Below are 71926 nucleotides of genomic sequence, written 5' to 3' on the forward strand. Positions count from 1 at the left end.
TCCAATCCCAGTTTATGCCATGGCTTGTCTGGTACAGGAACTGCTTCCACAGGACTGGGTACAGTTACTTGTGACTTATCACTCAATGCACAAGACAAACATTCTCTAACCCAATGCTCGATGTCCCTGTCCATGCCTGGCCACCAAAATGTATCTCTGATCCTTCTCTTCATTGCACTCATTCCAATATGACCCTCATGGGCCAATTTCATCACTTTCCCACGCAAAACCTGAGGTACGACCAGTAAATATGCTCATCTCAGAATTCCATCCACTAGACTCAATTCCTGAAAAATCTCCTTGTAGACTTTTACTTCATCATCAACCTTTGTTTTAGGCCACCCAAACTCCAACCATCCGCTCAATGTTTGCAACACTTTGGGCCATATGTACCAACACATTTTCCCATAGACACAGAATGGGTAAAACCCTTTGATACATTTGGCCCCTTATCTTTTAACACAGCATCTTTCCATTCCTCCTCCATCACACACTCCTTTTCATCCAACATAGTACAACTGAAAATTCATCATCCACCTCCTCCACATCCGAAACTATCGGAAGACAAGATAAACAATCTGCAAAAATCTTCTTGGCACCTGGAATATACTCTATACAAAACTGGAATGCTTGCAACTTATAATGCCACTTTGCAATCCTAGGAGTTGCCTTGGAAGCTCCTTTTGTTGAGAAAAGATTCAACAAGGGTTTGTGATCCATCCGCAATACAAATTCAGTACCCCATAAATATTTTCTGAAGTAATTCACACCCCACCAACATGCCAAGGCCTACCTCTCAATAACTGAATATGTTGACTCAGCCCCTCTCAAAGGTTCATATTCCATCCTCGTCGCCAAATTGAAGTAAGTAGCCACACTGGAATACTTTGCTGAATGCCGTTTAATAAGCTGAGACACATCTGAACAGGGTGGGCACAGAGATGCAACTGCCAATTCACCTCAACCCCAGGATTCTACTCCTCAACCTTCTGCACTCTCTCTGCACATTCTTAGTTCTACCCTAGTCTTTATACAACACCCATTTAGCCCTGCTGCCCTCAGTGATGAGGCTATTGACCTCCTGAGGTCGATCTCTGTGGGTCAGTTGACCATCATGAATGCCATCTAGGGACTGCCAACTCAGATACAACAAAGTAATTCATTCCTGAAGGGCATTCACAGTGCACTTGCTGGCCTACAGAGATCTTTTCAGGCTCTGGCCTCGACACTGACAGCAGCCAGTCACCCTTTGTCTACCACCCTCCCCCCCCACCTTCCTCTTCCCAATCCCAATCCCCCCTTCCCTGACCCAGCCAAAGCACACAAACAGACAGGCATGCATCCACCTCAAAATCCCAGGGGACCTCGGACAAACAAACCACCAACATGCACACTAGCAACATCCACCTGCAGACACAGCAACAGTCACTGCCTGCCCTGGCACTCTCACCACCCCCACCATCACAGACACAACACCTGACACACCTGCAGACACCACACCAACATTCAGTGATCCGGCCACCACACCTATCAGAAATCAAAGAAAATCTAAATCAAGAATATAAGGTAATTGCGTTTCCTAAAGAGAGATCATTATTGAAATGTATGCCCATATTAATATGATAGAAATTTCTATGTTTCAGTTTAAGAACTAATCAGGGTTCACAAACATTTCAGAGAGTGTGAGGTTTAGAAATATTCTACAGATGTAATATACATCATAGAGTGTTACTTATAAGTACTTATAGAGACATTATGGTAAAAGGAACTGTCTTAATTTTTGATTATCCAATATGTTCCACAAAGATTAAAGCACTCAGCAGAGTGAAGAGTCAGGGATGGCATCCAGAGCGAGTTGATCAACACATTGTGCCAGTGCAAAGTCATACCAATTAATACAAACTAGTGTAAACTCCTGATATATCATTTACTTTCCAGCGCAAAACTTTACTTGTGCTAGATGGTAGCTCAAAGCAGTGCCAAAAGTGCTTTGCACTACTTTACATCAAGGTGGTGTCCCATGGGTGATACGTAGGTGTTTCCACACTACCACCCATGGTTTTTGTTGCAAAGCTCTTTCTACTAACAATAGTAGACAGAGCTTCATGCCAAACAGTAACCCCTCTTCCAGCAAGGAGTTAAGTTGGAGGAATCTTTTCATTTCAAAACTTTGCCCGTATTGCGTATGTGCTGACGTATTTTGTACAAGAAGGGTACCCTTCCTGTACAAAATCTATAATCAACTTCATACACCCACCTGTGCTTGGCGTGGCACTAAGCAGCTAGCTTGTGTGGTGGTACATGGGATGGCAGCAGCACTATGGGCCAGATGTATCAAAGCTTTTTGCATTCGCAAACGGTGCAAATCGCAACATTCCACCATTTGCGAATAAAGAAATGCCTTTCAGAATGTATGAAAGGCATTCACAGTGCAATTTCACAAAATCGATAAAATAGCAATTCCCTGAAATTGTGACTCCATATAGGGAATCGCAAGTTGCGATTCCCTAAATAGGAAAGCGCAAATAGGGAATATCTATTTGCGATTACCAGTGCACATGTTTCGTGCATTTCCTAAATGCCAATTTGGCATGTAGGAAATGCAGTTACCACAAACTGAAGTTTGGTGGTAAGCATGTGCAATTTTTAAAAATGCATTAAAAGTGCATGTGTGCGCTTTACATGTCCACAAATATTTTTTGGGGGTGCATCAAAGGGGGACTTAGGCCCCCAGCACCCTGCGATTTGCAATACCTAATTTGCGGATTCCTGTTAGGAATTCGCAAATTTGAAAATGCAAAACCATTCAGAATGGAGCCCCATTCCCTAATTACGATTCCCTAATAGCGATTGCAATTTTTGAGAAATCGTTATTACTGAATCGCAATTTTCATATGTCCAGGTTTGCATTTCTTAAATGGCGATTTCTTAAAATTCGCTATTTAAGAAATGCAAACAGGGAGCTTGATGCATTTGGTCCTACATTTTTTGTAGATATGAGTCTGCACTGTGTTTCTCCCTTGTACAACACAGGCCAGCAACTTTGGTTACTGCTCTGTGTTGCACAACTTGTTAATAAATCATCCTGGGAGTGTCTTTGTTTTCTCTGTTGTTGTATTCCCCTTTGCCCGGGTCTGTGACCATCATATTTCTATTGTGTAGGGTTGACCATGGAACTGTTTGAAACCATCATTTTCTGAAATGGGTTAGAACTTTAAAAAGCTCCAGGAAGACTCACCATTCTCAAACCCCGTTGGGCGGCAACACTGCTGTAAGCTCGTGTCTCATGTAGGAATTTCGTTCCTGCAGCGTGAATATTAAGCAATGTTTATATTTCTCAAATGGTGGAAAAACCATGTAGTACACACCCACAAAGACAGATGCCAGGGTGTAAATGTTTATTATTCACTTGCATAAAGTGATTTTCCAAAGGGACACGATTCTGTATAATTGTAATTAACTGCTGGTTCTTCAAAATAAGACGACAGAAAATCATACATTTAAATACCATTCTGCAACCTTCAATTTCGACCTCGATGGGACATTGAAATCTATAAATGGCAACTTAGCATTTCACAGAGATAGAGATTATTCCCTCAGAGACACAGGCCCTCATTATGACATTGGCGGTAAATCCCGCTTATTGCCACGCTGACGGCCGCCAATTTACAGCTGCTGCGGCGGGTATCCGTTCACCATATTATGATACACTCACACCAATCAGACAAAATACAGCCACATACACAAATCTGCCAGACCAAAGGTCAGTGATAAACTGGCATTATTACAACCTACACCGTTACGCCAACAGACCAACGCCCATCACATTATGACCCACGAATCACCACAGCCGACATTCAACAGTGGTAAACAATTGGCGGTCCATACCACTGCGCTCACAATGGACACCCAAAGACAAAACAAAATCACATTGGACAATTCAAACAGCACACACTTGACACCCATGCACACACCACACCCACACAACTATAAAACGCCCACCCACATTACCCACAACCCTTTACGAATACCAATAAGCGCCACCAGACTGACACCAAGACCACCGCTACAACTACAGACACACACCACATCCACCCATACATCCCTCACGCACCCCACTTCACACACCTCAACACATCACCAAACACACTCTAACCAACACACATCACATAACACCCATAGCACCACAAAGGCACCCACGTTTCACTGTAGAGGCGTTAAGGGTCATGGTGGAGATAATCGTCTGGGTAGAGCCACAGCTATTTGGAGCACAGGTGCAGCAGACATCAATAGCCAGGAAGATGGAGCTATGGTGGAGAATCGTGGACAGGGTCAACGCCGTGGGACAGCACCCCAGAACAAGGGACGACATCATGAAGCAGTGGAACGAACTACGGGGGAAGGTACGTTCCATAGCAGCAAGATACTAGCTCGCTACACAGAGGACTGGCGGTGGACCACTGGACAGCCGGTTACCCAAGCCCAGTCACAGACCACCACAGATCCTCACCCAACAGGAAATAACAGCACAGCACCCTCCCAGCGTACCCACACCTCTGTCCCCAGGACACGTCAATCAGCAGTGTGCCTACCTGTACAGGGACCCCAGGCCACACCTCGCACACAAGACAATCAGGGACCTGGGGTCAGTGGCAGTGGGCACACGGTTCAGGGGACAGAGGCACAGGCCAACAGGGACACTGGGAGGAGTGCTGTGTGCCAGGGGGAGGACAGGACGAGGGAACCGACTCTCCAGGAGGCGCTCTCTGAGATCCTGGGAGCCTCTCAACATTCCCAGGACACGATGGGCCAGATCCTAGACAACGAGCAGGAGAACAGGCGGCTGGAGGAGGGACAGTATCGGGATCAGGAAGGACTTGCAGGCAATCAACAACACCCTGATCTCCATAGCAGGGGTGCTGGCAGACATGGCCAACATTATGAGGGAGGCAACAGCACACCAGTGGGCACCTGCCACTAGTCAGTCATCTGAGCAGCCCTCCGCTTCCGCTGCCGCTAGTGGCCAGGAGGCCCAGCCACAGGACTCACAGGCCACCAGCACCCTTCCGACTGCAGAAGGTGAACCACCCCGCAAACGTTCCCTGCGATCCAGACAGAATCCAGAGACACTTGCCAAGACCCCCGCCAGGAAATGAGACTCTCCTGATTGTCCCCCTTGTGTCCCACTCTGTCACTCTGTACACCTAATACAGCCATTGCTCCCCTTCCTATGTCCCCTTGGACAATGCACCTGTGCTACAAACAAACTGGAACAATACCCTGAGCTTTCCTCCATCATCACCCCATCCCATTGCACGTCCCCCTCTATATGTTCAATAAACACCCTTTGACATAAATCGATTGAGTGTGTCATGTATTTCAAATATGTATTGATTGAAACAGGTACAACCAGTGCAAATGAACTGTACATAGAATGAGCATAGAATTGATAACCTGTAGCTGGCTGATGTGCTCACACCAGGAGTATTTGTCAAATCACCAACATCTGCAAAAGGAATATCCAGAAGTAACAGTAAGTGGGCATGAAAGTGGGAAATACCAGCGTGCCAAATGCCACACAGAATACAACAAAAGTAATAGAAATGTGAAGTTGCACTGTCTCACCTGTGTGTCATTGGAAGTACTGACGGATTACAGATGTTCTGTTCTCCACATCCTCATCCTCTGCCTCCTCATCCTCACTGTCCACAGGGTCCACTGCTGCCACAGCAGCATCTCCAGTCTCCTCCTCCTGCAGCAAAGGCACATGTCATCTGAGGGCCAAGTTGTGCAACATGCAGCATGCCACTACTATCTGACAGGCCTTCCCTGGTGAGCAGCACAGGGATCCACCTGTCAGATGGAGGCACCGGAACCTGGCCTTCAGGAGTCCAAAGGTCCTTTCAATGATCCTTCTGGTTCGCCCATGTGCCTCATTATAACGTTCTTCTGCCCTTGTCCTGGCATTCCTCACAGGGGACAGCAGCCATGATAGGTCTGGGTGACCAGAGTCACCTGCAAATATTGAGGGACAACATTTAGCCACACACTATCCTATATGGCCAACACCATAGGCATACACCAACATTTACTAGGAGGGGAACCAGGGCTCACCTATTAGCCACACCGTGTGCTTCTGTAGTTGGCCCATCACATTTGGGATGCTGCTATTCCTCTGGACAAAGGCATCATGCACCGACCCAGGATACTTAGCATTGACGTGGGAGATCTACTGGTCCGCCAAGCACACCATCTGCACATTCATAGAGTGGAAATTCTCACAATTCCTGAACACCAGTTCATTTTGGCGGGGGGTTACAAACGCAACATGTGTCCCGTCAATCGCCCCAATTATATTGGGGATATGTCCCATTGCATGAAACTCAGCCTTCACTGAGGGGAAGCATCCCGAACAATGAGTCCTGAACAACGGGGTGACGAATAGCAAGTATCAGGCCAGGCTCCAATTGAGCACACAGCTCTGTGATTGTGGCCCTGTCCAGTCTATAGGTGAGGATAAAGTGCCTGTCCTCCATTGTAGCCAAGTCCACCAGGTGCCTGTACATAGGGGTATGTTTCCATCTCCTATTCATCTGCAGCAGTAGGTATCTAAGGGACAAAAGAGTGAGGAGACTGTCACAAACTGAACAATGGAGCCACAACAGTAGTCCACAATGTGCAAACATGTCATGGGACAGTGCAATTTGTCAAGTATGTGCAGATTTCTCCTGTGACGCAGCATTATACCATTGACCTGCCCCCCCCCCCCTGAAATGGCATCCGCCTGTCCTGTGTGTAGGGACAGGTGGAAGTGAGGAAATTCCACCAAACGTTGTGCGCCGTGGTGGGAGGCGGTCGGGAACCTCCGTGCAATTCCTCATTGGTTATAATTGGGACCTATGGGGTACAGTGGCCAATGGGGATCTACGCCGGCCGTGACCGTATGCACCGCCGCGGACGTGACCACCATTTTCTATCTGATTCCTCACATGTTTCCTGACCTTCCATAGGAGAGGACCTACACTGCATGTGCTGCTGTCTGGAACCTACCATGGCCCGTGTGACCGGGGAAAGGGTCCCAGCCTTCACTTCAGAGGAATTGCATCAGGTCCTACCCCAGTACGGACTGCTGAATGGGCCTCTAGACCAACAGATGAGTACACTGTGGGCACGATGCATGTGGCATGAATGCATTGAGGTGTGTGAAGGCATCTTGAAAGGGGGGAGGGATGTCCTTTTGGCTGGGTACACGTTGAGTGCTGGGCTATGTGTGTGCCAATAGTGATGGAACTGGGTATGGCGGGCCAGTCGTGTTACTGGCTGGACTGTTTGTCTAATGGTGTTCTCCTGTCTGTATTGCCTCTGCAGGTCAGCGCCCATCAAAATAAGGGTATATGGCGTGCCATCACCAAGGAGGTGCGGACCGTGGGGGTCTATGGCAGGCGGAGCACCCACTGTCGGAAACGGTGGGAGGACCTGAGACACTGGGCATGGAAGACCGCGGAGGCCCAGCTGGGGATTGCCTCCCAACGAGGAAGGGGTGCCCGTCGGACCCTGATGGCCCACATACTGGTGGTGGCCTATCCAGAGTTGGATGGGCGCTTGAGGGTATCACAGCAGCCACAAGGGGGTGAATACAGTGGCTATCATTACAGCTTACGGCTGGTGGGGTGGTATCCAGGTGGTGGTTGTCTGTCAGTGGGTGCCCCTAGCCAGGCCAGACATAGCAGCGTAGGTCCTCTGGTGGCTAAGGGTCTGAAGGGGAAATACTGCCTACCTAGTTTGTTAGCATCCACTACAGGTGTACGGTGTGTGCTCCTCCTCATGCCTTGGTGGCTAGCATTATCACTGGTAGTGCAATGCATAGTGCGTAGGACTGTTCCATGTGGATGAGGGTGCTGTGTACGCCAACGGTGGTGTTGGTGAGGTCACTGACCCAGTGTATGCTTTGTCTCTCTCACCCCCTTTTTTGTTTTGTCATCCGGTCCTTATGTGCATTAGCATCATCTGGAGGAGGAGTAGAGGCACCGGCGACGGAGGGAGCTGCATCCCACAGGACCCAGGAGGCAGAGTCCACCAACGCTGAGGGCACCAGTGGGACGGAGGCAGAGGGGAGCACCATGGCGGAGACTGGAGGGGAAAATACAGACTCTGATACCTCCTCCGATGGGAGCTCCCTGGTGGTGGCGGACACTTCTGTGACCACCCCAGCTACAGGTACAGCTGCCACCCCCATACCAGCACTGCCCTCCCAGCAGCCCAGCAGTTTCCTGTGCCCGCTCACCCAGGAGGGTGGGCATCTCCTTCGCCCCAGGCACCTCTGGCCCTGCCCCAGTGAGCCCTGCTGCCCTGAGTGAGGATGCTATTGATCTCCTGAGATCCATCTTTGTAGGGCCGTCAACCATTGTGAATGCCATCCAGGGGCTGGCAGCCCAGATGCACTAATGCAATGCATTCCTGGAGGGTATTCAGAGTGGATTGGCGGCCCAACAGAGATTGATCCAGGCTCTGGCCTCCTCTCTGTTGGCAGCCATTGTCCCTGTTTCAACCGTCCCCCCCTCCAACTTCCACTTCCAAGTCCCAGTCTCCTCAACCCCAACCCATCCCAAGCACACAGACGTGCATGCACACAAGGCAACACGCAAGAGTGGCACAGGCAAACACAAGCACTACCCTTCATCCCAGAAGCACTCACACAAACACCATACCGTTGCACACACGACGACATCCACTGCCTCCACTGTCTCCCACTCCTCCTCCTCCTCCTCCCTCCCAGTTACGTCCACACTCACACCTGCATGCACAACATCATCATCATCCACTACCTGCATCATCACCACACCAAGCAGAACACACACCTCACTGGCAGACACCTCCACAACATCCATGCACACGTCCCCTGTGTCCTCTCCCACCATGGCTGCCCCCCTTCCTAAAGTACACAAATGCAAGCACTTACACACCCAACAGCCATCCACCTCACAACAGCATACAAACCATGCACCTGCACCCAAATCCAGCAGAAAAACACCTCCAACAACCACACCCTCATCCTCCACTCCCATTACTTCTCCCTCCTCCCACCCCAATACCCCTAAAAATATTTTCCTTTCCCAGATTGACCTCTTTCCTACCCCTCCCCCCCATCCTGCACGTATGGCCAGGGTATCAAGGTCCCAGCAAAGCACCTCAGCCAAACAGGCCACGGGCCCAGTTTGAGCAGCACCTACTCGAGGTGGAAAGGATTCCAGGCCACAAAAACTGAAGGGGAAGGAGCCTGCACCAGCCAGCCAGAAGGGGAAGGAGACTGCACCAGCCAGCCAGCCAGAAGGCGAAGGAGCCTGCACCAGCCAGCAAGAAGGGGAAGGAGCCTGCACCAGTCATCAAGAAAGGGAAGGAGCCTGCACCAACAGCTGTCACAGAGACCACACCGCCAGCCGTGGTTGTGCAGCCATCAGAGAATGCAGAGGCTGAGCAGGAGCCTCCCACAACCACCACCACCACAGTGCAGCCATCAGAGGGTGCAGGGGCTGAGCAGGAGCCTCCCACAACCACCACCACAGTGCAGCCATCACCGCCGGCGGACGCCTTATGATCCAGCCTCCATCGGCTGCTGTGCGGCCTGCCCCCTCCAGTGGGCAAGGAACCCACTTGAGAGACTGTAGTCTTGCACTCCCCAGGAGAGACTGTGGCCTTGCACTCCCCAGGACCAACAACAGGGCATGTTGCCCCCTCCAGAGCCAGTGGGCAAGTCACCCACCTGAGAGACTGTGGCCTTGCACTCCCTAGGACTAAGCACAAGGCATGTTGCCCCCTCCAGAACCACTGGGCAAGTCACGCACCTGAAAGACTGTGGCCTTGCACTCCCCAGGACCAAGCACAAGGCATGTTGCCCCCTCCAGAACCAGGGTCTTGTTTCCGCATTCAGCTGAGGTGCCATCCCTCCCCCTGAGGTGTCTGCCTATTTGCCAACTGATGCCCCTGCAGTGTTCTCTCCGTATTGGTGCAGGGATCAAGTGGGGCCTTGGAGTTTGCCCTGTGGCCATTGTGAACCCTGTGAACTGTGGACTGGGCAGTGTCCCTTTTTGTGCATTTGTAGATATCTGTTGTATTGCCACATGGACTTATTATTTTTGATGTTGATCTTATTAAAATCACTGTAGTCAATTCCTGTTGTCCTTGTATTATTCAGATAATTATCGTGGACAAATTGGTTATCTTGTGCAGCTGGTTGTGTGTATGGCGTGTGTGTGTGTGGGGGGTGTGTGTTGTGCGTGTGTTTGTCATTGTCGTTTTCCTCCCCCCTTGTGTGCTAGGTGGCTGTACTCACCGTTGTTGTCTGCGCCGGCGTTGGTGTTCGTGGTGGAGCATGACGTAGAAGATCATCGGAAAGACTTAGAGTTCTGGTTCCATGGCGGCGTGGTTCTTTCCTGTGTCTCCAATGGTGAGTCCTTTCACTTCTGAGCTCTGTTTCCACCAGGCTTTTGATGGCGTTGGTACTGCCCCAGAAAAGATGGCGGTTTGCAATGTCATAATATGGTTGGCGGAAGTTTTTCTTCCTCCTGGCTGTAGGCGGCTACCGCTGTGGTGACTAATGTGTCCACCCTGGCGGTCGGTGTGGTACATTGGCTGTCTTTCGGAGATATCACCGCCATGGTCATAATTTGGTGGTAGTTACCACAAGCCTGTTGGCTGTATTACCGCCACTTTATCACAAACCGCCAGGGTCGTAATGAGGGCCACAGTCATTTATAAATATTGTATCCTGTGCACTTTATATCACCAAGAGGTCCATCCAGCAAAACCTACCCCTGGACACTGGTCACCTGGGCTGCCCACCTCCCACCAGGTCATTGCGAACACTACTTCCAGCCCTGTATCTTTGTGTGGTAGCTGAAAGGCTCATGGATGCTGCATTCTTGCTTTGCTTCACTTGAACTAAATAGACCAACACATCTGCAATCACTGATTTGTAGATAAAAGGTTCAGGACTAGAGACAATGTCTGGAACAATCTGGAGTGAGGTGTGGTCTGCCTAGTGGTCACACATACTTATATGGTACCCATATATCATATTTTCAGCTGATCGCTTCAGTTTAAATGTACACCTCTGGAGTCTTTCGCCAACAGAAGTACAAAAAAGATGCATCTAGGTGTAAGGCAAGCAGGTAAGAGGGAGGTTACAAGTATTATATTCCTAGCTAGAGCATATAAATTAGGAGTCCCTGCTTACAGCAAAAGCAGAGGAGGCACTTGTCATTTAGATGTCCCATATAATACCCCTATTACCTATGACAGCTCTGCTTGCCAAGCATGGGGTTTTAGATTGCAGAATCTGCCATTGATAAAGGTGAGCACCAGTTGCTATCCCTGTGGATCCGAGGAAGGCTACAGGGGGTCTGTCCCATATTTTAGCAGACAGAAGAAAATGGCTTCTCTATCAGACTATATTAGTTGGGGAAACCCCAGCGCCATCTTTGAGATGGTGACTACCTGGAAGCCTCACTGGTTCATACTGTGCTTGTGATAAGAAATGTTAGGGTGCGAAGAAGGACAAAGATGTATTGAGTGTTTTTTATACAAAGTGCTGCAAGATTGGAGTTTCTGATTGACCTTAGCTCTTTACAAATAATAAAATGAACCTTTACAGAGAATATACACAAGTGCTTGACTCTGGTGCTGGCTCAGGAACCTTATGCTCCAAATAGTGCTCTGAAGATTTTATCAAATGAGCATAAGTAAACCCTATGTGACTGCATAACTGTTTCTGCATATTCCTAATTTGTGTCTATGATTTTTTGTTGATCTCTTCAAATTATTCTGCAGACAGTCGATATGGCTTCTAAGGTAAATCCATAGTGATGCAGAAACTGTTGGGGCTTCAGAATAGTGTCATTTTTGTGGCCCTGCTTTTATGCAGTATTTTAAAATGTGTTTTTATTCATGTGCTTTCTTTATTTCTCTTTCGTTTTTGACCTGAGCGGCGACTGCATGTTTTGAAAAAACACGAAGGGCCTCATTACGACTTTGGCGGTTGGACAAGCCGACCGCCAAAGCCAGGCTGCTGTTATGCCGGCGGGCTCCCCCACCGCCGTGGCTGACCATGACTCTGACTACTGCCACCCCGACTGGGATCTGGGATCCTGGTAGTGGCATCTGTCCCCTGGCGGTCTGACCTGCAGGGTAGTAATCTGGTGGTCGGACACCCAAGAGTGGTGGCGATGGGTTTGGAGGTCCTCAGACCGCTAAACTTGTAATTAGGCCCTTAATCATGTATTTCCTCACAGTTGAAGAATCATTTGTGGGTGACCACGAAGGGTAACTATAAATATAAGTGGGGGGGGACATTTACCATGCAAGAGCAGAGATTGGTTTTACAGGAATTTCTGCTGAGACCTTACTATACTAATAAACACCTGTTGATCATGCACTTGGTGAACATTTAAAAGAGAGAATTCAGAAGGGGCGTGGCCTCATGCAAATGACAGAACTCGTTTGCCCATGTGCATGGGCACCTGAGCACAGGGGGCAACACTCCTCATGCCCAACCCAGCAGGTGACACAGATTCGGCACCCTCACCAAGGGCCACATTGGGGTTGGGAGAAGAGAGTTCCAGGGACAATCTGGCAACCGTCACACTAAGGCAAATATACGTATTAGAGGGGCCACTGCATCTTTCCAAATGCAGGCGAGGTAGGCTCTAGCCTTTAAGAGTGGTCTTGACAGCCACCAGAGGGAAGGCTACAGTCTTCCTGGTGCTGCAGCTGTAGAGAGACTGTTGCTCTGTGTTTCTGGCATGTCCTGCGTATGCTCTAACGCCCTCATTACTTGTGGGTGGGAAGGAGATGAGATATTTACTACACTGAGTAAATACCATTTTCCCAGGGTGTGATTATAATCATCTACAGCAGTGGTTCCCAACCTGTGGTCTGGGGACCCCTGGGGATCCGCAAAGCCTCCTCAGGGGGTCCGCGACTGCTTAGAAAATTAAATAAGATTAACAGATTATGTCCCCAGCTTTCAGTACTGACTCAGTAGGGGGTTCCCGGATTCCAATAATGATTCAGTGGGGGTCCCTGGGATCTAGTAATGATAACGTGGGGGTCCAAAGAAGTCAAAAAGGTTGCAAACCACTGATCTACAGTAAATGCTTCCTATTCCAAGCTTTTCACTTGGAAATGAGGCATAACATGCAAATCTGATATATAAAGCACTGAATTCCGCATGGTTTACCATTTTCAGGTCAGTTTCTCCCCTTTCAATTTCAGCAGGTTTGATCAATGGATTCTGTCTAGGGAAGTACAAATTTCTGATCCTGTTTGCACAGGCATCGAAATTTAAGACCCAGCTGGTAATTGGGTCCTAAATGTACATATTGCTGCAGGGGTAGCAAACTGCACTTTTTGCCAGTGCTCATAGGTTCCTTCTCATTGCTACGTTCCTGGCACACAAGGATTCAGATGGCTCATGTGCAAACCATCTGTGTGCACTCCTTTGACAGACAGGCACCAAAGCTTTACAAAACAAGCCTAGCCAAAGCAAAAAGGTCTTGCCAGCGTGAGCTATTGGCAACGTTTTGTAGCCGTGCTGCACAGCACCACCACTGCTGTGCAGCATGGCTAAAACTTATTTTTAAAAGTACTGTGATGCAGCCAGACTTAATGGGCCCAATTCTCAAAGGTAAACTTAGACCTAAAGTCTAACTTTTCTCATGGTAAAGTTAGACTTTTGGTCTAAGTTTACCTTTGTGAATCGGGCCCACTGTGTTTTTTTTTTTAAGTTTATTGTACTTTTTTTGCTTTTTGCCATGTGCCCCTGAGGTAACACAGAGGGATGGAGAGAGTGAATGATACGGCTGGAGGGGAGGACAGGTGAGAAGAGATGGGGAGCACATGGAGATTGGGTGAGAGGATTTGGGAGCAAGCACACAGACAACGGAGGGTGGCTAGAGCAGTTGGGGGCAAGCACACAGACAACGGAGGGTGGCTAGAGCAGTTGGGGGCCAGCACACAGACAACAGAGGGTGGCTAGAGCAGTTGGGGGCCAGCACACAGACAATGGAGGGTGGCTAGAGCAGTTGGGGGCAAGCACACAGACAACAAAGGGTGGCTAGAGCAGTTGGGGGCAAGCACACAGACAACAGAGGGTGGCTAGAGCAGTTGGGGGCCAGCACACAGACAACGGAGGGTGGCTAGAGCAGTTGGGGGCCAGCACACAGACAACGGAGGGTGGCTAGAGCAGTTGGGGGCAAGTACACAGACAACAAAGGGTGGCTAGAGCAGTTGGGGGCAAGCACACAGACAACGGAGGGTGGCTAGAGCAGTTGGGGGCCAGCACACAGACAACGGAGGGTGGCTAGAGCAGTTGGGGGCAAGCACACCGACAACAAAGGGTGGGCGGGAGGTAGAGCAAGTAGAAGCACAACTGACGGTGGGCTGGAGGGAGTGGTGGCAAGCACGCAGACAAGGTAGGATCAATGGGTGGGGCCGGGGCAAGCACATGGACAATGGAGGGTAGACAGGAGGGGCTGAGGCAAGCAAACGGACAATGGCGACAGGGCAGGAGGGGCTGGAGGAGGTAGACAGACAGTGAAAGGTTGGGTGGGGGTTGGTGCAAGAGCACAGATGGAGGTAGGACAGTAGGGGCTGGGGGAAGAATGCTGTTGTAGAGCACGTAACCAAAAAGATCAAAAGTAGAACCTGAATAAGCGATCAGTGGATGGATACAGTAATGCATCCATGCTCCAGGGGAGGGACAAACACACAAAAAAGAAGGAAACCTTTGTAAGCAGATTAATAAGAAGCAAATAAATGAGAGTGACAGTGAAGCATTAAGCGACAGACAGACTCTAAGCCCCCCGTAAGGTAGCAATTGGTCTTGCAAGAGACAGCAAAGGCACTGTCTTAGGTGAGACCTAAAATTGATTTCTAGACTTCCCACTAAAATGATCCATCTGGTTATGTTCCTGGTGCTGTTTACTTCTTCCATTGTATGTTGGGGCAAAGCTCTACAGACCTTCGAAATATCAGCGAATCACACAGGAGCGTACTGTTACAAAGGGCCTGATTTTGAGTTTGGGAGCTGTGGGACATAGGCAAACAAGTGGTGGGTGTCCTGTGCGTCCAACTTCGAGCGCATAGACATCAATGTGCCTCAAGTAGGGCAGACGGGACATCTGGAAATCTCTCATTTCAAGTTTCAGTCAAGATAAATCTGGAGACCAGTAGTGTCTGTGGCTCTTGAGTAGTGGAGCCGACCTGGTCACACATACTAGGGACCATTTTTATACTTTTTTAGTGCTGCATTTGCGTCATTTTTTTACGCAAAAGCCGCGCAAACTTGCAAAATACATTTGTATTTTTTACATTTGCGCCATTTTTGCATCAAAAAGTGGCGCAAATGCGTCGCTAACAAAAGTATGAATATGGGCCTATTGTATTTTGAAAGTTTGCGCCGTTTTTAATCAAAAAGCGGCGCAAATGCGATGCTAAAAAAGTATAAATATGGGCCTACGTTTCCATTGTCAGTGTTGATTATTGAGCTGTGATCCTCCCATCTACCCCTATTGGGATTCCGCAGAGACCACTGACTTAGTGTGGTTCGTGTAAAATAGTAACAAATACCATACATGTCAACATATTGAAACTCGCAGTGGGAGAGTTTAAAAAAAATCGAGGGGGTGTATTTTCCTTAGTGACTTCTATTGAAGCAGATGGATTTTAGGACGGAGACCGGTTAAAATTAAGCCATTTTCGGCTTAAGAAATCGTGAGTCTCCTGAACTTGGTCTGTGGCATGTATGGAATATAAGAACTATTGCATGAGGAATGTCACCTATGGCAGGCAGGAAGCGATGGGGGATGAACAAGGCCATTTGTTTGACACATCGACCTTAGAAGGAGGAAAGCGGCTGTTTGGAAAGTTTGAAGGAACCTGTTTATGGGCCGGGAGGCGGGCCGGGCAGAGAGGAGTCTCGGTAACCAAGGGGACTGCAGGCTGGCTGTGTACACCCCGGCACAGGCCTCAGGCGGGGCCAGGCCCGCGGTCCCCTCCCTCCCAGAGAGCGCTAGCACCGGGCAGTGTCCTCGGGGAGCTAGGCTGGGCTTACCGAGCCCCGGAGGTGGATGTAACGCACAGGGACGGCGAGGAGTCCCCCCACCCCCCAGGACCGAGCACTGCTCCAGCGCCATGTGGCGGAACGCGTCGGAGAGCTTCGGCGCTATACAAACCACATATTTTGCGAGGCACAAAGGCGAGGTGAGTGCAAACCGCAGGCGTCGGTGCCAACTTCACAATGTGGCGGAAACCCCACGGTGATGTATCTTTTTATTTATGTATTAGTTTCATCTAGCGCCAAGATGGCCATTGGCTGGGGCGTAGGTTGGTCAGTAAGATTTGAAGGGGTGGGGGGGCTCAGCATCACGATTTCCCGACATTCACTCTGGCGTTTAATGTTAAAATACATTATATGGCAAGCAGGGCGCGCGAGAGGGGCTTAAGAGGCAGCGGACACGAGAGGAGGGCGCATTGGTAGGGGGACCAAGTGAGAGACATAATGAACGTTTTTTAGAACTTTCAGAACAGGTTGGAGAGGCTGTGAGTGTGTTTTTGTCTGGTGAAATCTGACAGACCCCTCACTAAAGCCGAATGAAAGCACCTGTTCCCAACTATTCTTCAGGAAATACATTTATTAGGGGGTGTAACGCCCCAAACACTCCCCTTGAGCTACGCCCCTGGGAGACTCGCACAAAATACAAATAAATGAATCTTGGGAACCCTCGTACAATGCCCAACACGAGCTACAAAGTATGAATCATTGAGTGAGGGTCCATGAGGGGTACTGAGAGGGTGGTGGGGCCTCGAGGGGGCCCCGAGGGAGAAGGCACAGTAGGGGGGACACTGTCACCTGGACTCCTACCCCAATTGCATGCCCAGTAAATAGAATGGTAACCAAAGGGTCATATGTGGCAGAATCCAACAATCAGCCAGTGAAAATATAATCTCCTACAAAGCAAAGGTGCATTTCCAGTCACTTTCCGGTGAGTTGAAGTCCCAGTCACTGGAAAATAAACATAGCAAGGTACAAAGGCGCATATTTACAATAAAGTGCAATATATTTACAAGAAAGTGGCGCATCAGCACTTTTTCTGCGCCCCCCCTACCGGCACCTAACAACACCATGGTTGCGCCGTATTTACAGTACAGTACACTGTGGCGGTCGTTAGCATAATAGGGTCAACATTTTTTACGCTATAATAGGGTCAACATTTTTTACGCTATTGTGGCGCTTTGCTACAGTAGCGTCAAACATTTTGACGCTAATGCAGCAAAGCACAGGGAGGCCCATTGAGCTGATGGCTGTGTCATTTTAACACTTTCTCTGGGCAGGAGTTAAAAATGAAAGAAAAATGACGCAGTGAAATATTGTAAATTTCACTGCACCATTTTTTTCGGGCCTCCATGCACAAGAACGCCCCCTTGCATACATTATGCCTGATGCAGCTATAATGTGGCACAGTGGGTTACACAGTGGTGCAATGCATGCATTGCGCCACTTTGTAAATATGGCGCAGAAGAAAAGCCACCTTAGCGCCGCCGTAGTGTAAAACAAATGACACTATGGTGGCACTAAGTTGGCGCAAGGGGCTTGTAAATATATCCCCCAACATGTGGATGTGCTTCCTTCCTGCAGTAGCTGAAAAAATAACAAATAAAAGAGCCAGCAATGCAATGGAGAGAAAGGGGGAGTAAAAAGCAACTTTCTCTTTTTAAAAAAAGCTAGATTTCTCAGAAAAAAAGTGTCATTTAGATAGTACTTTTGAAAACAACATGTTAGTCTTTTTGTTCTAATATTTTTCATCTATTGGGCTCTGTTGTACATTTTTCCTTTCTGCAGAGTCATGCTAGATTTTTCCCTTATTTTGCTAAGCCCTTTTTTGATGGTTTAAGAACTTTGTGCACTTCCCCCTGACAACAAGAGGTGAAGTGTTTATACTTTTTAATTTTAAATATGGTAAAATTGACATACACCAAATTGGCACATTTAGTTTACTTATAAGTTCATTGTACGTGGTACGATGTGTACCAGGGACCTGTAAATTAAATGCCACAAGTATACTGCAACACTCCCTGTGCCATTCACTTAAGTAGGTCTGACATCACGTCTAACGCCTGCCATTGCAGCATCTACTGCAGTTTAAAACTGTCATTTCACCCTAGCAAAATGTGCCTTTTCCATACTGATTTACATGTCCTGACATGCAAAAGACCTCCAAAACCGTTTTTCACTGTGACAAGGCTTGCCTCCCATGGACTAACACTGATGTATCCTATTACATTTAATATGTGCTAAATTCAGTTCAGGAACCGCTGAAAAAAATACTTGTTCAACTCATTCAAATTGTAATTTGTAATCCTCCTTAATGGTAAAGACAGATTGTTAATTACTATTTGGAAATGCCACTTTTATAAAGTTGGCATTTCCCTGTCTAACGTTTCTGGGGCCTCTTTGGGAGTGGTGAACTGTCCTCTTCTGTTGATGGTTCCCCCACTGGGAAGTGTGTATTGGAGCTAGACAGTGGACAAAAGGCCTGGGTGTAGAGGGGAGTGGGTCTTCCTGCCAGGATGGCTCGGGAGGAACCGTGCCCTGCCCTCACTATACTTCAAAGAACAGCAAACAAAGCAGCCTGACCCAGCCCGCCCATGTCTTTTGTTTCATCCAGGGAAGAGGGAGAACAGACCAGAACTGGGTTAGAGGATAGGCAAAGGGTTTGTTCCGCCCCCATGGGTTGGTACTGGGTATAAAAGTGGCACTTTAAAAGTTTTCAATCAGGACACTTGAGATTCAGAAGTAGCCTACCCTGTTGTTTGAAGAAGGAAGATTGGGCCTGCTTGCCTTGAACCCAGGATCCCAAAAGTGACTCAAAGAGTCAGGTGGGTGACCTCCTGTTTGAGCTACAGGTACATATAAGCTTCCAGAGGCCCTTCCTAACTTCCAGCTGACCAGACCCCAACTGGTCCTGACCTGCTCCCCTCTGCTGCCCTCGGTGGGAGTGATCCTGAACCACAGCTGCTGTCCTCAAGGTACTAGAATCTTGTCTGGAGTCAGAGTGTACTTCTTCCTGCTTAACTGAGAGTCACACTGGACCAGACAGAGTGCGGCACAGACCAACCCAGTGGCTCGCAGAGCAGCATTGAGCAGCTCCTGATCGGTGGCTTCACAGGACCAGATGCAGAGCTTCACATCACAGCACTGTGCAGCCCGTGCATCATCCCCTTCGATAAATAATGCACTTTCTTAAAGACTATACAAAACTATTTGTCACATGTGAAACATGATATTGCAAACCAGGTGGTGATTCCAAAGTCACAATTACAACAACTGTTTCTTGAATGGCTAAGTAGGCTGCAGAGGGTTACTGGCAAGTAGAATGCTACCAGTTCCACTGATCCACGCTCCAGTCACTGAAAAGGGTACCAACTCACATTTGGCAGAAAGTATTTTGAAGAATAAAATAAAAATACATACCAATTGCCAAATATAGGTCTGAAAGTCAGGTTTATCTTGCTAGTGAGGGGGACTGAGAAATATGAATAAATGTATGGGTGGCTCTGAGCACATTCCCTTCTTTTCCCATATAGAAAAATATATCAAGAGAGATCTCTTGTGCTTTTGTCCTGTTCTCCATTGACAGGGGACACGTCTATTCTTTAGGTGCTCGTGATCTCAAGTTGAAAACCCAACTCAGAGTTCCTAGACCCAATACTATCCCAAAAATGCAATTATTAGAAAATTCTGAGAACTCTTGCATACTCCCAAGGAATATGTCAAACTACAAGTGCATTCTCCTTCAGATTTTACACATCCTTCTGATTTAGCACTTTCTCTAGAAACCAAAGAGTTTATCATTAGCACCCAACTCCACGTCAGGCCCTTAAGTGTCTAGGATGGTCATGTCCCATCAATCCACTGAAGCTGAGCCTTTGCCACCCGCCAGCAGTGACCACCCTGCAACACTTACCAATACCCACCGGCTTGGCAGGGATATGTTTGCAGAATGTGCCAGCTTGTCAGAAGCACTTTCACTTCCAGCAGAAATGTAATGCTGCACACTGGCTTAATTGTTTTGCTCAAATATTTTTTAATAGAGTTTAAATGCATCCCGGCACAAATCAGAAATGTCACACAGACTCCAACACTTTTGATATTCTCCATCATCCTACCCACCTCCACCACTGCCACATATGATTTTCATTTTGTTGATGTTAATCAAGTGACAGTAAAATATAAGAAACGTTCACTTACTATTTAAACAAATACCACCGCCTTCAGAGTCCTCTTCTTCCATGGTATATTGCTAGCACACCTAACATGACAGTCAAGTTGTGTATCACTCTCAACCTGTCTTGTGAATCGTAAAGGTTCCCAAAATACACATGCAATAGTCAATCAGCGGTCTACATTTTTCCCAGAGTATCTATCCTCGTGTCGTAAGTAATGAGAAATTTTCTCAAACGCTAACAATTGCCAAAGTTTGTTAAACCACTGGGATATGCTGTGGCCATGTGAGAGGTTTGACAGCCCCAGTCTTCCACATCAGTAGGAATCTATTAAGTGCATTAATTTCATACAAATCCAGACCCTTCCGAGGCAGCAATTCTAAGCCGCCTTCTCAAACACAGGATATCCGAGTCATGCTTTGATGTGACTAAGGACCTCTTTCCACAATATAGTTATCCACCACATACAAATCATTGAACCAACTAGTATGGTGCAGTCCCAGCACTTGTCTGCTATATCAGAGAACATGTGATGCACCTCTCCTGGGAAGAGTGCCACTGTTCCATATCCAGCTAATAGGAATGCCTCTAAAATTAAGGTGAATTTATCTCCTTAGCCTGTCCCAGTCCTCTTCTGAATTTCTCTCTGCAGAGATATCTCCCTCTGGTCTAATGTGCCTATGTTGGAACCACCAAAAGATTTCTCTTGGGAAAAGCTTAGTAAATCTTTCACACATGTATGAGTCTGATCATCAATGAGTCCAGAAGAAGATAAAGGAGACCATATCGGACAACGAAAACACTGCCTCGATAAACATAAATGAGATTACTGTTTACACAATGCATTGGATTTAGATGAATTAAGTATTCACAATGATGGACTGATGTGGAAAACCATAATCCCAGTTAATATGGGAAATAGTGTTATATGTAAAATATAGGTTGTCTTTGGGTTCCCACTATTGTTGCAAATCACGTTTGATGAGTTTAGTAGGAGATGCGGTGTTATGATGAACAAATGTTAATGACTAATCACATTTTGATAAAAACTAAAGTTTAATGACACTCTTCAATTTATGCACATACATTCGAAACGTAGGTAAGGGGAGAAATGATTTGTTGTTTTCCCTAGCAACCTATACCTGCATTGTCGCATAAGTGCCTAAAATACCTGAAATCAACCCTCTTGATCCCAAGTGAGTTGTTACCTATTTTAAAAGGGGAGGTAATTCTCTCGAGGTTGTTCTTTTTCTGGCAGATGAAGGTCCCTCTTCCTGAGCTGCAGGTAGTGTAACCTGTCAGTTTCTTTCACTTTGAAGTCTATTTTGCACTTCTAAAAATTTTGAATCCACCCTTGAAAAAATAACTCCTGCAATGCATTAGCCTCGGCCCTGTGCCCCACCCGCTGTGGGCAGCCAATGCCAACTGCGCGTGTCCTTGGGGTTGATGGCAGGGAAGGCCTGCAGACAAAGTGCAGGGGCTGAGCAATAGTGCTTGGCCTTGGGCCATGACTTCCATGGTTTTTTCTCAGATTCACAAATTCCATATAGGATTCATGAATCCAGGGCCAGCCCCACACCCTAAAGCTTGCCCCAGAACTGCGAGTCCTATTACAACACCTAAGATGATGGCCGGGTGCTGGGGTACTGAAAGGTACTGCGGTACCAGGAACAGTACCATAGTCCATGGTTGTCATTTTAGGTGTCAGAGATTTGTGAGTCAGAAACTGGACTTTTTGTCCATTTAAAAAAAATGTAATCTAAGGGGGACTCTGAGAGATCCTCCGCTTTGGCCTAGGAGTCAGAGGTACCTACCCTACCTCTTATAGGCCCTTTTTAAAATAATACTGGACATGGGGGCTGTGAGTCCTGTATGGGCTGCCTCAATAGAATTATTTCTCTTGCAGCAGCCCATCAGATCTCTTGGTACTCCAGTTCCTGCTTTGGTATCACGGTTCTGAAAGGGACAATGGGAGAAAAGATTCCCAGGCCCAAGATACTTGACACATCCCAAACGGCAGAGAAATACAATGATCCCTTTAAGGCGCTGAGCAACTTTATTAAACACTAACATTTCAAAATTCTCTAAACTCATTTGCACCAAAACCAACAAAGGCATGCTTTCTGAGTAAAGTTGTAATTTCGTGCTAAGGTTGGTGTAAATGAGTTCAGACATTCGGGCTGTAGGTGAACAAAACTTTCTGTGAGAGCTATAATGTGAAAACACGTCTTTTTTCACTTCCCCCATTTTTATTCCCCTGCAGTAATTTGCATAAAAATCAGCATACCAGACCTTTGATGGCTAAGTTTGTGATTTGTCAATTTTCATGCAAATTCTTCAATGGAGTCGAAGGCTACGTGCAAATCAAAAAATTTATTTTCAATGGAAAATGCGACTGAACCATTTTTTAATGTCCTACAAAGGATGAGGTAAATATTCACTTCTCAGACTGGCTCTAGGTTCGGTATTGGATAGAAATGTGGATGTTTTCTTTTTTTAATTGTGGTGATATTAGTTTTCCCCGAATAAGGGCTCTGCCCGAAATGCATCGAGGATGATATCCAATTGTTGATTTAAGGAAATTATTGGAAAAAGGTGTATGTGGCTTGGATCTTCAGCAATTTAAGTACTATTGACAGTAGTTTCAATGGATTGAAGATACAACAATAAAAATGTTACCTTTATAAAAGAATTCCGGAAATATGTATTGATATTTTAAAAAATAACATCTCGCGTATCCTGCATGCTTTGGAATTCCCAAACTGCTCTTCCTAGCACAGTACAGCAACCCATGTCAGGGGTAATGGGTGGGAGGCGTACTACAAACTACCCTGCTTGCTATCTAAAACTATTTTAGAACACAACAGGGTGTGCCTGAAATACAGAGGTTCCTGGTTTTCTTTTTGACGTTGGGGATCCTATGGTGCAACAGCAACTTGACCCCCTCGCCCCCATCGCACCTTATTTGGATTGTGGCAACTGGATGAAGCTGGCACAATGATACTTGTTTAATTTTTGCATTTACTGAGGTTACTCGGACTGCTTATACAGGGTTGATGATGGTGACTTCATGTGGAAGGGGATGGATCCCAGCACGGGGTGCTTCTATACGTCTTGTAAAAAAGGCCGCTTGGAACCACCAGTGACGAAAGACTTTGTCCTTACATCTAGACGCATCTTCCTAATGATGAAATCCAGTGTCTGCGGCAGGGCTGGTGAATCCTTACTCTGCATGCCAGTCAGCCAGTTCTGGAGGGAGCTGGTATTGCTGGTGGCACAGAGAGCGCCCGGGTGCCCTGGGTGTCTGTTCCACGAACGAGAGGTGGGCATGATGTGATTCATCTGCTGCAGTCAGTCACAAGCCTTGCATGGCTCATTCTGGAAAAAGATACCTAACATAGAATGGATCGAATAACAGCAAAAACCAGATTGGAAGATCCAGGAGGTATGGTGACCATGCCTTACGAAGTCCTTGAGGCAAGAGAAGCAGTTCTCATCCACACCCATTGGTGGAAATAGGGAATCGCTCAGTGTACACATTGGTGCAGGGAATGGAGTGTGCCGCTAATGACTCATGCATGGTACGAGCGTGCACGTAGAAGCAGGTGCCAACCAGTGCCACCACTAGGAGGTACGGTAACCACAACATGAGAAAGGAGAGGAGCCATGACTTTAGAGCATTAAAACATTTCAGGACCTCTTGGATAGGGTCATCAAGGTGGGTCCACTTTTGCAACATGATGATGGCAAAGAACCTCATTCTTGAGTCAGGCATGGCAGGGTAAGCTTGCATTCTCTTCCTGTGCCCAGAGCACTGGACTCTTTTCTTCTGTCCCCTACAGGCAGAGTGCACCTCTATGTGGTGAGATGTTATCTCACTGCACGGATTTAGTCCACTCTTCTCAGGTTTTTCTATGAAATGACCATCAGCAGCTCGGTGTGTAGAGTGAACCTTTGCTGTACCTTGGACTATGACTACAGTGGGAAGAGGAGAGGGGATATTTCTTATCCTGGATACATGAGTCTAAAAGAAAGCTTAGGTCTGCTGGACTGTGGGGGGTGGCACACCTGCTGCAGAACACATACATCTCTGCCTCATCCTTTGTAGTACAGAAAGTGCAGGTTTTCTAGGAGCTAGAATTGCCACCGCTTGAGGTATTTCCAGAAAACAAAATTATTAAAGGGAAGGAAGTGATGGGGGTATATCTCTTGTTAATATGAGTTCAAATAGACCTCTTGGTACATGTAATGATGACAGAGGTTTTCAACAATACATCATTTTTGTGAAAGAGCAAATGCAGAGTTATTGCAGGAGATAATGTCATGAGAGAACACGGGGGCTTGGTGGGAGGTTTCTGCCTTATATCTGTCTACCCAGGCATCACTATATATTCACGTGCCTTCTGTCCAGCTTGTCTGCAAATGTGGTCTTGGTAAACATATCTGACGCTATAAAAACAGGCATCATCCCCGAGACAGATCCTTATACCTGCTGGGAGACCGAGCATGTGCTGTGTGCTGGTTCCTTGAAGCCAAACTGCAGCCCCACCAGACGCACTGGCCCCATATCCTGTCTCTGCACTCTTTATTCAGTGCTTCCCCTTTAAAGTCTGCTTCTTTCACAGTACACTCATAGCTGGTGAAGATCCAGACCACCCACCAAGGGAGAGCAACTCCCAGAAACAGAAAAACACAGCGAACAGGTGTTGTGTGGTATTGTAGAAATATCAACAAAAGGTTCGCTGTAGTAGAGAGCTGCAGCATTATTCAACCAAACCAAAAAAAGCAAAAGGGCAGGTTTTAACTTACACGAAACAACAACTTATCAGTGGCTTAACAAAGGCCCCCGTAGCCCCCACGGTGCGGAGGGCCCCCGAGCTCCAGGGGTCCCCCTCACCACAGTACACCATGCATGGCCCTGACTGGGTCCGAGGGTGGGGACGCCTACAGGTATTTTGCGGGGTGCCCCCTTCAGTTTCTTTAGCACTGCTTCTTCCTACGCTGCCCATCCTGGGTTGCCAGAGTTTTCTAAATAAGTGTAATGTGTTTTCTGCCCCCACCAGGTCAATTCGTGCACGTTTTCCCCAGACTGCCAGATTCTGCTGACCTGCTCCGATGACAGCCGCCTCTACCTCTGGAATGCGAAAAGTGGGAAACTTGTATGTAAAGTCAAAGGTCATACAGGTAACGAAGGAATTCCGCTACAGGAGGCCCCTGTTATGAGTTGGTCGGTGTTTTCCGACCATGAACTGTAAAGTGGTATTGATTCAACAATGATCATGTGCACTAAATACCTTACCATTTGTTACGTTTGATCTGATCAAAGCTGCCGGAATTTAACAGGTGAAAACAGTGCGCACTTTGTAGTGCCATGCGGAATTTTATTGCAGCAAGCACCAAAATTTGATTGTCATTCCCCAAAAATTCAGGGCGGGCATATTTAAGAGCCCCTAGCGCCACCTTAGCGCCTCCATAGTGCAATTTTTTTAAACTAAGAAGGCGCTAAAGTGGCATTTTCCCTGCCCCATATTTACAAAGTGGTGCAATGCTTGCATTATGCAAGTTTGTAAACCCGTGCGCCACATGATGCCTGCGCCAGGCATACTGTATGCAAGGGGGCGTTCAGCCGCTAGGGAGGGTCCTAAAAATGGCGCAAGGGGATCTATGAGATTTCTTTGCGCCATTTGTATCGGCATTTTTTAAGGCCTGCTATGTGCAGGCGTTAAAAAGAGGCTCCCACTGTTTTCAATGGGCCTGTGGGTGCTTGGCAGGGTTAGCGTCATATTTTTTACGCTAATCCTGCAAAGCGCTGGACTAGCATAAAAAATTATTACGCTTGTCCTCCTGACTACCGCCATGGTGCACCGTATTTTAAATTCTGTGCACACATGGTGGCGTTAGGGGGCGCTAAGGGGCATAAGAAAAGTGCACTAGGTGCAGTGCCACTTTTCCTGAATCTCCCCCAGGATATGTTATGTTTATTCCACCCGATATATTCAAAACGCGTAGGAGTCCGATTTTATCAGATGTAAAAAATTGCACCTACTTCCTTGATAAACTCATAATCCATGCCAGAATGTCACTTATATACAATCATTGGATATCTAGGGTAGTCCCCAAATTCCATATGCAATATGCATGAGCAGCTGATGTAATAAGAACCAAAGTCCTCAGGGTAGAAAGTGGGGGTCTTCGGAGGTGCCCTCCATCGTACTTCCCCAACATAATTAACAATGGCTCCAAATGGTCCATCTTGCAGTCCTATGTTCTTTATGTCCTAAACACCAGAAGATTTTACACATTGTTCAGAAAAGGAATTCATGAAATATTCCAAGGGCCTGATTTATTGTTTGACAGACAGGTGATCCATACAGACATGATGGACATCCCAACTGTAGGACTTCACACTCGACCTTCAATCAAGGCAGCGTTCATCCATGATGAAGGCAAAAGACCCAAGTTAAAGGGAACTGAGAAGAGATTTACACCAAGAAACTTGTTGGGGTACAGGTAAAAAGGTTTCTACTGCTCACTAAGAACTGTAGCCACTCTCAGTAAATGGGGTGACTTTAGATGAGCCCACCTACATTAGAGCCCAGCTCTGTTGCCAGTGGGGGTCACTAAAAGTGTGAGAACCTCACGTGGGCTTGTCGGGGTCATTGGTGTAAAAGTACACAGTGCTCTCCAAAAACTTACAAAGGTAGAGCGCATCTCCATCACGTGCCATGTTATCTAAGAAATGTAAATTATGTGCATTCTTAATTCGGTAGAAATGCAAATAGACAATGCTGGCCTGAGGCTACACCCCTGCCTACCAGCACTAATGTGGTGGGGGAATGACGCGCTTCATGTTGTCCCGAGTCAATGTGGTCCATTGTCCTTTTGCTTAGATAGAGCGGATCGGTCTGTCCAGTGGTGTTTTTTTAGTAATGGCTCATATTGGAAATTGGCTGAGTAGGGTGTGTATCATGCGGTCAGGATTCTTCACAGACCACGGATCCTTAATCAATTATTCGTGATTTGATGCAGTGCTGTGTGCCAGTGGTATGTGTAATCTAACTTTCTATGTATTGGTTTGTGAGAAGGTATGGCTGCACTAATGCTGTGGCAACGCTTAGAAAACTGTGTGGCTCTAACTAGTCAACATATGAGGAACTCTTCAGCCACCAGTTGGGTTGTGTCGTGGCCTAAGGTCGAGGGAGTAACATATGTACTCAGTTCCTGAATCTAACATTAGAAGACTAACCATATTTATACTTTCTTTGCGCCACATTTGCGTTATTTTTTGACGCAAAAACGGCGAAAACTTACAAAATATAATTGTATTTTGTAAATTTGCGCCGCTTCCGGCGCAAAGAAAGTATTAATATGGGCCTAACTTTGTAACATTGAGGCTACCAAGTACAAGCGGCCGTCAGCTTAGTGTTGACGTTGCAAGGGAAGGGTTTCCATCTCTGTTCTGAATGTGGGCTAGATGGGATGGTCCTTATTGACGAGGTAAAGGATGGATGTAGGTCTGCAGGTTGGATGCTGTTGTGAATTTGTAGACTGCCATCTAGTTGATCTATCAGAACTGTATTGGACCTGTGTTGGATGTATGGACACAGGGTCGGCCTTTTCCCATTTAGCTCCCCGCCCTTATACTCTCAGCCAAATTTCATGGGGTAGGCTTTTGAGGGACAAAGAATATGGAGGTAGAGAAATGTTAACAGGTGCAAAATAAGTGGCTAAAGGAAGGGAAAAAATATTTATTGAGAGGCCAGAAGATAATGAACAGGCGCTGGTAGCCTGGAATTAACAAACATATATATATATTAAAAGCCATTGGAAGGTAAGTTCAGGGCGCCAATCTAATGCAAGGCGCCCTGGGCCCAGGTCTAACTTGCCCTCGCCTAAAGATGGCCCCGTGTGGATGTGTGTTGTCTGAAATGGGGGACTTGTGTCATTTCTTGGTGCTGGGAGCTGTTATGGCACATCTGTGCAGGGTGATGCATGTGAGAGGGAGCGGTGCCATGTTTCTATACTGCTTCAGTGTACTCTATCGCCTGCTTTGTGCTCTATGTAAAATATAAATGAATCCCCGGTGCCTTCTGCCTCCCTCCAGGGCCAGTGAATGCCTGCTGCTTTTCTCCTGACTGCACCATGTTCGCCAGCGCCTCTTACGACTGCTCCGTGAGGGTGTGGAGGACTGCCACCGCAGAGTGTCTGCATACACTGATGGGTGTGTAAGTAGGGGAGTCTTGCACCACAGTAATTCGGGGTTCAAGCAAATATACACCCAGTGGTAATTGTCTCTACATGCTGGTCCACATGGCCAACACATCTTGGCCAACATCACTGGAGTGTTCCATGGGGGAGCTTGATTGTTCTTAAAGGTCCAGATAGAAGCAGGTTAATTAAAGAAAAAGGTGTTTCCCTCAGTCTTCCTGTATAGCACAGACTCTGAAAGAAGGCTTCCAGCTGTTGGCGCATGAGGAGAATGTGGCTTTTAAAGACATGAATATTACCAGAATCACACATGGTGTAGGCATGAGCCAGGATTCAAACCCAAGTCTCCTCGTTCCAAAGATGGTTAACAAATCTTGTCCGTGGCACCGCGGCTTTGTGAAACAAGATTGGGTCATAAGCAATTATTGCCGAAATCAGCAAATATTGAGTTTATATATTGTCTAGGTTGTTCTCTGGGGCCTGCGGGGCCCAGACACGCCGGCCAGCTTCAGGGAGGAGTCGTGGCTACTCTCGACGCCGGAGTGGGGGTTACGTGTCTAGTTTAGGCAGAAAAGGGACTGTAATCAATAAAAAGTTTTCCAAAGGACTGTTATTTTTTTTTTAAATGCATGTGACTTACATAATAAGTAAACACGCAGCCTCTTTAAGGAGCTCGACGGCGTTGGTTGCCTTTGGAAATTCGCAATTAACACCTTCCATTGTAGGGGCGGCGCATGCGGGGATCAGGGTTATAAATAAAGACATTTAGTCCAGGATTAAGCAGGTATTCTGCCCACTTTCTACTGGTTCTACTGGTGCTCTGGTGTGGGTCGGTACCTTACGGTTCACAGTCCCTTGTGCGAGTTCTGGGGGCCCCAAGGGGTGAAGTTGTGTGTGGTCCCCTCTGACTCAGGAGGGGAGCGCCACACAGTCCTGTATAGTGAAAGGGAGGCCGGGGCAGTATCAGTCGCCAGGGTATGTGCACTGAACGGGCGGTGCTCAAGAGCCCTCATCACAGAAGGATGTAGTGAATTTGTGCTGTTCCCGAGGACATCCATGGGTGTCCTCTGGGGATGGGGGTTATTGCGCCTTCTTTGCGCTTGTGATCAGCGCTTTGAGGGCGCTGGAGCACAGACACAGCTGTGCATCAGAAGGCAGCAGGCCAACGGCTGTACCTGCCCCCAACACACCCCATTTCTGCAGGGGTAAAGCAGGGGCTCACATGGGTGACTGCCCACCTCGCCGTGTATCTTTTGCAGGGTAACATCCACAGCTCATGCCAGCTGGTTGTCAGACTCGCGGAGGTAAAGGGCCATCTCACGCTGAGCCGCTCCCTCCCTGGTCCACGCCTTGCCCACACGATGCCAGGGGCTCACAGTAGTGCCAGGCTATCTCAGGGGGTACCTCTCACGCTGAGACGCTCCCTCCCCGGTCCAGGCCTTGCCCACACGATGCCAGGGGCGCGCAGCAGTGCCAGGCTATCTCAGGGGGTCCCTCTCACGCCGAGCCTCTAACTCCCTGGTCCACGCCTTGCCCACACGATGCCAGGGGCTCACAGTAGTGCCAGGCTATCTCTAGGGGTACCTCTCACGCTGAGACGCTCCCTCCCCGGTCCAGGCCTTGCCCACACGATGCCAGGGGCTCGCAGCAGTGCCAGGCTATCTCAGGGGGTCCCTCTCACGCTGAGCCTCTAACTCCCTGGTCCACGCCTTACCCACACGATGCCAGGGGCTCACAGTAGTGCCAGGCTATCTCAGGGGGTACCTCTCACGCTGAGACGCTCCCTCCCCGGTCCAGGCCTTGCCCACACGATGCCAGGGGCTCGCAGCAGTGCCAGGCTACCTCAGGGGGTCCCTCTCACAGGATCAAATGATGGCCTCGGGCCTTCAGCAAACAGCTGCTTTGCTGGTTGTCAGAATATTGTAGCCAAAGATATAATTTCATAAGTACTTTGTTATTCCAAATCAGTAGCGTAACGAAACTGTAGTCCCCCCACCCCTACCCCCAGGACACGCTCAGGCCAGGTACTGTGCTGAGGGGACCCCTTTAGTCAAGTCCACCCCCCCAGCAACTACCATTCCAATATCCCCAATTGTGTAAATCAGGTTTGGAAAATTACAAATGCAAAGTAGAGATTTTGCACCCTAGAGCAGAACCATTCTGTGCAAAATGCTTCATGAATCACCCCCCCCCCCCCCCCCCCGTACCTAGGTAATACTGTAGGTGTCTTTCGTTAACCAATGACCTTAGCAGGGTCAGCATTGGGCTTTAAAGTCACTGAGCTATCTTACCGGTTTGTTGCAGAGGAGTCCTGGACACAGAGGCTTGGGTTTGGTATACACAATTTACCAGCACGGGAGGCATGAATACTTGACAGCTGCTCGAAGGGTGGGCGTGAGGAATGTCTGTCCTGTTACCTACAGCTGTGTAGCATGTTTCTGCCATGTGCTGGTCTTAGCACTTTCAGGCCTGGGGTTCCTCTTCGCACAGGTGGGGCATCTGGTGCCACAACATGACGGGTTGTCCAAATCTATGAGTGAGAAACCAGTGAATACGTTTAAAACGTGGGGCACAGGACAGCTTTACATTCTGGAATTATAAGTTTTAGAAACGGGGATCCGTGAAGCAAAGGCAGAGAGTATTTATTAATGACAGGGACACGAAAGTGAATTATTGATACCGGTAGTCTATTCATACTCGCCACGGTGAATGTGTTTCAACCAAAGGGATGTGAACTCAGTTCTAAATAAAACACAACAGCGCCCCCACTCGGCAGACTTACGATGGCGCATACGCTGATGCCCGCTAGGACCATCTCAAGAAGTTAAGAATGTTTTCATAAAGAGTTTCTGCGTTTGATTACCTTTCAGGTGAAAAGTGAGACTCAAAGCTGGCAGAGTGTTTTTTTCTGTATTCTGTCTGGACTTGTTTTTTGCGTAGCTTCAGAGATTTATTTGTTCTAGGAACAGCATTTATTCTGGGATGGTTTGGAATTGATTGTCAGTCTGAGGGAGGCTGTGCTGAGGCAGTGACATCAGCAAGATAGCTGTGATGTCGCGCATCGAAGCTGGTGTGTAAGGTTGTCAGCATCTGGAAGCTGGCTTGGGAGAGACCGGGAGCCACAGAGCTCTGCAGCCCTATTAAGTGTCCCGCAGAGGCCCACATCTAGCTCTGCAGCCCTATTAGGTGGCCTGAAAAGGCCCATGTGAAGCCACGGAGCCCTATAAGCTGTCCCGAACAGAGGTGGGGCTCTGAAGTCTTATCAGATGTCCTAAAGAGGCTTACACGGAGCGCTGCAGCCCTATCGGGTAGGGTTACCAGGCATTCCGGATTTGTCGGGAAAGTCCGGGTTTTTCACCAGCTGTCCCAGCAGATTTCAGCAAATTGCTTTATGTCCCAGGTTTTAGAGGGGGTCGACTGAAAATAGCGAGAGGCACTTTTTGAGGTGTTGCAAATCAAGGCTATTTAGAAGTTGTTACAAGTAAGCACTTTAATTGACAGATATGATGCTGGTTTTAAAAAATACATTTTTTTTTTTTCATAGTGCTTCTTCAGCGTTTCGACTTTATGAGAGCTGTCACTCTGCAATGCTCCATTGATGTAAAAATGGACTCCTTCTATTTGCAAAATGTCCGGGTTTTTGGTGCTCAAGATCCGGTCACCCTATATCAAGTGACCTGAAGAGGCCCATCTGGAGCTCAGCAGAACTACCAGGTATCATGAGAAGCCCCATCTGGAGCTCTGCAGCACTATCAGGTGTCAGGAGAAGACCCATCTGGAGCTCTGCAGCACTATCAGGTATCAGGAGAAGGTCCATCTGGAGCTCTGCAGTACTATCAGGTGTCAGGAGAAGATCCATCTGGAGCTCTGCAGCCCTATCAGGTGTCAGGAGAAGGTCCATCTGGAGCTCTGCAGCCCTATCAGGTGTCATGAGAAGGTCCATCTGGAGCTCTGCAGCACTATCACGTGTCAGGAGAAGGCCCATCTGGAGCTCTGTAGCACTATCAGGTGTCCGGAGGAGACCCATCTGGAGATCTGCAGCCCTATCAGGTGTCAGGAGAAGGTCCATCTGGATCTCTGCAGCCCTATCAGGTGTCAGGAGAAGGCGCATCTGGAGCTCTGCAGTCCTATCAGGTGTCAGGGCAAGGCCCATCTGGAGCTCTGCAGCACTATCACGTGTCAGGAGAAGGCCCATCTGGAGCTCTGCAGCCCTATCAGGCGTCAGGAGAAGGCCCATCTGGTGATCTGCAGCACTATCAGGTGTCTGGAGAAGGCGCATTTAGAGCTCTGTAGCCGTATCAGGTGTCAGGGAAAGGCCCATCTGGAGCTCTGCAGCACTAACAGGTGTCCGGAGACGGCGCATTTGGAGATCGGCAGCACTATCAGGTGTCAGGAGAAGAACCATCTGGAACTCTGCAGCACTATCAGGTGTCCGGAGAAGGACCATTTAGAGCTCTGTAGCACTATTAGATGTCAGGAGAAGCCCCATCTGGAGCTCTGCAGCCCTATCAGGTGTCCAGAGAAGGCCCATCTGGAGCTCTGCAGCCCTATCAGGTGTCCAGAGAAGGCCCATCTGGAGCTCTTCAGCACTATCAGGTGTCAAGAGAAGGCCCATCTGGAGCTCTGCAGCCCTATCAGGTATCATGAGAAGCCCCATCTGGAGCCCTGCAGCACTATCAGGTGTCCTGAGAAGGTCCATTTACATCTCTGCAGCACTATCAGGTGTCAGGAGAATGCCCATCTGGAGCTCTGTAGCGCTATCAGGTGTCCAGAAAGGCCCATCTGGAGCTCTGCAGCACTATCAGGTGTCCAGAGAAGGTCCATTTACAGCTCTGCAGCACTATACGGTGTCAGGAGAAGGCCCATCTGGTGCTCTGCAGCAGTATCAGGTGTCAGGAGAAGCCTCATCTGGAGCTCTGCAGCCCTATCAGGTGTCAGGAGAAGGCACATCTGGAGCTCTACAGCACTATCAGGTGTCAGGGAAAGGCCCATCTGGAGCTCTGCAGCACTATTAAGGTGTCAGGAGAAGGCCCATCTGGAGCTCTGCAGCCCTATCAGGTGTCCGGAGAAGGCCCATCTGGAGCTCTGCAGCCCTATCAGGTGTCAGGAGAAGAACCATCTGGAGCTCTGCACCCTATCACGTGTCAGGAGAAGGCCCATCTGGAGCTCTGCCGCCCTATCAGGTGTCAGGAGAAGGCCCATCTGGAGCTCTGCCGCCTTATCAGGTGTCAGGAGAAGGCCCATCTGGAGCTCTGCAGCACTATCAGGTGTCAGGAGAAGGCCCATCTGGAACTCTGCAGCCCTATCAGATGTCCTGAAGAGACCTACTTTGAGATCTGTAGCCCTATCAGGTGTCCTGAAGAGAGGTGGAGCTCGGAAGTCTTATCAGATGTCCTGAAGAGGCCCACATGAGCGCTAAGATCTTGTAGTAGCATATGTTAATAACAGGACGTAAAAATGAACAACGTGAAGGAGGGGCATGTGTATGTTTTTTTACTAATGTTTTTTGACAATCTGTCAGAATTACTAAAACTGAAAAATACATAGTGATTTCTCCAAAAGCAGAAGGGTCCATGTTAATAAATACTTGCCTCAGGAGACTGGTCAGAAAAGCATTAAAGTGAATGCTGTGTTTTAGTCACCTGAGGACTGATTGGCATTTACTCTTCTAACTGTGATTTTAGAGTGAACGCTTGACCTATAATGTAACAAACACGTTCTTTAATCTTCCAGTCTGAAGGGGTCATTCTAGTGAAGTTGAGGTTCACCTCTGGTACCTTAGACAAACCTTTAGTTTCAAATTGTTGTTTTGCTTCTTCATGTTGAGGTTTTAAACGGCTTGAAAACTATTATTGTTTGAACTTGCATTGGACCTAGGAGTTATTCCAGCTCCTTTGGGTAGTGAGGCCTTGAGACCCTCACGGGTGAGTAGTGCGCTTTACAAATTCCTGATTGATTGATTGAGGGCTTCAGCTGCACGTTATGAGCTGTGGTCAGGAGAGATCTTTCCTCCATCAGATTTACACACTAGATAAGAACCCCAAGAACTAGGAGGCACCTGTCAGTAGCTGCTCTGGGTTTAACAGGAGCATGAAGTGAAACCATGGGAGAGGACTCCTTGGACCCTCCTCTGATTTAGGCACAAGACCAATCAATGTTGCTGATTACCCCTACACGTCATCCATGGCTCTAACGAAGCCTAGTTAAAGTAGACAAACCATTCATGAAGTTGGCCTCTGAGGGACATCATGTCTCCTGTGCCCATCATAAGTAATGTGTGTCCATGTAAAGCAGCCAACTAGCCCGTCTCTAGGCTGTCGTCTCGCTTTCCTCCAGGAGTCTTCCGAATAAGACTTGCGCTCTGGAGAAGAAGCCTCGCGTGCCCTAAGAGGCAGTTCGGGATCTCAAGCGGTTCTGCAAACCTTCCCTTAAATAACACTTCTTGCAGGTGCTACGAGGGACAGCAATGAGCATGAGCAATGCAGTCCTTGAAAAATGCAATATGGGATGCCTTGCTGTGGTCAAAGAAATTTAGACTAGTCCCTTTAATAACAATGATTTGTTAGATGGAAATCACATGATTGATTAGTTGGGGTCCAGCCAATGTGGAGTGATCTGGCCACCTTATACGGCAGTCTGCTCACGTTTCTATGTTTGTATACATGTATGTGTGTGGTATTTACATAGCGCAAACCTAGACAAAAGGCAGTCGAGCACTCAACGGGGTCAAAGACAGGCCTAAAGATAACGAGTAACAGGAGAGCAAGCTGGTTTGTGGACTATTTTGTAAATTGGAGCAGAGCTGGGGCCTGATGGATATGGACATGTTTCCCATCCTGGGTGCTCACATAGACAACGCCTACTTCCTGTTTTTCTTTTTTTACACTTTAGTCTTCAGCCTGAACGAGTTTTCTGGCTGCACGTGTTCTGAGAACAATAACAGATTGTGAGTTTGTCTGCAATATAAGCAGGGGCGCTGGGCTTTGTAACTGATGCCGCTGGTTTTGAAGATGGTGTTTACTGGCAAGGAGAGCCAATGGAGTTCCATGAAGATGGGACTAATGTGATGGTATTTCTTCGGGTCCTGGATGAGACATGCTGCAGTTTGTAGGATGCCCTTTAGGCTTGGCATTGTGGAGTCAGGGAGGCCATCAAGCAGGTTTTGGTTGAGATCAGAAAACCGCTGTGCCGGTATAATGTTTATTGTATTCTTTTAAGCTTTGTCTCGTCTTCCTGTATGTTTAACCTACATTTCCAAATCATCTCTTTGTAGGCCATCAGAAGAGTGTAGAAACGGTGTGCTTCAGTCCTGACTCCAGACAGCTTTTATCTGCAGGTTGCGACCAAACAGCCATCCTGTGGGACCTTCAGGTATAGTACAGAGCCATGTTGGTGTCCAGTAATTAAAGCTCCGATACACCCATTGAGGGTGGTTCCCAGCAGGAAATGATTTTACTCAGTGCTTAATTTGTTTAAAATACATCGGGTGGGAACCCGAAGATTTTCTTAAGAGTTCTCTGGCAGTGCTGACAAATGCTGGTGCTACCAAACAGCAAAGACAGTCCAGTCCTGAGTTCACTTCATGTCTATTTGTTTCACCACCCAGCGCTTTCTGTCTCTTTACCTCACTTTTGCATATTCTTTTTCTCTCTGTTTTCTCGGTATGTCACTGTTTTCCTACCTTTCTTTTCCTCTTTTTTCTCTGTTCTATCTTTCACTCTTGCTCTCGGTCAAAGTCTGATGATGAAAATAAGACCCGATTCCCAAAATGAAGACCTGTGCCTCCGTCTGTACATAATAATCAATGCCCTTGCACATTCGTGCCTTTCGAAAGATCTTCGGCAAGAATCATTGGATACAGACCCCATTAGTCTTGTCTTGTTGTTAGCCTGTGGTGTACTTAATGCCACCTTAGGGTCACTTCAGAGTGCTGCGGGAAGGCAGAGGAAGGGAAGAGGGAATGGGGATAGAGTAGTAATGGATAGTCTTGTCGTGTGGGCTGCTTTCATAGTGCTAATGCCACCCTTAGGCCATCTCGAAGCGCTAATGAGGAGCAGAAGGGGGAGGTGGGAGATGAGAAGGAACACCAGAGAAAGTAGGGTTGTAAAGGGGAAAGGGAAGAACAGGGTGGCATGCAGCCGTGGCTCCTCCGCAATGGCAGAGGAGCGTCGCCTCACTGGCTCAGAGTCAGCAGCTGAAATATAAAAGGATATTTCATTATTGTTTTATTTTTAAGCTGCTGAGTCTGAGCCAGCATGTGCAAGGAGGGGCGGGCTGGGCCACGGGAGGGGGGAGGAAGAGGAGTGGAGTGCATTTAAGTGCGCATGTCGGTTTGACTGGCTGTCTTAGACCAGCCAATCAGACATGTGCTTTAAGGTTTCTCAAACTGAGCTGTATTTGACAGCCAGGTTGGAGAAACAGCGAGCAGTAAACCAACCCACTCAGGCCAATCCCCACGCTGCTCTCATGCTTGGTAATAGCATGAGAGCAGTGGAGAAATTGCACAGGGAGTCTCCAAAGCTGCTGGGACTAGGAAGAGGAGTGCGAGGTGGCCGGCAGCACCAGGTAAGTTTTAATGTATTTATTATTAAACTCCCCCATGCTAATGGTGGGTGCCCCCGTGCTCCCCTCCTCCCGCCCCACTACTTTTCAGTTGTGTTGGCCGCCACTGGTAGCATGTGAATTCATCTGCCTCATGCCCTTTCTTCACAGGGAATGTTTTAAACAAAATAATGAAATTCATTTCAAAAATAACTTGAGACAATTAGTAAATGTACCTGATCAGACAATTTAACACTAATTTGATGTTGAAATACACTTTTTTTCTCCATTTCCAGCAAGGTAAATTTATAAAGACCTTTTCTGGACACCAGGACGTCATCCAAAGCTGTTCTTTCTCATTGAACGGCCAGTATATGGTAAAGATATTCTACATGATATGACCTGCTTTTTCAAAATGTAATTAATTAGTTTTTTGGAGATACTGCACCATGTAAGAAATATCTTGTCAATGTTTTCAGATTCTATACAGAATCTACCTTCACTTGGTTTTTGTCCTGTAATTGGGCTTGGACATCATGGGAGTCAATTAGGGCTAGCAGAGGGCTGTGGCTAGTGCCCCTCATTTGCACTTTTCTATTGCTTGCATTGCCCAGGCTACCCCAGATCTCACCAGCAATGAAGACAGCCGCACCAGCAGAAAAGAGTCAGATAGTCCACAGATATTTACTTTCTGCAGTTGCCAGTTCTTGCCCTTCTCCTAGCCTCTCAGCAGCAAATCAGAGGCTCTTGAAAGGCTAAGGGTGGGGCAAGGAGTCACTTGCGGGTCAAAGGGTGCATGATGTCACTTCTGCTATCTTTGGCAATTTGCTGAATCAATGTCTATAAGTGCAATTAGGACATCAACCCGGACATATGGGACATAAGTGGCACCCCCAAAATTCAACATTTTCAAGAAACTACTGAAAGAGTTCATGCTAAAAAAAATCTCTTTACAGACAGAAATATGATACACGAATGTTACTGCAATCAGTCATAATTTATGCCAAAAGATGTAAGAACTGTTGTATTTCACCTCTCCCACCAAGATGAACTACACCATCGCTCTACACACCTTCTCTACCTCCAGTTTTGAGCTTTGTATGAAAGTTACTATTTTGTGGCATTCTCTGTCACAAAGTTATTTTGAAAATGTTGATCCAAATGTACAGGCGCTATTTGGGATACACTTTGTGTTGTTGTGAAACTTCGATAATTACACTGTTGTTATTTCTTTGGTGTTTGGGACGGGGGGACAGAGCTTTGGTTGCAGCTGTCTTTGTATTTCAGGCCACTGGATCCTGGGATTACACAGTTAAAGTCTGGGATTTGTTGGATGGTGGCCGCTGTAGGACACTTGAAGGACACACGGGCAACATCAGCTGCATTTGCTTCTCTGTGACGGGAATGATGGTAAGAACTGATCCCTCCGCTGCTGCCTTCGTCAGGGGTAGAGACTCCATTGCACAAGTTATTATTTACTTATGTGAATTTGTATAGCTCATTTGTCCGACGCGCTGTTACAAACGTAAGTGGCACAAAATGGTATGAAATCACCTTAAACTCAAGCAAAGCAAAAGGAAACAGTAAAGCTATACACGAGTTAGAATGGAGAGTAGCAGAAAATTTTTCAATTTAAGCGCTGTTGGGATTGGAGAAAGTCTCAAGTAAACCGATAGGCCGCTACAGAGTTTTGGGAACAACAAAACAAAGATCCTGAGACAAGAGGCAATATAAGGAAGCTGAGGACAAAAGAAAAGGCCCTGACCAGCAGAACACAAATGTCTAGTAGGTTGATAGAGTAAACCTTTGGAACCTGAAGGAGTAATTCCCTTGGCTCATTTGAAAACAATACACAGACGGTGCATTTGAAAACAAAGAGGACTAGGGAACCAACACAGATCAGAGCCAAAAGGTGTGATATGATCATAATATTTGAGATCAAATAGAATGAAAACAGAGGATTGACCAATCGATTGAAGTGGAAGCAGGGCGTATTGTGGGAGTGCTATCCAGAGCAGGTAACAGTCTGACCAAGATGGAATTTGGTATTGAATAAGAACTTGAAAAGGCGAAATTGGAAGAAAACCACAGATTTTGTTGATGTTGGAAAAGACATACACATCAAACTGAGGAAATTTCTTTATAAAGCGAAAGATCTTGTAATAAGACATCCACACTTTGCATTCTTTTGAATATTTACATTCTCATAATTCTTGAGACCTTCAGTAGCTCCGTGAATATGTCTGTTCTCATAAGTCGGGAATCTGATACAAGCATCTGTACCGACGCTCCGCCCACTACTACTGAAAACTTTAAAGGACTCACTCAGTACTGAACCCTGACGCTTTGGTATTACTGAGCCCTCCATACTGGATCTTCTATTAGACTCTGAAGTGGGAATGGATGGGAAATCAAGACCCCCAAGCCTCTCGCTGGTAAGAGGGTCAGTAACACACGCTCATGGATATTTACCTGAGATGGTGGCTTAGTACAATGGTGGGTAGTCCACCCCTTACAAATTGTATGGGGATCATCAAAATCACTTTTTAAATTCAATGGTCAGCCAAACAGAAGCCAGATGGTGACTTTTAATCATGATTTAACAGGATTTAACTTAAACCAGTAATCTTGGGGCAGTACATTATCTAACATCAAGCCAAACGTATACCGTAACCAGGGCTGCTCGCGCCTACTCTGGTGTAAACGTGAAAAATCATAAGTGACCACAGGCCCTATGTTACCATGGAGATCTGTAGCAAATTTATTTTTATTCCAGTAAAAGCACTCTTTGTGATTGGCCTTAGAGGGCCATATTTAGAAAGGAAAATGCAAAACTACAAGTTCCAGACTGCAAAGTTTTTTCAACTAAAAGGTTGATCTGCTTCAAAGTGAATATCGCGGCCTGGGGATGTGTTCGGCTTTGACAGATTTGCTGTTTCCCTATGCATTGTACATTTTAAAGAACACACAAGACCAATAATAAGGTTAAAAAAAACTTGTGGACCATAGTCATTTTTTTTAACTGAGGCAAATCTGATTTCTGTATGATACAAATACGCACAGCCGGTCTCCGCTCCTATTAAAAGTAGACACTATGCCACTTTACTGATGCACTTTTGTTTCTGTAGGCCACTGGTTCCTGGGACAAAACTGTGCGCGTGTGGAGTCCCCACAAGGGGGCGCTCATCTTCCTGCTGACAGGGCATCTGGGCTGGCTGAGGAGCTTGGCATTCTCCCAGGATGGGATTCTGTTGGCCTCAGCAGGATATGATGAGATGGTAATGCACTTGTGCTGAAAAGCAACTTACTTTTACTCAAAGTGTCATCATGTGTAAAGGGTGACCGGTTCATTTGTAACCCTTGCCCTTGTTAAATTTAAGATGGCAGACAAATTAAAAAACACAAACTAGAGACCCGTCAGCAGGAGCAAGCCTACCAAAAAGAAACCCTTAATTAAGTACTAATCCAGTTGTGGTAAAAGAATGTTATATTAAACCTCGCAAATTAGGTTTCGATGCTGAATTATTCTCTCAAACTATACTATATATTTTCTACAGTATGAAATAGTAAAGATGTTGTTTGTTTCACTCTGCTTTGAAATATTTCTTGTAATTAATAATTTAATTGCATTTGCATGTGTTACCTGGACTACTTACTATTAGAATGTATCTTGTTTTTTGTTATGTTTTTTTCTTTTCTCACTTTCTGTTTCTTACCTCACTCTCTCTCTACTTCTCTTTAGCTTTATAAAATAATTTCAATAAAAACTGTTTTTATTTTATTTTTATTTACGCAGGGAATTTCATTTACTCACTGTTTTTACAGATTACACTAACATTATCTCCTTGTTATATCTCTTGATATATTTTGGTGTTTTTTCATGTTTTATTACTTTTAGAAATTTAATTTTATCAATATTCACCTTCGGTTTTAAATAGGGTGTAGTGTCACCAGGTACCATTACAGATTTGACGTTCATCCCAATACTTAACTCACAAGGGTCACTTTCCTCCACATAATCCAATGCCATTTTCAATTTCATAAATGTGTCTTGCAACAGGTAATTCCCCCAAACGATTCCGTCACAGTGCACACCTTTCACCTCGCAAATCAGTGCTTTCTAGGAGAGAAAATGAGCCAGGAAACCTGAAGATAATGATTTGTAACTGTAACGCACTTTAATAGAAACATGGTGTCTCACTAACATGGGTGATCCCAGAAACCTATATGTTAATCTTATGGAAAAAAAAGTGTTATTCAATATCATGAAATCACAAAATTTTACACCATTGAATAGCAATGAATTAATCACTACAACGTGGTAAAATCGTTGTTAGTTTTACATCTTTCAGAGGGTTAGTATCATTAAATTGGGTAAAATGATAGTAGCACATTATTTACAGACTTACAACAGAAGAGCAGTAGGAAACACTAAAAAAAGCAAGTTATTATTAGAGAAAAAGCATCAGTTAATTCCACTAGTAATAAATACATTCACCCGGGCACTATTTGTACCCAAAAACACTCATAATACTTTCCTCCTGGGTTATGATGCTTAATTATCAACAATATTTGTATTATTCTGTTCAAAGTTAACTAAGTTTTTAATTTGTCTTTATTTTTTTACAGGTGAATGTTTGGGATTGTGAAACTGGAAAGTGCCTAACAACATTAGAGGTAACTTACTAAACTGTATATAGAAAAGTTGTTTTCGTAGTAAAAACAATTAAAGTTTATTTTCATGTATCAACCAACTTCACTAAAAATTAAAACACTCCTAGAACTATTGTTGATCAATCTGGATAGCCCTTGCTCATGCTGGTAAAACACTCCGCTGCCCCTACACTAGCCGCACCAATACAAATACAAGAACCAAAATATATTGTGCACAGCGCTCACTGCATTTATTACAATTAAGATCATTCTCTTCTGGCTAGTGCAAGGTGTCATAATACCCACTTTAAGGTGAACTAAGGCATCTAGAGCAAAATGTTTAAAAAGCTCTTATCTGCTACAGATTACACCTGATTGACAGGATGCGAGCACTAGGGCAAGGATGGGTGTTCAATCAGTGAAGGCGGTCGAGTATCGAATGTGATTACCAAACTCCGTAATTACTGCTAGTGCATCATTAATGAATTATATCCACACACCTGTTGCTTCAAGGTTCAATCGGGCCCTCTTGGTATGACACAAAACCTTGCAATTAATACATTTAGTTCAGATTACAACAGAAGTGTTAATGGAGAAAAATTATTTTTGGCGAAACAATTCTATCCAGCGAATTTGGTACCTGCATTCCTTTACATAAAACTCTGAATTAATTTGAGTCGTTTTCACTTATAGCAAACTTGGAGTCTAATTTGTTTTCGAAAGAAAAATGTTCTGCAAGTGAATCAACAATTCATTAAAAATGCCTGGCTCCTGCCAGATTGTAAAACAGCAGAGCTAACAATAGCTTCTATCCCCTGCCCCAAACTCACCATAGGAACTCCACAGAGGTGTGTCTGTCCTCCAAAACATACTGCTGCAACCCCCGCTTCTTGCCAGACTAATCGCAAGCCTCAGGTGCTCAAACTACCCCAGCTCCCTGTTTCAACTACATGTGTATTCACAATGCCTTTCAGCTGTGAAATGCATCAAACTTTGGAAAACAAATAACCCTCCATCAATAGTGAGCACCTCTCTGCTGGTTCACCTGTGATACACACTAGAGAACTGTTCTCCAGCCCTGTGTCTTCGGGCTCTCTGCCAAGTCCACTATCTTCAGGGAAAGATTTGCTTTTCGGACAAGTGAACATGTATGCCACCGTCAAGGTCCTTCAAGGTCAGGGGGCATCTTTGGAACAGCCTCGCCTCTAGAATGCGCTAGGGCTGTGTTCTTTGCGGCAACCACTGGTGGACAGGGCAGCATTGGATCCCAGCTTAGGAACCAACCAGAGAAGCACTCAAGAGGGTTAAGAAATTAAACCGGCTCCTGAGCTGCATTCTAGACCCTGTCAAGAGTGAGACCACACCGCCACAAGCCTGTATGTACAACCACTGCCAAGGTGCAGGCTTAGTCTTTGGTGGACACTCAACGAAAAGTCTAATTTGAAGTTTCAGTCATACATGATGAAGTGGGAATCTCTCATCGGTGGAAAAACAGAATCTGTGCTCAGATCCGCCTGATCACATCATCACTCTAGATATGTCCTCCTTGCACACTTACGATGGACAGTTAAAAGCACCTTGCTAAAATGAGGATTCCTGAATCCACTTGCATTTGAGGAATTTATACACCTCTCACAACCTTCCTTACTACATTTAAGAATACAAGAAAGGGTATGAAGACATTGTGTATTATGTGTATGCAACGATCACATCTTTTTTGGTGGTGAAAAAACAGTGCACCCAAAAGGAAAATGTCTGCCTTTCAGGAGGAGAACTTGGCAAGCCTTTAAACAACGAATTAGAAAAATTCAACCATACTTGAAATGACAAACCATTTTGAGGTGCGAGGAAGAGGGAGCTTTAACTATAGTGGAAGGCTCGTGTTTTTTTTTTTAAACATAAAAATATACAAATTATTTTGGTTGGTCCTCTTCATCAATTGGTATGTTCAGATGTCACTCACATGTTGCTTCCACACACCACAGATTACACGGGGGGGGAGATGGGCAATCCACGGTATCCATTAGCTGCCTTGCACTTTGAGTGACTGCATTTTTCCAGGTTTCAGGAGCACAGATGCCTGAGAGGGAGTCTACGTCACTGCAGGGGCTGCTGGACCTCTCCTTTATTTTTATATTTTTAGAGTTAGGAACTTTCTTTGCATTTTGCATATGTTTACACACACGTAAATACATATTAAAAATTAAACGTTGCACGCTTGCCAAGATTAGATCTGTTGGGTTCACAAGTACTTGTTTTGGATTTTGTTATCTACATATGATGAAATGTTAAATCCGACTTTTAAATAGGTACCAAGTTTTCAAGTGTAACAGCTATGCCATGAGACTCGAATGTTAGTAAGACGAAGTTAACAGGTCATCCCTCAAGTTATAGGGTCTCCTAGGTCTATGAATACTGTCCCATTACCTACCCCTTTAGCCTGCCAATTCTAACCCAAGTAAAAGATAACAGCTCCTTGCCACTTGTGACATTTTTCATCTAGCAGATTCCAGAACCCTCCCGCAAGCTCTTGCGCCAAGATCCAACTGCAACCGACATTGCCAAGGGTGCTCGAACTCCCACCTTTTCTGATTTCCAGTAGCTCCAGTGGGGCCTTGGTCAACATTACATTTGCCTGTTCTGGTGCCCACCTTTCCCCTAAGGAACCAACTACTCAGTTGCTATCTGTTTTTTTGGTTGAAATCTGGTGTCACTTCACCATGATGCTCTAAGGCCTATAATCACTTTAAGGTAAGACTTCTCAGCTTCCACTTAGACCTGCAGTCACTCATGACTCGGCTGTTAGTAAACCTTTCAGCATCGTGCAGGAGGCAGGAGTGCAACATGCAGGGCCTTGTGAATGATGCTGAGGGACAGGAATTCAACATTGCTTCCACAGCAGCCAATAGAAGGATTTCATGGCAGGCATGATGTGCTGGTTCTCTTTTATCTAACGATGATGCGGGAGGGATGGAGTGGGTCCACTGACACTTCCCTTTTGGTTGACGAGACTGCATGTTATCATATAAACCAGCGGTTCTTACCATTTGAACCTTTGACTTCTGTAGACGCCCTTATTGGAAGCCAGGGACCCCATATAACAATTTCTACGATATGGACCTCCACATAATACACAAAAGTAGAGAAACTAGTATAGCTCAAACAAATACATAAATTATATAGTGTTTTATTTAATTCACAAATACATGAGAAAATGTGAATTTCATTTTAATAGGAAAGTGGAGTTTTTCAAAATTGTATTTTTTAAAAGACAGGGCAGTATGCTTGACTCTAGACTTTTTGTGCATACTGATGCTCTCTTTTTTGTCAGTACATACACGTCTGGTCCAGTTTTCCGCATTTGCAGTTCTCCCACAAGTCAAGATAAGGAGAGCAACTTAATTTTTTTTTAACTTCCAGTTTCATATTCCTTTACATGTGTTTTGAAAACTTTAGACTCCCAGAGTAAGCACTGCAGACCTAAAGGGATCCACAGGTCAGAATCACTGATCTAAACCACATCAATACTTACACGAGTGTCAGTACTCCTTTCTCCTCTGGTAACTGTCCTTAAATAACATTACCAGGAGGTCAATTAGGTGGTAGCAGACAGGAGGAACTAAACAGGTCTCCAAAACCCCTTTTTGCTATCTGCAATTGATGCTTCCGTCTTTTTTCTTGGCAAACAGATCTGCTTGTATTCTAGGTGATCAATGTAAGGGAACCTAAAGGTGTGTAGATTTATTTTTCTTAACTCCACATCTATGCACCTTCACAAAACAATTGTAGTCGATATTGTGGAGATTATCTAAACACAGTTAGCTATCAAAAAGCATTGGCAGTATAGTAAAATACATTTACTCCAGCGTCACAGCAACAAATAGGTGGGTATTAAGGACAAGTTGTCAGCACTGTGATGCCAAAAGGGGAGAAAGGATAAATATTGCCCCTGTGACTCCATGGCATTTTCTTGAATGAATTAATATCCATGTAATGTTGCCATTAAAGCATTTATTTTACCTAATTATTTCTAGTCCCTGCGAGTTACTTGATTAAACACTTTCAACCACACAAACAGGAAATAGCGCCTGGTTTCTTAATGGAAGTTAAGAACTTAGGGATATTTAAAGTCAGGATTTTTAAAATGCCTCCTCCATTCCTTGAATAAAACATCAACACACTAAACATTCCATATTGTCAAAGGAGTCTAACTTTTCAGTAATGTCATGGAGTTCAGAGACGGATATATCAGGTTTTGCTCCCACAGTTAAGGAGTGCATTTTGATGCTTTGCCTGTAGCTGCAGAGATGGTGCATTGATAGCCCATAAATATAGATTAATGCTGCCTCGTTGAGATTGTCTGTGCACGACAGTTAGTGAAATCATCTTCTTAAAATTGTGCTTTTCGTTAGACTGTGCATCAGCCGCTTGCAAGTTAAGTGAAATACTCTTTTTGTCTTCTTGCAGGGAGTTTTGGATCCAGCCTATGCCTGCGCCTTTTCCCCGAATGGAACCTTGGTACTGTCAGGACCCATTGGGCAGCCAAACCTCTAGGGAATGCAGCCTTAAAAACAAAGGGACTTCTTAGGAAGTGGCACCAGCTAAAGTACTCTCTGGTTGAACTGTTTCACTTGCAGGCAGGATCACAAATTCAGAATATCTCTGCCAACTGTGACCGGAACAACCAGAGTTCTGGGGTGAGAGATGTGCCTGTAGATATCCTGGTGCATAGAAAGGAGCCATGTCATCAGAATGAACTGGTCGCCAGATGTGCATCACTTGGATGCAAGTCATCAGAATGAACTGGTCAACAGATGCGCACTCAGATGCAACTCATCAGAACGAACTGGCCACCAGATACACATTATTCGGATGCAAGAATGATCTGGTCATCAGATGCATATTACTCGGATGCAAGTCATCAGAATGAACTGGTCAACAGATGTGCATCACGCGGATGCAAGTCATCAGAATGAACTGGCCATCAGATGCACATTACTCGGATGCAGTCATCAGATCCATATTACTCGGATGCAAGTCATCGGAACAAACTGGTGATCAGATGCATTTCGCTTGGATACAAGTCATCAGAATGAACTGGCCACCAGATAGACATTATTTGGATGCAGGAATGATCTGGTCATCAGATGCATATTACTCGGATGGAAGTCATCAGTGAACTGGTCGACAGATATTCATTACTCGAAGCCAGGTCATCAAAATGAACTGGTCGCAAGATGCACATCTCAGATTCGTCATCAGAATGAACTGTTCACCGGATGTAGTCTTCAGAATGAACTGATCATTAGATACATTTTACTCAGATGCAAGTTATCAGAATGTATTGATCAACAGATAGTCATTACTTTGAGCCAAGTCATCAGAATTAACTCGTCGCCAGATGCACATTACCCGAATGCAAGGTTTGAGAATGAACTGGCCACAAGATACAAATACTTGGTTGCAAGTCATCAGAACGAGCTGGTCACCAGATGCACATCATGTGGATGTAAATCATCGGAATGAACTGATCACTGGATACTCAGTACTTGGACCAAAGTCATCAGAATGAACAGATCACTTGCTGAGCTTTTCACAAGAGCAGGTTAGGGGCAGAATCCAATTTGGATGAGCTACACATTACTTGGTTATCTTTATGGAAATAGATTTCCTGGAGCAACTGTACATCCCATGAGCTGACAACTCCACAGAAATAATCTAAGACTTCAACTTACAAATGAACAGAGGTGCAAACACTTCTGTAGACATTGGAATTCGGCATTCTGCTGTTGAGAAACTGGAGGGGGGGGGGGGTTGCATGAAGTCTGTGTCAAAGAAATTCATCCACAGTTCAGCCACTTTTCAGACATCACTGCTTCCATAAAACAACCAAAGTTAAAGATTCTGTAAAAGGTTTTAGGAATGTTAGATTGTGCCCATAGCTTAAAGATTGATCTCCGATCTAAAAATGTACTAATCTAGATTGAATTGCACTCTCCACAACTGAGTCTGACTGTGCAAGAAAGATAAAGGCTGAATAAAAAGAGCATAAAAAGTTAACAAAGGTTTTACAAACGTTTAAAATCAATCGACAAGTTCAGAAAAGTGTTCAGAGAGTAAAATGCATTCGGGTAAATGTACAAATATTTTTCATGCATAGGAAATTAGGAAACATTTATACGGTATTCAAATTTGACATCCCTGGGAGTGGATGCTGCAAAATGAATTCTAGAATCAGATACTGGACACTTGGCCCTGCCTGGGGACTTGTCTGCTCTAGGCTTGTTCTTCAGGGGACACATCTTGATGGGCGACTCACATCCTACAGTGCAGTTTATGCCAACAGGAAGTTACACAAGTGGACCCCTAAGTGGAGTGAGGGTGTCTACAGCCCTCACACCCCAGGCTCTGAGGTGAATGGCAGTGAGATGATAGCCCTGAGTTAGGGTCATTACAGCTGCACCTCAATGGGCAGACTTCCACTCACTTCCTTTTACCCACCCGCTCAGTTCCACAGTTGGTTATTTCTCGAGTGTGCTAGAGTGGTTGTGGATGCAGAATAAGCTACTGTTAGGGTGTTGTGCTCTGTTGGGACTGTGCTTGGGTGCACACACTGGTGGACCTTTGCTTAGGACTCTTCTCCCTAGAACTGATCTGACCTGTTGGGTGAGGGAGGCATTCCCTCTTTTACGTGTGCTCAGTTTAGGTTTGTTAGTGTGAAACCTGCCCTCTGCTGGCCCTGCAGACAGCCACTTAGCAACAGTAGGTTCCATATGGGGATGTGCCTGGCTCAGATCAACATGGGTAAGCCAACTTCAGAGTTTTTTTCTCAAGAAACATAAAAAAAAAAATCAGAACACGAAGAATGAAGATACACTTTTCCATAATTGACAGGAGACTTTCAACAACTTGTGGTTGGCTGTGGCTGTCCCAGGTCACGTAAGATCTGTGCGGAGATGCTGAGATCACCCAAGAGCCACAAGATTCCTAAATGACCTGCTGGTCTGTAAGACAGACAGACAACACAGGCAGTATCTAAGTAGAGGCAGTACAGAGAATATGCTTCCATGCGTCATTACTGGTGAGCCTGCATCATTCCAGTCTAAAAATATATGGAGCTTTGGAACCTGCCGAACCTCAATTAGGTGTTTCCATTAATTGGCAAAAGCTTCCTGTCCAACCCTGCAACCCTGCAACTGTTTGAACCATCTCTCTAACCCCTGCAGGCCCAGGGATATTATTGTTTAAACTTGCAGCTGGTCCCAATATTAGAGTCCCAATGCTCATCTTAACAGGGGTGGCTGCACCTCTAGTCATCAATGAAAATTTGGACATGGCAGTTGTGACTAGAAACAGTTCCACTCTCTCTTTGTGTCGGAGTGTCTTGAGTCCACCAAGCCCAGCCCCGAACAAGAAATGTAGCTATAAAGCCAGTGTTACAGGAAATCTAGCGCTCACACACTACAAAAATGTGAGGTGTATCTTTGTCACAGAGGGGGTATGGGCCCCTTCTGTTTATCTATGTATTGCATTTTTAAATGCACCTGTTTACCTACCTGTACAAAAGGTCCTATTCTGGCATTGGGATACACAAGTGGTTTGGTGTACATTATTTACTGTTTTGTGCTGTAAATAGGTGTTTGATCCCTATTATCTGAAGCAAGGCTGGAATACTTCACCACAGCTGCAGCATAAACCATCTAAAGGGGGTAGTTTTGTAATACAATTAGTGTGGTAGTACTGGTGGCCCCTGAACATCAGTGATGAAAGACTTCTCACCAGATAATGCCCAGTCACCAGCCGGCCCAGTACTCTAAGATAAGGAAGCTATTACCCTGTAGCTATCTGTTCGTAGTGTGTAATGCTGTCGATCCACGTGCTCTGCACACGCCTCCAATCTAGTATTGGGCCAGACGTTTGCAACTTGTTTTTCTTCAAAGCAGTTAAATTCAAGACCAGTTGCGAGTGCCCTTGGTCCACTTTGCACTCATACACGGGCTCCACCTCAGATTGTTTTCTGCTCAGCAAGCAAGTAGTGTAAGTGGATTTCAGTGTAAAGGCAGTGTGATGGGCATACGGATGTGGGAAATACGATCATCGTTTGCTTGCGGGGAGGTGGGTGGGCACATGCGAATCACCAGCACTACACGTTCTGACTAGGTGACAATGTATCATTTTCGGTTCATAGCATGTGTGTATTTACATATGCTCTGCATAGACTATAAAGCAGACTCCCCAAAGCAGTGTCACGCTAGCAGGTGATTCAAACCTTTGAAACAGAGCTCCTAACCGTGTGCCTGGCAGATGAAAGCCTGTTGATGTGCTAGATAGCAACACAATAATGCTTAGCGAACGTATGAAGCATTGACAAAGTAGCAGCCTTGCCGATGTCTGCTAAAGGGAAATTACCTAAAAGGCCACGGTTGCTCATTTTTGCATGTAGAACTGGCTCTAGAGGGCACCGGGAGTGTGCACTTACGATTGGCTTAGGAAGTTGGAGTGCACTTAATCATCCACCTGGCAATGCTAGCATTCAAGACGGCACAGTTCATTGTGGGGTTTTGCAAAAGCTACAGAAGTCCAGTCTATTTTCTAAAAGGCTTAGTTCTGTCAGTGAAGTATGTAAGTGCTAGCTTGACATCAGGAGTGTGAAGAGCACTTTCTAGTACACTTACTTTAAAAAGAATACAGGCAACTCAATGATACGATTCATGTGAAAAGGCAAAAAATAAAAAACCTTAGGCACACATTTGGGGCTGGTATGAAGAACTACCCTATCTTTGTGAACTTGAAAATGGTGCACGAACTGTTATAAGCTTGGGCTTGCTAATGCATCTGAGGGAGGAGACTGCGACTAAGGAAGGCATGTTCCAGGAAAGCACCTAAGGCGGCGACCGGAGCAGACTTGACTCATCGCTTCTGCCCCTGTCCCAAGTGGTGAGCACCAATAGCAGTCCGAGCCCCTGCAGTGCTTGGAGGCGGGTGGTTTACAGAAACTGGGGGCGTTAAGCCCCAGTGCACTTCCCTTGAAGAGCCAGGTGGCTGTGGCACTCAGGGCCCTGCAGATCTGTCTGTGGTCAGAGCTGCAGAGGCCCACCAGACACTGGAGAGATGGAGCGTGCTGGGCCGCAAATTGTAGGGTTATCCTGTCAGGGTGTTTGCTGCAAAGGCAGGCCAGAAAGACCTACACGAGTACCTCTACAATACCTTTCACAGGACGAGATTCCAGCACTCAGAGGCCAGCAGAACACCTGGATTGCGGCCTCAGGAAGACTTGGGCATATTGAGCTGCTCCATGGAGGGCCCTCTGAGGACTGATGTGCTCGCTGCTAGGGAGACTAACTGCCACCATCTATGTGAACCTGGAGCATATAGACAAAGCAGACCATCTCCCGATATGCGACAGGGCATGGATGGAGGCGTACCCCAGACTGTTGCTGTGAGACTATAAGGAGAAAAGTAACTGTCAAAGTGTATTGTCACATGAGGTGCCACCTCGAGCTCGGTAGGGAAAGGGAAGTACTTTGGGCCGGAAGCCCCTTGGTGGTGTTTTAAGCTTGGGTATGATGGGAAGAAAATAGCTGTACAGCCACCTAAATGACCTGCCGCCTGCAAAACCACCACTGGAAGCTGTGGTACCATACCTACGCAACCAGTGACAGTGGGATACTTAAGTCCCAACATATACAACCAAGTGACCAGCGAAACATAACGGATTGCCTAAAGTCTGGTTCTGATCAGACTGGTCACCCCCAAATGAACCAGATCCTGGTCCCTGCAAAACAAACTTGAGGCCTAGAGAAAGAACTAAAAGTACAGCTTGGTGAACTAAACAGACATTGACAAAGGACGACGTGTCAATGCTGCACAGTGAACCTTTTAAGGAGAGGAGGGACATCAGGGCAACAGTCCGGGCACTTGAGCAAAAGCTGAACAACTCGGAAGCACAAACTGTAAACGTTTGCTTATATCAGACCAGCTCGACTATAACGGGGATCATTAGGGAAATTATACATGGAGCTCCTTCTGATGTCATGTTGGTGGGGGGGGGGGGGGGGGGGGGGGATTATTTACGCTTGAAAAGAAACAAGCAGTGGCAAAGCCAAAAGGTTTTGCCTATGTAAGAGCTATTGGCGTTGCTAATGTTTTAACCATGTACACCGGCGTGGCTGCTGTTCTGCAATGCAAATTTAAAGGAGAGTGGCGAGCCGTAAGGTGGAGCAGAGTGGACTGTTATGGCGAATGGTGTAGAGTTTAGTGTCGGAGTGGTGCAGTGTGTTGTGGCAGGAGTAGTGTCGTAGAGTGGAAGGGAGTCGAGGGAAGTGGCAGTCTCATGGAGTGGTGTAGAGGGTGTTGCGTAGTTTTGGAGTGTAACGAGAAGCGTAGTAACTTGTAGAGTGCAGTGGCATAGAGTGGAGTCATGCAGGAGAGTGGAATAGTTGTGGAGTGGCACTGAGTAGAGTAGCGTAGAGTGGATCAGCATGTCGTAGAATAGTGGCTTGGAGTGGCATTGAAGTTGCATAGAGCAGCGAAGTGTGGCACAGAACAGAGTTTAGTAAAGTACAGCATCATATGGTGGAGTATCATGGAGTGTCAGAATGAAATCAGTACAGCGTCTTATTGTGGACTGTCGTGGAGTGTCATAGAATGGAGTATCGTAGAGCCTGATAGAGTGGAGTAAAGTACAGCAGAGTAGAGAGCATTGGATTTGACTAATATGGTGTACAGACCATTGGCGTAGAGTGCCGTGATGTACCCTAGAGTGGTGCAGCGTAGTGAAATGGCGCAGAATGGAGTGGCGAAAAGTTGCACATATTGCAGTGACAGTGTAGATTGTTTCAGAGTAGAGTGAACAGGAACAGGGTAGTGCAGGGTAGACTGGAGGGATGCAGGGTAAAGTGCAGTTGTAGAGTGGCGTAGAGTGCAGTGATGCTGAGCGAAGTAACGTAGAGTGCATTGTGTAGAGTGCAGTAGTTGCATTCATTGAGTGGTGCACAGTAAAGTGCAGTGGCACAGTGACAGTTCAGTGGCAAGGAGTGCAGTCTTGCAGAGTAGAGTATCAAGAGTGCATGCTGTAGAGCAGGGTGGTGCCAAGGCAGAGCAAGGTTTCATAGTAGACTGTGGTACAGTGCACTGCCACAGGTAGTGGTGCAGAGTAGAGTGCAGTGGCAGAGTGCAGGGGTTCATAGACTGCGGTACAGTGCACTGCCACAGGTAGTGGTGCAGAGTAGAGTGCAGTGGCAAAGAGTGCAGGGGTTCATCGTAGACCGCGGTACAGTGCATTGGCACAGGTAGTGGTGCAGAGTAAAGTGCAGTGGCATAGTCCAGTGGCAAGGAGTGCAGTCTTGCAGAGAAGAGTATCAGTGCATGGTCGTAGAGCAGAGTGGTGCAGAGGCAGAGTGCTGTTCGTCGTAGGCTGCGGTACAGTGCACTGGCAGTGGTGCAGAGTGCAGTAGCATAGAATGCAGGGGTTCATAGTAGACTGCGGTACAGTGCATTGGCACGGGTAGTGGTGCAGAGTGTAGTGCACAGGCTGAGTGCAGGGGTTCATAGTAGACCGCGGTACAGTGCACTGGCAGTGATGCAGAGTAATGTGCAGTGGCATAGTCCAGTGGCACAGTGAGAGTTCAGTGGCAAGGAGTGCAGTCTTGCAGAGTAGAGAATCAGTGCAGTCGCATAGAGTGCATGTTGTAGAGTGGTGCAGGGGTTCACAGACTGCGGTACAGTGCACTGGCACGGGTAGTGGTGTAGAGTGCAGTGGCAAAGAGTGCAGGGGTTCATCGTAGACCGCGGTACAGTGCATTGGCACAGGTAGTGGTGCAGAGGCATAGTCCAGTGGCAAGGAGTGCAGTCTTGCAGAGAAGAGTTCCAGTGCATGGTCGTAGAGCAGAGTGGTGCAGAGGCAGAGTGCTGTTCGTAGTAGGCTGCGGTACAGTGCACTGGCAGTGGTGCAGAGTGCAGTAGCATAGAATGCAGGGGTTCATAGTAGACTGCGGTACAGTGCATTGGCACGGGTAGTGGTGCAGAGTGTAGTGCACAGGCTGAGTGCAGGGGTTCATAGTTGACCGCGGTACAGTGCATTGGCACGGGTAGTGGTGCAGAGTGTAGTGCACAGGCTGAGTGCAGGGGTTCATAGTAGACCGCGGTACAGTGCACTGGCAGTGATGGAGTAAAGTGCAGTGGCACAGTGAGTTCAGTGGCAAGGAGTGCAGTCTTGTAGAGAATCAGTGCAGTCGCATAGAGTGCATGTCGTAGAGTGGTGCAGGGGTTCATAGACTGCGGTACACTGCACTGGCACGTGTAGTAGAGTGGCGTCAAGTGAAATGACAGAGCGGAGCAGTATGGAATGGCTGAGGGTGGAGCGGTTTATAAGCTTTGATGCAAAAATACTCAAACCGACCCAGAACGCCCATAATACCCATCACTAACAAGAGTTACGATTCCCTAGCTGACGCGCTTTCGTTTGTCAGATTAATGAAGATCTGCAACCAACAATGACCATATTCACACTAGTAACCTGTTCCTTGCATTGAATTACTGACCACTACATTGGCATTCCAGACAAACTTCAACCTTCAGGATGGGAATTAATGTACTATGAAAATACCCAAGTCACGGGGTGCCTCTGAAATGCTGTTTCCCCCCCCCAGGGATTCCATGCAGGAAGTTTAAATGCATTGGCCTGAAATGCAGAAGACCTGAAAGCTTCAGCACTGCCCCGATTTCAAAACGTGGCCCATCATTATTTTTTTTAATCGGAGTCGCTCATCGTCCATTTTCGAACCCAGTCCGACCCTGCGCCAAGGGGGCATGCTAATATACACACACGACATATGTAGGCTACTTTAAACGGTGTATTCTGTCTAATTCCAAGACCGTTGAAGCCAGCAAGAGGAGCAAAAGTATCCATACAGCTCCTATCGGTACCAGGCTCCTGAAATTCTCAATGTAATACCGCCCAAAAGCGAACTGTCACTCCCCATTTCACATTTGTATGCCAGTTCCTGTTTGTAGGGTGGCAAACGCTGAAGTAACAAAAACTGCAGCACAGGACAAATCCTCCACCCATCATTAAACCCCTCAGGAAAGCACCCATGTTTTGGTGGATGCACGCTGATCCATGTAAAATGTGGAGTAATGAAAATGTCACTTACCCAGTGTACATCTGTTCGTGGCATCAGTCGCTGTAGATTCGCATGTTTTGCATAGCTCGCCATCTGGTGTTGGGCCGGAGTGTTACAAGTTGTTTTTCTTCGAAGAAGTCTTTCGAGTCACGGGACCGAGTGACTCCTCCTTTTGTCTCCATTGCGCATGGGCGTCGACTCCATCTTCGATTGTTTTTCCCCCGCAGAGGGTGAGGTAGGAGTTGAATTGAAGTAATAGTGCCCATGCAATGGAGTGACTAAGTATGTACTTATTTAAGGTTGAAATGATATATATACAAATAGTTGAAGGTAACTTCCGAACTGCTACAGGCTCCCGGGGAGGCGGGTGGGCACATGCGAATCTACAGCGACTGATGCCACAAACAGATGTACACTGGGTAAGTGACATTTTCAATTCGATGGCATCCGTCGCTGTAGATACGCATGTTTTGCATAGACTAGTAAGCAGTTATCTCCCCAAAAGCGGTGGCTCAGCCTGTAGGAGTGGAAGTAGTCTGAAACAATGTTCTTAATACGGCTTGACCTACTGTGGCTTGTTGTGCGGATAACACGTCTACACAGTAGTGCTTGGTGAATGTGTGAGGCGTAGACCATGTGGCTGCCTTACATATTTCTTGCATTGGGATGTTTCCTAGAAAGGCCATGGTAGCACCTTTCTTTCTGGTTGAGTGTGCCCTTGGTGTAATGGGCAGCTGTCGTTTAGCTTTAAGGTAGCAGATTTGGATGCATTTAACTATCCATCTGGCTATACCTTGTTTTGATATTGGGTTTCCTGCATGAGGTTTTTGAAATGCAATAAATAGTTGTTTAGTCTTTCTGATGTTCTTTGTTCGGTCAATGTAATACATTAATGCTCTTTTGACATCTAATGTATGTAGTGCCCTCTCAGCTACGGTATCTGGCTATGGAAAGAACACTGGAAGTTCCACTGTTTGATTTAGATGGAACGGTGAAATAACCTTTGGTAAAAATTTAGGATTAGTCCTTAGGACGACCTTATTCTTGTGTAGTTGTATAAAAGGTTCTTGTATTGTAAACGCCTGAATCTCGCTTACTCTTCTTAGGGAAGTAATGGCGATGAGAAATGCAACCTTCCAGGTTAGGAACTGTATTTCGCAGGAGTGCATGGGTTCAAAAGGTGGACCCATAAGTCTAGTTAGGACAACATTTAGGTTCCATGAAGGAACAGGTGGTGTTCTTGGTGGTATAATTCTCTTAAGGCCCTCCATGAATGCTTTAATGACTGGTATCCTATATAGGGAAGTTGAATAGATAGTCTGCAGGTATGCAGATATTGCTGCAAGGTGTATTTTAATGGAAGAGAAAGCCAGGTTAGATTTTTGTAAGTGAAGCAAGTAACCCACTACATGTTTTGGAGTCGTGTGTAATGGTTGGATTTGATTAATATGGCAGTAGCAAACAAACCTCTTCCATTTACTTGCATAGCAGTGCCTGGTGGATGGCCTTCTGGCTTGCTTTATGACTTCCATACATTCTTGGGTAAGTTGTAAGTGCCCGAATTCTAGGATTTCAGGAGCCAAATTGCTAGATTCAGCGATGCTGGATCTGGGTGTCTGATCTTTTGGTTGTGTTGTGTCAATAGATCTGGCCTGTTGGGCAATTTGATGTGGGGTACTACTGATAGGTCTAGCAGCGTTGTGTACCAGGGTTGCCTTGCCCAAGTTGGTGCTATTAATATGAGTTTGAGTTTGTTTTGACTGAGTTTGTTTACCAGATAAGGAAGGAGAGGGAGAGGAGGAAAAGCGTAAGCAAATATCCCTGACCAGTTCATCCATAGGGCATTGCCTTGGGACTGCTTGTGTGGGTATCTGGATGCGAAGTTTTGGCATTTTGCGTACTCCTTCGTCGCAAACAAGTCTATTTGAGGTGTTCCCCAGAGTTTGAAATAGGTGTTCAGAATTTGGGGGTGAATTTCCCATTCGTGGACCTGTTGGTGATCTCGAGAGAGATGGTCTGCAAGTTGATTCTGAATCCCTGGTATAAATTGTGCTATTAGGCGAATTTGGTTGTGAATTGCCCAACGCCAAATTTTTTTGTGCTAGCAGGCTTAACTGCGTGGAGTGTGTGTCCCCTTGTTTGTTTAGATAATACATTGTTGTCATGTTGTCCGTTTTGACGAGAATGTATTTGTGAACTATTATTGGTTGGAAAGCTTTTAGTGCTTGAAAAACTGCTAGCAGTTCTAGGTGATTTATGTGCAGTTTTGTTTGATGTACATTCCATTGTCCTTGTATGCTGTGTTGATCGAGGTGTGCTCCCCACCCTGTCATGGAAGCATCTGTTGTTATTACGTATTGTGGCACTGGGTCTTGGAAAGGCCGCCCTTTGTTTAAATTTATGTTGTTCCACCATAGAAGCGAGAGGTAAGTTTGGCGGTCTATTAACACCAGATCTAGAAGATGACCCTGTGCTTGTGACCACTGTGATGCTAGGCACTGTTGTAAGGGCCTCATGTGCAGTCTTGCGTTTGGGACAATGGCTATGCATGAAGACATCATGCCTAGGAGTTGTAATATCATCTTTGCTTTTATCTTTTGTGTTGGATACATGCGTTGTATGATGTTGAAATTTTGAATTCTTTGGGGACTTGGAGTGGCTACTCCTTTTGTTGAGTCTATTATGGCTCCTAGGTATTGTTGTACCTTGCACGGCAGAATGTTGGATTTCGTGAAGTTGACGGTGAACCCTAGTTTGAAGAGGGTTTGTATGATCTGATTTGTGTGGTTTGAGCACTCTATTAACGAATGGGCCTTGATTAGCCAGTCGTCTAGATATGGGAACACATGTATTTGCTGCCTTCTGATGTGTGCAGCGACTACTGCTAGACATTTGGTAAAGACTCTTGGTGCGGTTGTTAATCCGAAAGGCAATACCTTGAATTGGTAATGTATTCCTTTGAATACAAACCTTAGGTATTTCCTGTGCGATGGGTGTATTGGTATATGGAAATACGCGTCTTTGAGGTCTAAAGTTGTCATGTAGTCGTGTAGTTTTAGCAATGGTAACACTTCTTGTAGTGTGACCATGTGAAAGTGGTCTGATTTGATGAATGTGTTTACTATTCTGAGGTCTAGGATTGGTCTCCGCGTTTTGTCCTTCTTTGGTATCAGAAAGTACAGTGAGTAAACTCCTGTGTTTATTTGTGTGTTTGGTACTAATTCGATTGCATTCTTCTGCAATAGTGCCTGCACTTCTATCTCCAGGAGATTGGAATGATGTTTTGTCAAATTTTGTGCTTTTGGTGGTATGTTTGGAGGGAATTGTAGAAATTCTATGCAATAACCATGTTGGATAATTGCTAGAACCCAAGTGTCTGTAGTGATTTCCTCCCATGCTTTGTAATAATGACCTATTCTTCCCCCCACTGGTGTTGTGTGGAGGGGGTGAGTGACATGTGAGTCACTGCTTAGTAGTAGGGGTTTTGGGGCTTTGAAATTTTCCCCTATTCCTAGGGAATTGCCCTCCTCTATATTGTCCCCGAAAACCTCCTCTGTACTGTCCCTGGTAACTGGACGGTGTTGCCTGTGAGGTGCTGGCTTGTGTGCCCTGACCCCGAAACCCCCCTCTAAAGGGTGTTTTACGGAATGTGCTGTAATTCCCTCTGCTCTGCGGGGAGTAGAGTGCACCCATGGCTTTAGCAGTGTCCGTGTCCTTTTTGAGTTTCTCAATCGCTGTGTCCACTTCTGGACCGAACAGTTCTTTTTCGTTAAAAGGCATATTGAGAACTGCTTGCTGAATCTCGGGTTTAAATCCAGACGTTCGTAGCCATGCATGCCTTCTGATAGTTACAGATGTATTAATTGTCCGTGCAGCTGTATCTGCAGCGTCCATGGAGGAGCGTATTTGGTTGTTTGAAATGTTCTGTCCCTCCTCAACCACTTGTTTTGCCCTCTTTTGTAGGTCCTTGGGCAGATGTTCAATGAGATGTTGCATCTCATCCCAATGGGCTCTGTCATAGCGCGCAAGTAGTGCCTGAGAGTTAGCGATGCGCCACTGGTTTGCAGCTTGTGCTGCGACTCTCTTACCAGCTGCATCAAACTTGCGGCTTTCTTTATCTGGGGGTGGTGCATCTCCAGATGTGTGGGAGTTGGCCCTTTTCCTAGCTGCTCCTACAACGACAGAGTCTGGTGGCAGCTGTGTAGTGATGAAAACCGGGTCTGTAGGAGGAGCCTTATACTTTTTTTCCACTCTTGGTGTGATTGCCCTACTTTTGACCGGCTCCTTAAAGATTTCTTTTGCGTGCCGGAGCATACCAGGGAGCATAGGCAGGCTTTGGTAGGAGCTGTGGGTGGAGGAGAGGGTGTTGAATAAAAAGTCATCCTCGACCTGTTCTGAGTGGAGGCTTACATTGTGAAATTGTGCTGCTCTAGCCACCACTTGGGAATACGCAGTGCTGTCCTCTGGTGGAGATGGCTTCGTAGGGTATGCCTCCGGGCTGTTATCTGACACTGGGGCGTCGTATAAGTCCCATGCGTCCTGATCTTGGTCACCCTGGCTCATGGTGGTGTGAGCTGGGGAATGTGATGGAGTTTGTGCTGGTGAGACGTTAATTACAGGTGGAGGAGAGGGTGGTGGAGTAACCTTTTTCGCCACCTTTGTTTGTGGTGTTTGTTCAGTTTGGAACTCCAATCTTCTCTTTCTTCTAATAGGGGGAAGGGTGCTTATTTTTCCTGTCCCCTCCTGTATGAAAATACGCTTTTGCGTATGGTCTACATCAGTTGATTGTAGCTCTTCCTCAAACCTATGCTTTCGCATTTGGGAGGTTAGCGATTGCTCTTCTGTATAACAGCCTGAAACTGGGTCGGTTGCAGTTTGTTTGGGCACCGAAACCCTGTCTGCATCTTTTTTCGGCTCCGAGGTGACTTTTTTCTTTTTCGGGGCCGAAACCTCTCGGCGTCTATCTTCGTCGGTGCCGCTGTCTCGGCGTCGAGCCGTATCTACACCGGTATCTCGGTGTCGATGCTTGTCTCCAGCACTTTCTCGATCCCGAGAAGGCTGCGTGCCGGTGTCTCGACCGGAGTCGGACGATCTCGGCACTGTTTGGGCCTTTTTCGGTGCCGACGGTCGGTCACCGAATTTATGGGTCGAGCCATGGCCTGGTGGCAGTGGCGTCCCCTGGGCCTTGTAAATCTTCTTCTGAGTGGTTTTCGACGTCTTACTCACGGTTTGTGTATCGTCGAATCCTTCGGAGTCCGATTCGTGGATCGAAAAGGTTCCTTCCTCTTCTTGTTCCTCGAACTCTCGGTGGGCTGTCGGCGCAGACGCCATCTGAAGTCTTCTGGCTCGACGGTCTCGGAGTGTTTTTCGGGACCGGAACGCACGACAGGCCTCGCAGGTGTCTTCACTGTGCTCAGGTGACAGGCACAGGTTACAGACCAAGTGTTGGTCTGTATAGGGGTATTTATTGTGGCATTTGGGACAGAAGCGGAACGGGGTCTGTTCCATCGGCGTTCTTCTGCACGCGGTCGGGCCGACCAGGCCCCGACGGGGGATCGAAAAACTACCCCGAAGGGCACCGGAGCTCTTCGATCTTTCGACGCGGTGTTGAATCTAACTACGCCGATCCCGAACGCAACAATACAGACGAAAATCTTCCGAATTAGCTATCTTTCCGTTCCGAAACTCGGAGCGACAGGAACACGTCTGAACCCGATGGCGGAAAAAAAAAACAATCGAAGATGGAGTCGACGCCCATGCGCAATGGAGACAAAAGGAGGAGTCACTTGGTCCCGTGACTCGAAAGACTTCTTCGAAGAAAAACAACTTGTAACACTCCGGCCCAACACCAGATGGCGAGCTATGCAAAACATGCGTATCTACAGCGACAGATGCCATCGAACATACTTGTTATTTTGTAACAAACAAAAACAAACATGGCCACAATTGTCAACCAAATAGCCTTTATTCTGTACAACACATTTATGCTTTGACGGCAAATTTGCGCATTGGGTATAAACGCTCTTTTCGGACTTGTTTTTTAGTCTTCAACCCCTCTTCGTATTTGTTGAGCCTGCGGCGCAAAGCACGAGTCTTCCTGGGCCTCAAGTCAAGGGGCTTGTACTTCTTCCCCTATTAAAAAGAAACAAAAAAAACAATAAAAGCCGGTGCATATAAATAGTACAAACTGTGTGGTTTACGTAAACAAACTAAACGATTGGCCTTCACATATGACTAGGCCCTAAGGTAGAAGGATGTAGTAAGCAATAAAGTCCAGACTTAGCCATGAAGTCATTATTGGTATGAAAAAAGGGCAGGTCGAAGGCGGACTTCAAAGCAAGCTAGTCTAGGCAGGCCCGTCCGGGTCGGAATTAGGTGGATGGTGCAGAAACTGCATCGGTAACAACTCGGCAAAACAACACTCATCAAAAAAAAAAAAAAAAAAGTGACCAACACAACACAAACAATTCGGTGAAGCACACAATGGCAAGTGCATCATGGAGGGAAGAACACGGGGAGCACAGAGCGCGCAAATGGAAGCACACAAGGGACGCAGCAGGGAAACACCTGCACTTTTGTGGAGTGCTTTAAACAATAACAAAAAAATCTTGAAAAGCAAAGGAAGCACGAGAGCAGCCAATCAAAGACGGCAAAGAGGCAGTGCTCCACGGGAGGAATAAACAAGATGGACAAGACACTGAATAAGCAGACAAATGATTGACAAAAGGGCCAACCAAAGGTAAGCAATAGGCAGGCTGCAAGACCCTCTATGTTCTGGATAAGCCCACAAGTCAAGGAGTGATGCTAATGAGGCACTAGTTAGTAGTGTTAATCAAAACGATGGATTTACTGCAAGCACCTAAACCATTATGAAGCTTCGTTGCCAAAACGACCCATCCTCAAATCCTACATTTGTTATTGGCAAGCAAGCACACACAAAACAAAATATATATTATTTTTTAATAATAAAAAGCAATAAACCAAAACACAGGACCCTATTAAAGTAAGAGAATACACTTAAAAGATAGTTTCCAGGTGTGGTGAAGGTAAGTTTGCCCAGCAATGTGTTATGAATGTGGAGGTCCAACTGTAGTGTTACAAAGCGTTTTGTTGTACTAGGCTCCGAAAATCTGCACTTGTCTTTTCAGGGTATTAAAAAGTTAAGGAATGGTCACCAGGTGAATGTTAAATACTCATTTCATCATAAGCTGGACAATGAAAAGGAGGACTGCAGTAAGAGCGGGCAATTGTACAATAATTATTGAAGACTTAGCAAATAATGGTCTACACAGCACCGGTGTTTCTACGCCCACTAACACGTATGAAGTGTACACAAAGTAGAACGCTAACCTACATGCCAATAAACGTGTTATGATTGGGCTATTTCAGAAGAAATTGAGGCCGGACAGCAGCATAATGGACTGTGTATTGAGGACATTACCATCAGGCCCTGCAGTTAGTGATCTTAGTTACAGACACAGACTTGAATTGATGCGGACCTTTGCCTTCCACCGTTTGTGAGCGTGGGGCACACATTCATACAGCTACACTATGCAATGCACCCCCATGTTGCAATCAAATAACTTTACAATCTTATCTCACAATGAAGCGAGCAGCTGAGATGGTAAACAGGGCTTACTGTAGCTCGAGACCACGGTGGAGAGCATCGCCCGCACTAGACCACAGTCAGGTAGTTACTCACTTTGTAAAATTTCCGCAGGTTTTCCTTCTGTGTCTGATTGATGACCGTGAGGACTCTGGCAATGGATTTTCGGACAACCCGACTATTAAAAAAAAAAAAAAAAAAAAAAAAAGATAAGTTATCCCTTTGAACATTATCAAACAAAACTTCATGCACATGAATATTTGACAAAATGTTACTATTGTTTTGTCCAAACAAAGACGGTAACGCTGCAAGATCTGATCCACAAGGAATACCAAAAAGCATTTGGAGTGACCTCTAATTAGATATTGAATATATTTTTAAAAAATATATCAATTGCAGATAATATGTTTGAAGGGCTTCAAGCGGAGGCACGCTACCTGAATTAAGAATGAACATTAGGCAGACTGATTATATGCCGAGGCACCCGAGACAAAGATCACACGATAACTGACTGCCCGACCCAGCCTCACTAAAGAGCTGTCTGAAAACAGATACCTGCACGTTTTCCTTTGCCATACATCACAGTATTCACACAAATAGCCAATGACTCCGCAGCCTCACTCCATGAACGATGGACCACCTCCACCCGAGGACAGGCCTCTGCAAAAAGTACTTTTTTCAATGACGACCACTTCTAACGAGAAGTTAGAAATTACGTGATTGATTGAAGTGAACCCACGATAAGGGAGATACGCTGTTTGTGCCCTCAGTCTATGAACCCAGAGGCGAACTGACTAAATCCAGAACAGGAACTTAACTTCACGTGAGAAACTAAAAACAATCTGTAGCCTCAGTTGGTTAAAGATTATTTGTCACTTTGCTTGCAGACATATGTATAAAAAGTCCAATTGAAAGAAGCCGGTTCCTAGCCGATCCAAGCGGCACGAAGGTTGTAAAGCAGCAGCTTGTATTAACACCAAGGGGCATATTTATACTCCGTTTGCGCCGGAATTGCGTCATTTTTTTTGACGCAATTCCGGCGCAAAACTAACTCCATATTTATACTTTGGCGTTAGACGCGTCTAGCGCCAAAGTCCATGGAGTTAGCGTCATTTTTTAGCGTGGACACCTACTTTGCGTTAATTATATGCAAGGTAGGCGTTCCCGTCTAAAAAAAAATCGACTCCGAGGCATGTGCGTCGGATTTATACTCCAGGGCAAAATTCACGCCCGGGAGTGGGCGGGTCAAAAAAATGGCGTACGTCCGCTTTTGCGCCGTTTTTTAGCGCCTGCAAAAGGCAGGCGTTAAGGGACCTGTGGGCTCTGAAGGAGCCCAGAGGTGCCCTCCCATGCCCCCAGGGACCCCCCTGTCTCCCTTGCCCGCCCCAGGAGGACACCCAAGGCTGGAGGGACCCATCCCAGGGACATTGAGGTAAGTTCAGGTAAGTTTTTTTTTTTTTTTTTAAATTTGTGGCATAGGGGGGCCTGATTTGTGCCCCCCTACATGCCACTATGCCCAATGACCATGCCCAGGGGACGGAAGTCCCCTGGGCATGGCCATTGGGCAAGGGGGCATGACTCCTGTCTTTGCTAAGACAGGAGTCATTTCTATGGGGGTTGGGAGTGAAAAAAAAATGGCGCAAATCGGGTTGAGGCGAAAAAATTGCCTCAACCTGACTTGCCCCATTTCTTGACGCCCAAGCCCCATATCCCCCTACGCCGGCGCTGCCTGGTGTACGTCGTTTTTTTTAACGCACACCAGACGGCGCCGGCGGCTAACGTCTTTCAATAAATACAGCGCCCGCATGGCGCTTCAGAATGGCGTTAGCCGGCGCTAATTTTTTTGACGCAAAACTGCGTTAGCGCAGTTTTGCGTCAAAAAGTATAAATATGGGCCCAAGTACACTAAAAAGGTGGAGTTGCACGAGGCCCTACGCTCCAGGTCACCTTTCATCACGTGCCCGCTGGATTAAGGAGCTAGTGCAGCTCGTGTCAGTTCAAGGGACATCCACTCAGACACCCAAGTCATAAGATAACTGAAGAAAGGTCTTTATGCAAAGAAGCATTGGCAAAGCAAATAGGTCTTGCCTATGAAAGGCTGTTGCGTGGTTTTGTAGGTAGCGACACAGAAGCTTTGTACTGTGGGCAAAAATAATTTAAGAAAGCGCTATGACACGGCCAGAGCTAATGCACCTTTTTTTTTTTTTTTTAAGTGCATTAACGGTGGCTGCATCATAGCCTTTTTGGTTTTAATTATTTTTAGCACAGCATTCACGTTGCAGTACCACATGGCTACAAATCATTCCTAAAGTTGGCAATGCCCATGCTGTACAACATGAATAAAATGCAATGAGATTTGCCAATGCTTGCTTTGTCTCAGCACAACACTCCTGTGGTTATGAACAAATCAGCTAATCTCATCTGTGAAAAGTTATATATTTGGGACCCAGCAAAAAAAATCCTACCAGAAAGAAGGTAAATGCACCTATGTCCATGCCTTAGTGAAATTATATTTTGAAGTGGGCAACATCTGTTTTCACAATAAATATCCAATCCAAAGGAGCCTCTGGAGTGCTTGTGTCAGTAAAACACAGCTACAAATGGTAAGATATTCAATAAGGACTAGAGAGAGAAGAAAAAAAAAAAAAAAAACTTAAGTACCTCTATCACAGCACGACCAGCAGAATGAAAGCAAATTACCAGTCGGCCCACGCTCCAGCCAAAACAAGAAGTGAAGCAAGCATGCATTGGCCATTTAGAAGGCAGCAAATAAGAGTGACAATGAAGCCAACAAATGGTAAGCAATGGGGTGGCTGCAAACCCTTTTTGTATACAACAGCTCATGTGCTGTTACAGGCGAGACCTAAAAAAGTGTAAGCAGGTGGATGGAGTCTAGGCTCAAGTTTCCTTTCCTGGTCAGGAGCCCGAGACTGGATTATCAAGGATCAAGAAGAAGGATGTGGTTACCCGACTTGAAACTATCCCTAGTTTATATTTCAGTACCACTGCACAATGCTCGGCTGGGGACAGATTAAAACCCAGGGCCTCCTGAATCCAAGGCATGCTCATTAGCAAATAGCAAACATTTCAGCTTTGCTCATTGTTTGTGTGGATAAAAAAAAGGCGATTTAATAAAAACTGACTAACAGAATGGTCAGAATAAAAAAAATAAAACAAAGCATGAAGCCTTGAAAACGAGTCGGCTTTTCACTCGCGCTAGATTTATCCAAAGTTTTGAACCCCCCCCTTACCAACAGACCTCTGGCTAGATACCTCCCTAAATATCCCCCCCCCCGAGCAGCCTATCCTACTTATTGCACAAAGCCAGGTAATTGCATGGCTACATAGCCAGGTCCAGGGCTACTTAACCCATACATTTACCCAGACCTCACCATTCATTTACTGTGGTTATTTAAAAAGCCCATGTGTTGCCGAAGACCGAGTTTCCACCAGATGAACTTACATCTTGGACAGCTTAGATGCGGCTCCACCAGTCACTTTGGCAACCCGGAGTTGCGACAATTCGACCTTGAGGTCATCCAGCTGTTTCAGAAGATCTTCCTTCTTCTTACCACGCAGATCACGGGCCTTGATTTTTGCCTGAAATGAAAAGACAACTCAACCATCAGTGTGACCAAACACTAAAATGCAAGGTTATCTGCTTTTCCTATGTTTTTACAAGGGCTTCTACTGGTCAAGAACAAATCTGTCTTTAGGCAGAGATATCCATGTATCGTGTAATGCACTCCTATGATAACCTACACCCTGCTTGACTACAGTGCATATTGTCCACATTCTACTTGCACTACATATCCGCTGTAAGGTGGAAGCTCTGAAGTCCAGGCCTGGCCAGTGCTTTATAAAACTACGTATATAAATTCACTAGAGTAACAATCAGTTGTCGGACACACAAACAAATATCACTCATCAAAAACACAAAAGGAAGGATCATGCTCTTATTCACCAACTGAATATAAACAAAACCCTGGGAAAGCTTGGCAATAAGTGAGACCTTCCATAGGAGGAAGCCAGTCAGTTAGTAAAGTCTGTAACTGAGGTCAAATCGAGCAACAATTATATAGTACTGTAGTTCAGTGGTTCTTAACCTCTAAACCTCCTGGGATCCACAACAACTACTGGTGCTGAGAAAATTAAACTTTAGGAACAGATTAATAAAGTGTGAATAAAACTGCAAAATGTATAATCTGTATTTTTAAAGTGTTCTGGAAATGTGATGAAATTTGTAATCAGAGGCTAACAATTACAAAGGTAGCCTCCGATTGATTTTGGGGCAGTGCACACGCAAGAAACAGGACATAACATAACACTGGCAAAGTGTAACTCATTGTATTTAGAAAAGCTACAACCTTCCCACTAAGCGTTTGATTTTGATTGAAATATATATATAATTTGAGTATTTGATGAATGCTTTTTTGTGTATCGTTTTGTGGTTCAAATCATTAAAATTGATTGGGCCTGTTCAATGGCTTCCAGTAATAACTCAGAGGGGGTACCCGAATTGCAAGAGATTAAGTTAAGGGGAGGAGCTGGATTCTAGTAATGATTACGTATGGAACCCAAAGAAATCAAAAAAGTCAAGAACCACTGCCCTACTTAATTTAAGTAGTGTTGCTGAACTATGTCAACTTCTGCAGCGAGGGCCCCGATACTTGGTCTCTGTTCTTCCACTTTAGTTTTATCACTAGCTTATGAATGGAAGACGGCACATCTTCAACAATGAAAAGTGGAGATTTAAAATATGCTGCAAAAGCAATAATCCTGTTGTAAGTGGACCTCACGCCCGGATGACAATGAGTCAACTGTGAGGTACATTTTGAGTTTTCTTCATTAATCAATTCTGATTTACATTTTCATTCCAATAGCAACCACCCGATCCAAGTTTATAATGCGCCCTACATCCCACCAGGACCTCAAAAAATTGTGATAGACAAGAGAAATGGGACGAGGTGGGTTAATGCCAACATTGAAGTAAGTGATTAACTATTCTATAAGCATATACCCCTTTAGACCAACCTGGCTAAGGACACTAAATATTGAAAAGAGAACACTTTTTTATCCCAAGGGCCAAGAGAGCAAAGCCATTATACAGCATAAATATCTGCACCCCAACTAAAAAAGTCTCATAAGAGTTTTTGCTGCAGGGCAGTGCTGCAAGTCACTATTCTGCACTGACCGGCATCAAAAGGAAAAGGCAGGAATGCACAATATTAATGAATTATGGCACATTCTAGTCCTTTTTGCCTTCACACAGATTGGTGCCTACCGCCCACACAGGCGCCCTCGCATCATGGTCCAAGGGCGTCTGCATTGGTGGCACAATTGTTTTTGTGCAGGAAGGGACACCTTCCAGCACAAAACCAATCAATGTAATCGTTTTCCTCTATGTGTGATGTAGCACACATAGCAAGAAAAACAAGCATTGTCAATGCAATGGGTCTCGCATTTGCTCGAGTTAGAGCTATTAGCAGTGTTAATTCCTAACTGGACTGTTCTTGCCACAAATTAAAAATGAAAATCAAAACATGTCTGAGCAGTTCAGCGCTCCACCCATAAAAAAAAAAAAGTCATATCTCATTACACCTCCCCCAGGGAGGCGCACGGTTTTGACACATTCCCTGTTTTACAGATTCTTGTAAATCCGAGAAGGTGTAAAAAACCAGTGGGTCTTGCGCGGGAAAACCCACAGCAACGGCTAGGGAACGTCTCCTTTATATACAGGAAGGACATGCAGAGATTAGCACTGCCTTGTCTTACTCTATATCTATGAGCTATGCAAAGACACGCTGGGTGGCTTTCTTTCACCTCTTCGAGACTGAGGCCTGCGCCATAAGTAGTGACGCTTCTGCGGCGCAGGCCTCTTGTAAACAAAGTCTATGGAGAAAAAGGCAATATATGACTAAGTAAGCAGATGACAACGAAATCCACAAAATACCCATCTACCCAAATGAACAAACACCACAAGAAATCACCACTGCATATAAGAGCCACAGCCCATACCAGTGCTTGACAGAAAGTAACAAGATTGAAGCAATTGTAAACGCATGGGAAAAGAATACAGGTTTTTGGAGCTACACTGAAGAAAAAAAAAAAAAAAATCTCTAAACCAAACAACAAATTGTTTAACAAGCGTGGAAACAAAGCTAGGGGGAAACCGAGTCTGATGCAGTAGGTTAAACTTTATCAATAATTACAAGTGAAAAAAAGCGCTGAGAACAGGAACACCATCGCCAGAAAACAAAAAGGGTTTATTAACAAACAGTGCAAGAACTGACCAGGGCAAGGAAACCCGAACACCTGGACACACGAGTCCTGGACTAGTAAGTGATTAGGCCGTTTGGAAGAAGAGAAGGACCCACCAGTATGGGTCGCAGGCCTTTGACGGATAGTTTCCCTTTAATGTTTACAAGGACAATTCGATAGCCTGCAGTGCAATTCCTCTTCCACCGCTGAGTCCAGGATTCCACCCAAAGTGTTCAACAAAAACTCTTTACTATTGAGTTAGATATCGCTTCACGACACCAACTGCCAACCCTTATCGAGAGGGTCCACTGCAGCACTACCCCGGTGATCACCTCAAGTCATCGTTGGCAGGTTCCAACTCTACACATTCCTTTAGCAACACAGTGCATTGTGGGTGCTGTAGTCCGGTCATGCTTCGACTAAACCGGACACCCACTCCCCATAGCAATGGATGGGTCGATCATGGGTCTGTAAACAGAGTCCGTGATGACAAAGTGAGCGGGGGACACAAGCAGCACCCACTGCTAGTCGTAAATCCACATCATAGACTCGTCATTAGCGTTCTAACGACATAACCTGGCATTAGTAACGGGAAGTGGCAGGTAGAAAGCAGTCAACAGTCGCAGCCTCCTTTAGACACCGTTTTATTCCAAGCGTCTCTCTCTACAGCGGAGCCGAGAATACTTAAAATATACCCGCAGAGCGACAGCCAAGCGACTTCTTAGTAAACCGACACCATAACTAACAACACTGATGGCGGGAGCCGGGCAGATTAAAACGGATTGTGCGAGACTAACACAAACTCACCATATTTGCTGCGAGCCGCTACCGGAAAGGAAAGCAGAGGGCCACAAGCCGAGCTCTTCCGGGTGATGGTGGCTACCAACTGCAGCGTATGAGGAGGGGTGCTACTGGGTAACCCCCACGATCGAGTTGTGTTGGTGCAGTCCGTGTCTGACTGAATGTAGAAATAGAAAACGCACCCGCCGTGTAGCCAAAATGTCCGCCATGTCGGAAGAAGCCGAACGTGTTTTAGTTCAATGATAACTTTATAATTTCCAATTTTGTCACATACTTCCTAAAGAAATATTGCGGATAACAACATATTCTTGTAATACTTATCAACGCATACAACTCATATGTTTGACGTAATCCAATGAGATATTTTTTTTCAGTATACAACCTACTATTTCTTTCTTCGTTGTGTTTTACACTTCCTCCCTCTACGGCATGCTTTGACATGTAGCGCCTCATGGTTTCAAATACCACAGCTTTAACCTGGCCAGGAGAGGGGTTCATTCAGGGGTGGACTGATAAACTGAGGGTCGCAGCTGAGTGCGTGCCAGTGTTTCAAACACTTCAATAGTTATAGTTTGTTGCCCTGAGCTGCGCCCTCAGGGCAGCACTTACTCCAATTATCAAGCATTGGCAAAGCCAACAGGTCTCGCCTATATAAGAGCTAGTGGCTTGGCAACGTGTTTTTGCCATGTTGTACACCAGTGTGGCTGCTGGTCTGCATGGCTGAAAGTTAGTGGCGTGGAGTGATATAGAGTGCAGTGGGAAGTTGTGTCGTAGAGTGAGTTTGTTGAGTAGAGAATCAAAGGGGGAGTAGAGTGTTGAGTTCAGTAGAGGGGAGTAGAGTTCAGTGATTCAGTGGCAGAGAGTGTTGTAGGGCGCAGTGTCACGAAGTGGTGTGGAGTGGAATAGGGAGGAGTGGATTGAGGTAGTGAGGTGTTTTGGATTAGAGTAGAGAGGGGTAGAGTTGAGTGGATTAGGTGCAGTGGGGTGGTTTGGAGGGGGTGAACTTGATGGAATCGTTTGGAGTGGAGTGGATTGAAATGGGGTGAAGTGGATTGGAATAGTGTAGATTACACTGAATTGGGGTGAGTGGATTGAATTGGAGTGATAGGATTGGGGTGGGGTAGATTGAAGTAAACTGGATTTGAGTGGAGTTTGGTAGATTCAAGTGCGGTGGACTGGATTGGAGTGGGGTGGATGAAATGGGGTAGGGTTGATTGGATTGGGTGGGGAAGACTGGATTGGGATTCGTTCAATTAGGGTGGATTGGATTGGTGTGGACTGGATTGGGGTAGATTGGATTGGGGTGGGGTGGGGTGGATTGGATTGGGGTTGGGTGAATTGGATTGGGGTGGGCTGAATTAGAATAAGGTGGATTGGAGTGTGGTGGAATTTTTGAAGTTGGATGGATTTTTGGAATGAGGTGGATTGGAGTGGTGGATTGGGGCGGAGTAGACTGGATTTGAGTGGGGTGGATTATGGAGGATTAGACCGGAGTGGGGTGGATGTTTTGGAATAGGGTGCACTTTTTGGAGAGGGGTGAACTAGATTGATGTGGGTATTTTTGGAGTGGAATGTATTAAAGTGGGGTGAATTGGATTGATATGGGGTGGACCGAAGACACTTTGTTTTGGTAGATTGGATGCATCATTTGTACGTAAAATTATTATTCGCATAGCTGTCTTTTGGTATACACAATATTATCTGGCACTATGTGACATGGTGGCGAGGGGCCGGGTTAAGGTATTAGTGGCGTCAAACCTCGGGCAATCTGGTAACGTTGGCAGTGAAAGAGGTATCACATAGCGGTGTGTGAATAATCTTCTCCAACACAAAGATATATTGTGAATAGGCATCTTTTGATCATTGAGTACACAAATTAACATCGCTCACGGTATTTATACAACAGACAGCATGTTCATAATTACAAATCACAGTCTTTTCAAGCGGGTATCACTGAGACATTAATGGTTTAAAGAAGCATGAATCAATACCGCTTGCAATTGTCTTACAACGGGCAGCATGTTTATAATTATGGATTACAGTTTCTCTAAGGGGCATCATTGAGATTGCGATTGACAAAGAAGCATGATAGTTGTCCAATAGGATGCACAATAAAAGTACATTTCATTATTCACAATTGGTCACATGAGCATGCTTATTACTGGGGTAACATGTTAATAGTTAAAATTGGCAGTTCCAGGAAGTGACATAAGGATATGTTTTTTTTTCACTCATAGATACCCATGAAGAAGGGTCTGTCGACCCGAAATGGCTTGGGTTCTTTTGATATGTATCAAGATTCCACATCATTTCATATTGTTTTGAAGGCAACACATCGGTTATCAGACGCAATAATTCAAGTAATATTGAAGATTGGAACACAAGAAATAATTAAAAAAATTAATACATTCATGATAAACTTCATATTTGAAAATGGTGTCACATTTTTGTC

The 71926-nt window shown here is 46.0% G+C and overlaps 2 protein-coding genes across 4 annotated transcripts; one reads left to right on the forward strand and one right to left on the reverse strand.

Annotated features, from left to right (window-relative positions):
* The first annotated feature begins 15980 nt into the window (after positions 1-15980).
* WDR38 (WD repeat domain 38) lies at positions 15981-47740 on the forward strand. 3 transcript variants are annotated; one of them, XM_069241733.1, is made up of 9 exons: positions 15981-16257; positions 25344-25464; positions 28385-28501; positions 35762-35859; positions 37326-37406; positions 38317-38439; positions 40158-40307; positions 41659-41706; positions 46150-47740. In XM_069241733.1, the coding sequence occupies exons 1-9, from the start codon at positions 16189-16191 to the stop codon at positions 46234-46236; spliced, it is 894 nt and encodes a 297-aa protein (XP_069097834.1). In that variant the 5' UTR covers positions 15981-16188; the 3' UTR covers positions 46237-47740. The 3 variants fall into 3 exon arrangements, with proteins under 3 accessions (XP_069097834.1, XP_069097833.1, XP_069097832.1); XM_069241732.1 differs by lacking the exon at positions 40158-40307 and having other exon boundaries at positions 16023-16257; positions 46150-47739; XM_069241731.1 differs by lacking the exon at positions 28385-28501 and having other exon boundaries at positions 16041-16257; positions 46150-46381.
* A 13012-nt stretch (positions 47741-60752) lies between these two features.
* Positions 60753-69617, reverse strand: RPL35 (ribosomal protein L35). Its single transcript, XM_069241734.1, has 4 exons — positions 69481-69617; positions 65876-66012; positions 62509-62590; positions 60753-60938 (listed from the first exon to the last, which is right to left on the reverse strand). The coding sequence occupies exons 1-4, from the start codon at positions 69481-69483 to the stop codon at positions 60789-60791; spliced, it is 372 nt and encodes a 123-aa protein (XP_069097835.1). The 5' UTR covers positions 69484-69617; the 3' UTR covers positions 60753-60788.
* Positions 69618-71926: the final 2309 nt, after the last annotated feature.

This window comes from Pleurodeles waltl, chromosome 6 (assembly GCF_031143425.1).
Source record: "Pleurodeles waltl isolate 20211129_DDA chromosome 6, aPleWal1.hap1.20221129, whole genome shotgun sequence".
Taxonomy (NCBI): Eukaryota; Metazoa; Chordata; class Amphibia; order Caudata; family Salamandridae; genus Pleurodeles; species Pleurodeles waltl.

Coding starts and splice junctions, on each gene's coding strand:
- WDR38 (XM_069241733.1), top strand. CDS start 16,189: ATGTGGCGGAACGCGTCGGAGAGCTTCGGCGCTATACAAACCACATAT. Junction 35,860..37,325: donor CCATCCTGTGGGACCTTCAG/GTATAGTACAGA, acceptor CTCCATTTCCAG/CAAGGTAAATTTATAAAGAC. Junction 40,308..41,658: donor CAGCAGGATATGATGAGATG/GTAATGCACTTG, acceptor ATTTTTTTACAG/GTGAATGTTTGGGATTGTGA.
- RPL35 (XM_069241734.1), bottom strand. Junction 62,591..65,875: donor GCATCTAAGCTGTCCAAGAT/GTAAGTTCATCT, acceptor TTTTTTTAATAG/TCGGGTTGTCCGAAAATCCA. Junction 60,939..62,508: donor ACCTGCGGAAATTTTACAAA/GTGAGTAACTAC, acceptor TCTTTTTAATAG/GGGAAGAAGTACAAGCCCCT.